We start from the raw sequence: 71,305 nt of genomic DNA, 5'->3' as shown, positions 1-71,305 counted from the left end.
CCCCAAAAACAAGCGCAATCCACTAAATTGAATGTGTAAAATGCGGGGTTTTCACTGAGGGTGATCACATTAGTTTGAATAGAAGACAACAGAGAGTGCTTGAAAAGTGTGTGTTTGTGTGTGTGTGTGTGTGTGCGTGTGTGCTTGCATGTGTGTGTGAGTGTGTGTGTGTGAACATCAAAGCATCTCTTCCACATCACATGCTCTCATGTTGAATGCAATGTCTACACCACTTACGGTCCCCCATGGATTACAGAGCACTACAAAGAAATGCAGTTTACTAGAACTGACAACAATGACATTATTACAGCTATTTGGTGATAAGCACCATTGCGATATCCTCTGTGACCCCCGTGGTTTCTTTCCCCTGGTAATCAGGAGTAGTGACAGAGCCGAGCCAGCGGGCAACTCCAGGCCATTTCCTCATCGTGCCTGGGAACAAAACAAACATCTCTCTCGACCAGCTGATCCTGTCCCCTACATAATAGACTTCACTCACATCTCTCCCACTTAATTTCACCTCCCTTCCCAAAACACAGAAGCCCCTTGGCACTAGGGTGTACGAGGCTAAATCTCTTGTCATTGACATCACTTTGTTGATTATGATTAGCATTTTGCAGCAGACATCCATTGTCAGATTCTCTAGCTATTAGCCTTGAGGTAATGCTCTGTGAATCCTTTCTCAGACTCGTGCACTGCCATACGGAGTACTTTGAAGTCATATTAAGTGACTTTATGAGAAGTCCTCGACTTCCAAGACAGACCAATAAAATCCAGCTAAAATGAGTGATGTATTTGGCCCTTTGCTATTCCAGGACTGTGACTGGCATTTAATTGGATGTCCGTCCTGCAAAGCTCTCTGCTATAGTTTGAACATCTGTATGTCAGCCTATTGTTTATTAAAGTGATCCAACCCCCTTGAAAAGCGTAGAGTAAATCTCTAAGTATAGTGTCTGTACAGGCGCCTTCTCTTGTACTTCCCTGTCTGGCAGGAACAATAAATCAAATCACATTTTATTTGTCACATGCTTCGTCAACAACCGGTGTGGACTAACAGCAAAATGATTACGGGGCATTCCCAACAATGCAGAGTGAAAGAAAATCGAGAATTAATAGAAAAGTAATAATAGATACACAATGAGTAACGATAACTTGTTGTACTGGTTGTGCAGGGGGACGAGGTCATTGAGGTAGATATGTACATATAACTAGTAATAAAGTGACAGATAATAAACAGTAGCAGCAGCGTATGTTTTATTTATTTAACTAGGCAAGTCAGTTAAGAACAAATTCTTATTTTTAATGACGGCCTAGGAACAGTGGGTTTACTTGCCTTGTTCAGGGGCAGAACGACAGATTTTTACCTTGTCAGCTCGGGGATTTGATCTTGCAACCTTTTGGTTGCTAGTCCAACGCTCTAACCACTAGACTACCTGCCGCCCCAAATGTATGCGATGAGTACAAAAAGTTTGTGTGAAAAGGTTCAATGCAAAAAGTGCATCCCCCAAAACACTCCCCTAATCTGTCCCTAATTTGTTGTTTTGCTGTCATGCTACAGTACTTTCCTGTGTCTAACTCTAATTAACACACCGACTCCCTCACACACAGCATGATGACGTCCAGCAGTTAAATGTGAGAGTAGTTTTTAAGTCCATATAAACTTGTCATGAAAATGTCTGCTTTGTGTATAAATAAAAGAAAACACTATGTCCCAGTTTTAACACTGAAGTGAATAGTCAGCGAAGCCATTTCCTTCTCTTAGTGGACGTGTTAAAAAGTCTTGGGAGTGAGGTAAAAACTGAAAAAAACACTCCAGTCAATTCTGAATTGGCCCGCTCAGCAGTTCAAACCACACGGAGACATTACTGGAATTGTACAGAACTGTGAAATAAATGTCCCCACTTTGAACCATATAAAAAAAAAATATGTAATCCCTTTTTCACTTGAGTGCAGATCTGCTGATAGCTTCCTTTTTGGAGACAGACTGTTCCTCAAGAAAAAAAGACCTCATACCACCGTTTAAAAGTAAGGGGACATATTGCACTGAGAATGAGTAGGTATGTGTGAAACCTTCATTTTGCTAGTGAGGGAACATGAATCAAATAAAACGTGTTATCATAGACTGCAGTGCAGGTAAGGGAAGTCTTCTGAGCTTCCTTTTAATTAACCACAAAAAGGTTAAACAAATTCAGGAGAATTTCAGGAGAGATTAAGAAAAGTTTGATTAAATTGGAGCAAATGCTCTTCTTGATACATTATCAGTGTTTTTGCTCTCGGAGGGTATGGTATTTTAGAGCATGTTTCAGATTATAAACCAATACCTAGCAGTATACTGGCCTATGGCCAAGTAAAACTCAACTCCACAAAGTACTTCACATCCACGGAGTTGAGCGACGACTAGTGTGGGCTGACTAGAGCTCCGACATTGTTTCTTTTAATTGCGGGCTATTCTGTGGTTGCTGAAATTCATCGTTTTTGATAAAAACAACATTTTATGTGACGCTGGAGCTCCAGTTCCCCCACGCTAGTCGCCTCTCAGCTATGTTGATGTGAAGTACATCGTGGAGTTGAGTTTTACTTGGCTAACTGGCCTACCGTTATGTTACGAGCATGCTGTTGCTGTCATCTGCAGGTCACACATGGAACTGCATAAACCATCCTCCTCCCTCGCGTAATGATGTTTCCAGTGAACTATCAATTATGTCACTATAAAGCAGGGTTTCCTAAACTCGGCCCTCAAGACTCCAAGGGGTGCATGTTTTGGTTTTTGCTCTGGCACTACAAAGCGGATTCAAATGGTCAACTAACTAATCATCAAGCTTTGATCATTTGAATCAGCTGTGTGGTGTAAGGGCAATAACCAAAATGTGCACCCCTTGATTTGGGAAACCCTGCTATGAAGAATATTCCTACTCTTATAGCAAATAACTTTGTGACAATGCATTTCAGCATCACACATGGGGGGGGGGGCAGATTCATTCAAGTAGATTTTCTATGGTTAAATAGTAAGGTGTATTATAAGGTACAGTATGAGGTAATATATAATAATGTTTTAATTGAACATGCTAGACATTTCTGGGCTACCAGTCTGCTAGACATTGCCACTGAAATATGGTGTTCTATTATAAATAGATTATAAAGATGTTGAGTGAATTATAGATGAAAATGTATCATTTTGAAGAAAGTTGTGCAATAACTGACGGGACTAGAAAGAAAGAAAACTGCACAATCCATATCACTTCAATGGCAACACTCCTTTTAGCCACTTGAAACTTCTAAGGACTCTTAGGGGCGGGTTTGCGGACACAGATTGAGCCTAATCCTAGTCTAAATTGCACTTTTAAACTGGACTAACTGAAATTGCATTTCTCAGACATGGTTTAAAATAGTCTCAGATTTGCCCTAGTCTTGACTTTAAAAGTCTGGTTTTGAGAAGGACGATTAGAGTTAATCTAGATCTACACTGAACAAAAATATAAACGCAATATGTAAAATGTTGGTCACATGTTTCATGAGCTGAAATAAAATATCCCAGAAATGTTACATACACACAAAAAGCTTATTTCTCTCAAATATTGTGCACAAATTAGTTTACATCCCTTTTAGTGAGCATTTCTTCTTTGCCAAGATAATCCATCCACCTGACAGGTGCGGCATATCAAGAAGTTGACAATAAAGGGCCACTCTAAAATGTGCAGTTTTGTCACACAACATAATGCCACAGATGTCTCAAGTTGAGGGAGAGTGCAATTGGCATGCTGACTACAGGAATGTCCACCAGAGCTGTTGCCAGAGTATTGCATGTTCATTTCTCTAACATAAGCCACCTCCAACGTAGTTTTAGAGAATTTGGCAGTACATCCAACCGGCCTCACAACCATAGACAATGTGTATGGCGTCATGTGGGCGAGCAGTTTGCTGATGTCAACATTGTGAACAGAGTGCCCCATGGTGGCGGTGGGGTTACGGTATGGGCAGGCATAAGCTACGGACAACGAACACAATTGCATTTTATCGATGGCAATTTGAATGCCCAGAGATACCGTGCCGAGATCCTGAGGCCCATTGTTGTGCCATTCATCTGCCCAGGTACCCTAGTGGTTAGAGCATTGGGCCAGTAACCAAAAAGGTTGCTAGATCGAATCCCCGAGCTGACAAGGTAAAAATCTGTCGTTCTGTCCCTGAATAAGGCAGTTAACCCACTGTTCCTAGGCCGTCATTGTAAATAATAATTTGTTCTTAACTGACTTGCCTAGTTGAATACATATAAAAAGGTTTCAGCATGATAATGCACATGTGGCAAGGATCTGTACACAATTCCTGGAAGCTGAAAATGTCCCAGTTCTTCCATGGCCTTCATACTCACCAGGCATGTCAGCGACTGAGCATTTTTGGGATGCTCTGAACAAACGTGTACGATAGCGTGTTCCAGTTCCCAGCAACATCACACAGCCATTGAAGACTAGTGGGACAACATTCCACAGGCCACAATCAACAGCCTGATCAACTCTATTTGAAGGAGATGTGTCGTGATGCATGAGGTAAATGGTGGTCACACCAGATACTGACTGGTTTTCTGACCCATGCCCCTACTTTTTTAATAAAAGGTATCTGTGACCAACAGATGATTATCTGCATTCCCAATCATGTGACATCCATAGATTATGGCTTAACGAATTCATTTCAGTTGACTGATTTCCTTATATGAACTGTAACTCAGTCATATCTTAGAAATTGTTGCATGTTGCGTTTATATTTTTGTTCAGTTTAAGTGAAGGCTTAAATGAAACCTTGCCAGAGGCAGATTTAACTTCAGATTAAATGGATTTTGGTCCCCAGCTTGACCTTGGCAATAGAGGAAAATGGATTAGCTGGACTATTTCAACGATGATCAAAGAGCACCAAGGCCAGACAGAATGGTGGTTATAGACAGGAGCAACCCACTGAATGATTTTGATTAAATCCATTTCCGTGACCATTTCTGTATGTACAAAAAAAATGCAGCTGACATTTGTTTGCTTGAGCCAAGGCTTTCATCTGAATCTCTTCGGGGAAGTCCCATCCCTCCTTCCCTACAAGTACTGATCACCTTGAGGTTTTTGGCATCTGGAACCTTCCATCGTGAAACAGAAAATGTGTGGTGTAAGTGAACCGACTCTATGCAGAATAGTCCAAAGTCTGCAACGCTATATGTGAACTAAAAGACAATAACATCAAGTTCCCTGATGCTGCTGCCCAAGCAAACTACAAGGTATAGATGGATGTCACATTCCCATCAAGTGCAAAAAAAAAAAAAAAAAAAAAGTATGAATGTATGTACTTGTAAGTCGCTCTGGATAAGAGCGTCTGCTAAATGACTTAAATGTAAATGTAAATGTAAGTGTCCCTCTACAGCAGATGCTGAGGACTACGGGAATCTTAAAAACTGGTTCTCAATAAATGTACAAAGTGTGTGCACTTCCAATCCAATTTGCAGTTCTCAAACATTGTTGCACGTTGAAAAGGTGCATCTAATGACTCAAGGATCCTCTTTGTATGCTCAGCTTGAAGGAGGACAACAGAGTTGAATCATACTTGGCGACAGTGGGTATGCACAAACCAACTTCTTGTTCACCCCCTATCTTCACACAAAAGGACCTGAGCAACAACAGTACATCCAAGCTCATATGCACGCCAGAGACGTAGCGGAGCGCATGTTTGGTGTATGGAAGAGTCGTTTCCAGTGTCTCAGAAACACATTTGCGCTTTCAACAAAGACACTGCATTGTCATAATTGCAACAGCAGTGCTTCACAATTACCTCAAACATGGCTGCCCAGATCCTCGCATTGAAGATGAGGATGACCCAGATGTTCCAATAGTTGAGGCAGACAATAACAGAAATGGACAAGCCTGCAGAGATGATTTTGCTATGCAGCACTTCTCACAACAAAGATAGCTCGTGACTGAAGCAAACAACACCCATGTATTGGTAACAAAAGGGTTTTTAAGTCACAAATGGAAATGTCTGGACCCCCAACTGGTGCTGATTCAAGGATAATATTGGTACTGCTGCTGCTTCATGTTTCTTTCCTCCTCCTTCACAGCCAACTCAACATGAAGGATTTGAATCTTCATATCATGCTCTTTTAAATACATTAGTTTGAGCTCATGAAATTCCATGGGCAGTTTCTCATGCATGCACAGCCTCTTTGTCTTTGTCCTCCGGCCCGGATTAGTGACACGCTCTTCCCTCCTGGCTGCTGCAGATGTAGCGAGCAGACCATCACGTAAGACAAGTCCCCTCCAAGCTACGGTAATCTGCCTCTAGAAAATGATTAAATGATTACATTGCTGCGTTAGAGAACATTTCAAGAGTTGAGTTCCATACATCATTTTTATTATGGGAGTGTAAGAGATGACTGACAACATTACATATTCCCTGCAGTCCAGGGATGGCACATGCTGAATGAATGTGTCCTACCAAATGAGGATTGGAACGGTCCCCCATCTTAACTGTCCAAATGGTCATCATCGGGGATACCTTCCAGGGGTTGTTGGCTATTAATGATCCCGGTCAGCAAGTAGCTCACCTCATCGGTCGCTGGTCTTACCAGTCTTGAAACGCTCCCTAAGAGCAACAGCATGTCTTCTTTAAGTTGATTTTTATATTCTTCCACCGGACCTTAGAAGGACAAGACAATATAGAAAGGATGTTAGTAATTATGTATGGTATTGTTTGTGTTACATTTCTGTCACAGAAATACATTTAGGCCCCACTATGTTGTGTTACACAAGAAGCGGGCCAACAATAAATACAGTATTTTACCTGAAGTGGTTGTAGCGTCCTTTTGTAAAACTTGTTTCATTTGAGTTGAATTCATTACAAATGGTAGTCCAGGCATTTATTTTTTTGTTTTCTGTTGATGAATCATGCTGTTTGTTCTAGATAACCTCTTGAAGCAAAATTTTCGTCAGTGAAATTCTTTGAATGTTTTCTTTTACCTCCATTCATTATTTTGTTTAGGTGACTTGCTCCAATTCCACACAATGCTTATGTATTAGTGTCCCATCCCTGGTTTTTGAAGCATCCTCAGGTCAGCATCAAGTGCACATCGTTAATCTAATCAGGCTTCACAAAGATTAACTGGTTAGTCCTTAATTATCGTAGTCTGGGACGCCCTCGTCTAGAACAAATTTATCTGAAGTTAAGCAAAGTCTAATGAAGCCATTTTTAAAATCTGGATTTATTTAAGTAGAATTAACCTAGTCCTGATTTAAATTAAACTCTGTCCGCAAAACCGTCTCATAGTGCACAGGGAATGCAAAGAAATCATTACTCTGGACCCACAGAAAGTAGCATTATGCCCATAGACACACACAAGTTGTCAACACTTTCAAAACCATTTCTAAACAGATTTTTCCATCAATGTAAACACTCTGCTGAGACGTCACAAATTGCAGGTGGTAAAGATTTTAAGAAACAACTGAAGACCAGTCTTAAAAAAACTGGGCCTCCACTCTCCACTCTTCAAACTCCTGCCGTTTTAGAGAGCATTCCCCATTGAAATTGTCTGATGTTGTGGTTTCAAGTCAAACAAATTTTCTGCTAATTCTATATTCCATATTATTTTACAATAATCTCTAGCGTTACACCATTTAATTCACTTACTGTTTATTAATGTAACGAGTGACGCTCTCCTCATCCTCGGATGAGGTGAGGAGAGAAGGATCTTCAGACCAAAACGCAGGCTCAGGGAAATAAGCCATCTTTATTATAAATTACGATGGCACACGAAACGAAACAAAACACTTTCCAAACTACAAAATTACAAAACGACGTTGACGAGACCTGAACATAAACTTACATAACTAAACATAAACTTACGTACAGGTAACAGACGACATCGAAACGAAAACGAAACAAACAAACGCTACAGTCCTATGTGGTACGAACATAACATACGGACACAGGAGACAATCACCCACAAACAAACAGTGAGAATGCCCTACCTAAATATGACTCTTAATTAGAGGCAAACGCAAACCACCTGCCTCTAATCAAGAGCCATACCAGGCAAACCGAAACCAACATAGAAACAGATAACATAGAATGCCCACCCAACCTCACGTCCTGACCAACTAACACACAAAAACTAACATAAATAGGTCAGGAACGTGACAGTACCCCCCCCACAAGGTGCGAACTCCGGACGCACCAGCACAAAGTCTAGGGGAGGGTCTGGGTGGGCATCTAACCACGGTGGTGGCTCAGGCTCCGGGCGCGGTTCCCACCCCACCATAATCCATCCTAGCCCCCCCCCAAGAAATTTTTGGGAATTACTTACGGGCTTTTTTGGCTTCCGTGCCAGACGCGTTCCCTCATAGCTCCGGTTCCTCTCCCCGGTAGCCTCTGCTCTCCTCCGTGCCTCCAGCTCAGCTTTGGGACGGCGATATTCTCCCTGCTGTGCCCATGGACCTCTCCCGTCCAATATTTCCTCCCAAGTCCAGAAATCCTTGTTTCTCTCCTGTCCTTTACTCCGTTGAGTTTCCCTTTGCCGCTTGGTCTTAGCTTGGTGGGTGATTCTGTAACGAGTGACGCTCTCCTCATCCTCGGATGAGGTGAGGAGAGAAGGATCTTCAGACCAAAACGCAGGCTCAGGGAAATAAGCCATCTTTATTATAAATTACGATGGCACACGAAACGAAACAAAACACTTTCCAAACTACAAAATAACAAAACGACGTTGACGAGACCTGAACATAAACTTACATAACTAAACATAAACTTACGTACAGGTAACAGACGACATCGAAACGAAAACGAAACAAACAAACGCTACAGTCCTATGTGGTACGAACATAACATACGGACACAGGAGACAATCACCCACAAACAAACAGTGAGAATGCCCTACCTAAATATGACTCTTAATTAGAGGCAAACGCAAACCACCTGCCTCTAATCAAGAGCCATACCAGGCAAACCGAAACCAACATAGAAACAGATAACATAGAATGCCCACCCAACCTCACGTCCTGACCAACTAACACACAAAAACTAACATAAATAGGTCAGGAACGTGACAATTAAAACATTGTAGACACTTCGGTTTCATTTTGATAGGCCTACCACACTGGACACACACTGGTTGAATCAACATTGTTTCCAAGTAATTTGAAATCTATGTGACGACGTGAATCAACGTGGAAAACTGATTTGATTTGAAAAAAGTAATCGACGTAAGGACATTTCGTCTTTTTTTTACACAACTTTTATTAACCAATGTGACATTTTTTGTTGAATTCATGTTAGTTGACAACTCAACTAAATGTTCATCAAAACTAGACATTGAACTGGCCCGCCAGACAGCATGTGACAGCAAAGTTGCAGAAAATTAGCTTTAAAATTGTGTTGAAATGCAGGAAGTTAGAAGTTAGTTTTCCTTAATGCGGTAGTCCGGCCCAGAGCAGGATGGCGCCGACAGAGATGGTCGCCTGGCTTCACGTTCTAAGGAAACTATGCAGTATTTTGTTTTTCATGTATTATTTCTTACACTGTTACCCCTGGAAATCTTAAGTCTTATTACATACAGCCGGGAAGAACTATTGGATATAAGAGCAATGTCAACTTACCAACATTACGACCAGGAATACGACTTTCCCCAAACGGATTATCCGTTTGGACCACCACCCAGGACAATGGATCGGATCCCAGTAGGCGACCCAAACAACGGCGCCACAGAAGGGGCAGATGGAGCGGTCTTCTGGTCAGGCTCCGTTTACGGGCACATCGCTTACCCCTTCCGAGTATACTACTCGCCAATGTCCAGTCTCTTGACAACAAGGTAGACGAAATTCAAGCAAGGGTTGCCTTCCAGAGAGACATCAAAGATTGTAACATTCTCTGTTTCACGGAAAAATGGCTCACTCGGGATACCTTATCAGAGTTGGTATACAGCCACCCGATTTCTTCACGCATTGCGCCGACAGAAACAAACATCTCTCTGGTAAGAAGAAGGGCGGGGGTGTATGCCTTATGATTAACGAGTCGTGGTGTGATCATAACAACATACAGGAACTCAAGTCCTTTTGTTCACCTGAACTAGAATTCCTTACAATCAAATGCCGACCGCATTATCTACCAAAAGAATTGTCTTTGATTATAATCCCAGCTGTGTATACCCCCCCCCCCCCAAGCAGACACCTCGTCGGTAACTTATTTGGACTCTATGTAAACTGGAAACCACATATACTAAGGCTGCATTTATTGTAGCTGGGGATTTTAACAAGGCTAATCTGAAAACAAGGCTCCCTAAATTTTATCAGCATATCGAATGCACGACCCGAGCTGACAAATTTCTGGATCATTGCTATTCGAACTTCCACGACGGATACAAAGCCCTCCCTCGCCCTCCTCTCGGCAAATCTAACCATGACTCCATTTTGTTGCTCCCAGCTTATAGACAGAAACTAAGACAGGAAACGCCCGTGCTCAGGTCTGTTCAACGCTAGTCCAACCAATCTGATTCCACGCTTCAAGATTGCTTCGATCACGTGGATTGGTATATGTTCCAACAACATAACGTATACGCTGATTCGGTGAGCGAGTTTATTGGCAAGTTCATCGGTGATGTTGTACCCACGGTGACTATTAAAACCTTCCCCAACCAGAAACCGTGGATTGATGGCAGCATTCACGCAAAACTGAAAGCGCAAACCATTGCTTTTAATCATGGCAAGGCGACCAGAAACATGACCGAACACAAAGTGTAGCTATTCCCTCCACAAGGCAATCAAACAAGCTAAGCGTCAGTATAAAGACAAAGTTCAAAGTATGGATGCCTTGAATGATGCACATTTTTGTTGTGCTAAACCTCATTAGAGATAAGAAATGTTTTATGGTATTCCCATGGTTGGATTGATGCTTATATAATAGAAAAGCAACCAAAAATATGTATTGGTTCAGATACACAAGTACAATTCAAAAATCACAAACCCCTGAAAATGTTTGTCGATTTGTTTTTCTTCTTCTGAACAGAGGCAATCATTCTTGAGAGCTGAGTGCAAAAGGAACAAACTGGCAGGTGTCCAGCTCCATTTTGTGGCTGAGAAGAGAATCGGTTTCACACAATTTGCCCTGAAATAGGACAAGACAACCACAAAAGAGAACTCTTGCACACTAGGATGATTTCTACACAGTCCAAGGCCTTATGTGATTATTGGAAAAGTTTAATGTCTGTCTCGGAGAGGCTCTTCTTGGTTTCAGTGGGCTTGGGTGTGATAGGTAGGTGTGCTGGGCAAAAAAATTTTTTAAGGAATTCTTTGTAGCTCTCACAACAGAAGCAGCCAACTCTGAAATGAGAAGGCTGTGATGTCTGCAGGCTTACTGATCAGGTATAGGACTAAACCACCAGCTTCAGTCAATCTCCTGAACAAGGATGAGAATCTATCTACACTGACTTGATCAGGATTAGTTCAAACAGGGTTATAGTGGTGCCTGATGTGAACAAAAGTGCTGAATCTGTAAGACCAATGTTGACATTGTAATGCTATAGGAGAATTGATCACTCTACATGTGGATAATAGTCATGTCATTCCCTTCTATAAGAGTTAAAGGAGACTCTCAAAACACTTTACTCTTGGTCTGGGTTGTCACGCCCTGACAGTAGAGATCTTTTTATTCTCTATGTTTGGTTGGTCAGGGTGTGACTCGGGTGGGAAACTCTATGTTCTGTGTTTCTATGTTTTGGCCGGGTATGGTTCTCAATCAGGCACAGCTGTCTATCGTTGTCTCTGATTTGGGAATCATACTTAGGCCGCCTTTTTTTCTTTTGTATTTTGTGGGTACTTGTCTTTGTTAGTGGCCTGTATAGCCCTAGTAAGCTTCACATTCGTTGTTGGTCTTTCTTGTTTTGTTGGCGACATATTTAATAAAGAAAAATGTGCGCTGCACCTTGGTCTGGTTATTTCTACGACAACAGCGATCGTGACATGGGTTCCCATAATAAGTTAATAAGACTATATTTCATTGCCTTTGGATGGGCAAAACAGATGCCGTTGAATAGATTTCCGGTGAAAGAGTCCAAATTCAACCCATGAATATAATCAATAAACAAAACACCAAAACACCTTGGTCTATCTGCTTATAGGTCCTTTGATAATAGAAACCCCTCGAAGCTCCTATTGATAGTCACCATCTGAGAGAAGAAGATGATGTGTGCTTGAGTGACCTTGGCATGTCCCTGGCTTCCTGTCCCAGTGTTGCCCCTGTCCAATCAGTGTCTCTCAGCCTGAATTGCTGCCAGTCCCTGGGATGGAGGAGTAGCAGATAGACAGACAGACAGCCCCCTGGCCTCCTCTCCCCTTGTCCTCACCACATCACCATGACATTAAAATGACAGAAATGTCACGTTTGTCAGTGTGGCATCAGACCACAGAATAACATGGGGATAGACAGGCATGAGGAGAACAGTACAGAAGACAGTGAGAAAGTGCAAGAGAGGAGAGTTGATTAGGCCCCAGTGGCAGGTGTCATAGCCCCGCCGTGTGTTTAACACCAGCAAAGGATTAATACACCCTGAATCTCAGGATGCTGAGCCATTTCAATGCCTTTTATGTCAGACAGGATCTGATCACTGTGTCTGCCATGGGATAGGGCCTTCAAATAGATTCAACATATACATTTTGGATAACAACTGACGTGCTCACCATCAACATAAAGCCTTTTAAATACACCAATATGCATAGTGCTTAATTGAGCAGCTCTCAGGTAAAATCTTGGACATTTGATGACACAATACTTACTTATTCCTCATGCTTGGCTGAGTTAGCTATTGAATATGCTGTAGCTAATGCTATGTTGAATATGTTGTAGCTTTAATAACTCTATAAAGATGTTATGTCATTTTTATGTAATTTAGTGATTGTGTTATCAGTGGACCTGTAGCCTATAACAAACTACAATTCAATATGTCAAATATTGATTCTACTTCCAAATAGGCCTAGCCTACATTTGCTCAACAGTTTTAGTAGTTAAATACTACTTACACCCCATCCAATCCACTGACACATTAGCCCAGATGGACCTAATTGAATGCGTTTCTCTCAAGCAGCACAACATCTGTGTTGAATTTGTTGAATCTAATGTCACTCCACTCAACTGCTCAACGCACACAAAAACACACCAGCCACGGACTCAAGAGCCAGCCAATCTGAAGACAAGCCTAGTAGGCCCTAACAGTGAACTGTCCCAGGAGATTCAGCATTCCTTCTCCATTGGTTTCGGGGAGGAGAGGGGACCTGAGGAACATGGAAGACGAAATTCACAATTGTTCTGGGTTTAAACTTATACACTGCAATTTCCATCACAAAGGCCCTCGGCACAGTGCAGAGCTGACCTTGAGCCATTTCAGGGGGAGACTCAGGAAGTGCTTGTGCTGCAGCCAACTCTATTCACACGCTGGCCCGTAGGTCGCTGTCAGGACCTTCCACGGCACAAAGGCTATTGTTATGTTGATCTAATGGCTGTGAAGGGTAATCCAAAAGGCCTTCATTAGAATGAGGATCGGGAATTCATAAACATTCAATGAGGGAGGAACATGGAGGCATTGCATGGGAGGGCTGCAGTGAATTATTTGATTGAATAAGCTTGGATCACATGGGGAATGAATGCACAGTCCATCCATCAGTGTGTCATCATGAAGTATCTCACAGTCCATACAGGAGAATCTCTGCCCTGCACAGGAGAAGCTCTACCCTGTATGACAGTGTCTGTTGTATTGGGCTATTTTTGCAGGGAAAGACTTTGCTTGGATTCAAAACTTAAACATTTGAATGAACATGGCCTTGTTTCTATTACAGCATATTGGACGACTGTCATTCATACTCCATTCACCCAGCTCAACGTAAAATCGATAGGTTGAGGCTACAACTTCCCTTGTACCCATCACAAGGTTGCTACAACCTAGCCAATGAATGAAAGTTTATAACGTAGGTGCACATGGAGAGATCATTCTTTGTAATCAAGTTGAGTGACACATTCGATACCGCCTTGCACACTCTTGCCTCCATTTAGCTGATCTAGGGTATAATCATTAGTCCAACAGTTGCAAACGAGAGTTGCTACTGGACAAATTCAGGTATGTTTATCCCTGTTTTGTTCAGTTTGCTTCCGTTTAAGATTTTTTTCCCCAACAGAATCGGCGCAATGAAATGTTTGACCCAAGTTAAACAATTTAAAGGCAATGCTACCAAATACTAATTGAGTGTATGTAAACTTCTGACCCACTGGGAATGTGATGAAAGAAATAAAAGCTGAAAGAAATAATTCTCTCTACTATTACTCTGACATTTCACATTCTTAAAATAAAGTGGTGATCCTAACTGACCTAAGACAGGGAATTTTTATTAAGATTAAATGTCAGGAATTGTGAAAAACTGAGTTTAAATGTATTTGGCTAAGGTGTATGTAAACTTCCGACTTCAACTGTACATACACACATCAAATAGGCTACCTCAGATGTATAAGACCCATATTAAGGGTTACCTCAGTAGTTGGAAGAACAAAAATGTCCTCTTCTTCTCCTTGACTGAATTAATTCTAAATGTATAGTCTGTTGTTGCTATCCCAGTGAGGCAATCCAGTCACTCTGTTTTTGTTTCACAACGTACATTGTTGAAAATGCTGCTTCACATGAATACGTGCTGACAAAAAAGGATGTCACCTTCTGCACACACTGCTTAAGAAGTGGATACTCTGTGTCTGACACAAGGCTCCAGAAATAGGTAACACCTGATCTTAGTTCACCTTGCAATGTGTCATTTGCCTGCAGCTTCACTATCTCACTTTCTAATCCAGCACGGTCAGGACAGAGGGCTGTGATGACTGGGGTCAGAGATGACACTGGCACATGAAAGGGGTTCTCAATGAAGTTGAAAATCTCCTTGTACTCCATGATACCCTTGAATCTTGACTCAAAGTCCAACTTAAACTCTTCCAACACACGCACAAATGCATCATAGCTAAAATGTTGCAGTATGTCTGGGTTGGATGTGGTGACTGCTCTGAGTTTTGGGAAATGAACAAACTGTCTATCAGGTATGAACAGTGTGGTGATTTTATTTTGAAATGCTGTGACCACACCCAGCATTTTGCCCAGAGTTTTAGCTTTCCCTTGGAGCTGGAGATTCCCCATGTTTAAGTGGCAGGTGATGTCAGTTAAAAAAGCCAGCTTTAATATCCACTGTGGATCATCCAGCTCTGGCTCCTCTCTCCCATTGCTTGCAACAAATTCATGGATTTGAGGGAGGAGAGAAATCTTTCCAAACTCTGCCACAAGACAGCCATCTCACCTCATTGTGAAATATCAAGTCCCCGTATTCTGTCGGGTATTCAGTGCCTTCTCAATAATAATGTTCACCACGCGCATGACTTGCTGCATCACATTCTGTAAGTCACAGTCTTTGAGTTTAGTCACAAGTGCTTCCTGATGAATGATACAATGAAATGTAACAAATTCGGGAATATCCTCTCTCTTTCTCATCCGGCCTATGAGTCCCTTCTCCTTCCCTCGAATGTTTGGGGGCGTCAGTGCACACAGATGCCAGATTTGACCAGTCAATATAATTATCAGCAAAAAATGTAACAAGGACTTTCAGAAAATCCTCTCCTCATGTTTGTCCTTGCAGGGGCAGTAAACATAAAAGTTCCTCTCTGAACGACTCGTTTTGACGGAAGCGGACCCAAACACAAAATTGGGCAATGTCACTTACATCAGTGCTTTTATCAAGCGCAATACTAAAACACGGCGCCATGTATATGTCAGTAATCAGTTGCTTACCGATGTCCTCGCCAATGTCTTATATGCGTTAATTTGCTTTAAAATAGCTTCCTTGTTTGTGAAATCAGCATACAATATTTCGGCCAAGAAACATTATTTGACAATCTCCGCATCTGTGAAGGCCTTCGTCTTTCTCGCGAGTATCCAAGCATTCTCATATGTTGCCTCTCGTTTTCTCTGCAACAGTGCTAGATCTGTCCATCATTTGTTGTTGTCCTATGAGCTGTCCTTTGAGTTGCGCTATTTTGTTGTTTCTGAAGTTGCTATGTGGCAGATATGTTTAGTTAAAGTGAGCATGGTGTGACTGGAAATGTTGCTCTAAATTTGCTCGTTTAAAACAATTGACTGCCTTCTGGCAAATAAGACAAAGTGAGATAGTCCCATCATGCAGTACAAAGAAATACTTGTCTTTCCATCTCTTGGAACATTAGCTCGCTGTAGCTGAGCAGTTGCATTCTATGTTGGTAAATGTTCTATTTCAGCCTTTCTGTTCAACAGCTGCGCTATACTGCCATCTATCTGCTGTCCAGGGAACAATAGATATATTCAATTAAGTGATTCAGGCCTACACTAGACACATTGAATTTAAATTGTGTTAGTAAACCAGCTACAATCATGCAGTACAGTGTACAGTCAGCAGCAAGCAGTTTAGCAGTTACCCAAGCGGCAATACATTTATAAAAACAAAAGCTTACCTTGACTTGGAAGAGTTCCAATGTTGGATAGCCATAGCTAACATAGGATCACTTTCTGTTTGAGTAGGCTAAACTAACTAGCTGCATTCTACACTAGCTAAGTAAGTGAAAGTGATATACTACAAAATATAGTTAGCTCACTCTCTCTCTTACTTCTCCTTAATATTGTAAGAAATGAATTTGTTCAAAACTGTTCAACTATTGTAATTTCTCTCTTTGAGTCAACTACTCAGCACATTTTTTTGCACTGCAGTGCTAGCTAGCTGTAGCTTATGCTTTCACTACTAGATTCACTCTCTGATCCTTTGATTAAGTGGACAACATGTCAGTTCATGCTGTAAAAGCTCTGACAGGTTTGAGGACGTACTCCGGAAGTTGTCATAATTACTATGTAGATCTATGGAAGGGGGTGAGAACCATGAGCCTCCTAGGTTTTGTATTGAAGTCAATGTACCCAGAGGAGGATGGAAACTTGCTGTCCTCCGCCTACACCATGGTGCTACCCTACAGAGTGCTGCTGAAGCTACTGTTGACCTTCATTGCAAAACAGTGTGTTTTAATAAATTATTTGGTGATGTGAATATATTTAGTATCGTTTTACTATTTATTAATTTTGAAATTCAATGAGGAGGATGGTCCTGCCCTTCCTCCTCTGAGGAGCCTCCACTGATATACACATACACAATTCATCCCCATTACACTAAAGCTATGTTGCCCATGGACAACTATGCGTGGACCAAGTCTGGGTTTCCCAAAAGCATCATAGCACGAAGATCATCTTTCATCCATTTAGTTTCAATATAATTAAGATGATCTTAGTGCTAAGATGCTTTTGGGAAACCCAGCCCAGGGTGTTATGCCATGCCTTGTTGAGTTTCCTGATGTACACTCACGTTGTCATAGCCTACCTTGCTCATTCGACCTACAGGGTCCATCATTTTCAGATATCCGACATCCAACATTGAGTAGTTTGACTAGTTCGATTCTATCTTTGCTGTTTGAATATTACAACTGTTTTGTGATAAAGCATACAGATTTGTTTCATCTCGGGCGACTGGGACCATCATACGTGCACGAGCCGCGCGCGCAATATGAGAGCGCGCGTGGAGGCGGTCCGGCTTCTTCAGTTTTCTGTAATCGCTTTTCAGTTGCTACCTTCAGTTAAATAGCAAGGACACGAGTGCGAGCAGACTACGGTGTGTGTGGACATACTTTTCACCTGGGATTTGAATTCTAAATACAGCATCGACGGTCAGCTGCCAGGTAATATTTTTGCACGCATGTAACTGTCCATGGTATGTGTACAGAAACTAAGTAAATGTCCCGTGAAAGTGGCATTTTTCGATGAGGGTGTGTGGGACGTGCCTCCCTTTGTGCCTGAGCAGCTCAACGCTTATTGTGGACACTTGAGAAACGTTGGATTCACACATTTCCAAGCCGTTCATTTGGCCCTCGCGTCGACTGGCCTTGACGAGCCCTTGATGCCTTTTCGAAGAATCTCTAAAACGTGATGTTCTCTGCATATTTTGCCGAGTTTTAAACGCTCAGGCCTCTTCATTTAAATTCCCCATGGCAGGACATGGCACAGCGGGTGCTACTTTTTCCCTGCAGTGTTATTGATGTTTGTTATGCATTGTTTTTTTGACAGCCCTATTTGTGTCGCGGGCACATGCTATTTGTTTATTTTTTTTCAGTGGACTGGGGGAGGCTTTCAAATTGTGTTGACCAATTGCTCAGCTGGGTCCGAAACAACGAAAGAAGAAAGTGATACATTGTTGTGTCCTATTTATTGAGGCCCATAGAGTCAACATGCGCGTCATCTTTGATAAATGTAACTATCATTTTTCAGAATTGGTATAATTTCCCCAACGTTGCCAGCTCACACCTGTTTTGCAAGTTGATACATGTCTGGCGAGTGGATACACATAGCGTTGATGTCCTTATCATAACACCCCCGGGAAAGATAGTGGTTAAGCACTACTAACCGTTTGCATCTTTCACCGTAACGGTAAATCCTATTCCCCAGGCTTTTATTCGAAACAATATAAACTGATATCACTGACCGTGATAGATAAAAAATTACCTCACATTATTGTCATCAAAGCCTAAGGCGATATCTCAGTCATCTGATGCCCTTTGTAGAGGCACAGGCCTACTGTTCTACTGTCTCTTTAGCCTACTGAACTCAACTCCCTGATTAGTTGATTTTTATCGGCTAGTGTCTCTTTCGATCTATGTTCCATCAATCGATGTGGTCAACTACTGAAAAGATTCATGTGGTGATATTGAATTAATTGTTTTACATCAGACTATATTGTCAGTAGGCCGGTGACACATGACTTTTCAAGTCAAGACATCTTGAAAGCATTGTTCTTTCATACTCCAAAAATGTGTAGGTGGTTTGTTAACACAGTAATATTGGATCTTCATGAATGAGTTTGAGATCTTAGGAGTTTGTCAAAATATTGACGAACCGCAAATAGCCTCACCACCTTGCCCTCTTTAATCAGCAAAGTGAAACAGACTTACATAATTACCCTGTTGTGAAAATAACGTCTGCCTGCTAGGACAATCAAGTATTCTGTTCTACTCAACCACACAATGGAGGCAAGTAGCTGCTGTTGTGTGGTTAGAGAGATGAGCCAGCAACTGGAGGGTTGCCAGTTTGTATCTGGGGTCCGGCGGGAAGTGAGCTGGCAACCGGAGTGTTGCTGGTATCAAATCAAATCCTAGATGCCAGTGCCTGCTGTTGTATCCTTGAGCAAGGCACTTAACCCCCCCCCCCCCCCCCCCCCCCCACAACAACAGTTCCCAGTGTGGCAGCCCCCCGCACCTCTCCCCGCAAAAACCTGTATGTGTGTCTTTCGGAGGGGTTAAAAGCGGAAATCAAATTTTGGTTGGACCTTGTATGCAATTGACCAATACAGTCAATTGACCAAAGTGCCTTGCTCAAGGGCACAATGGCAGGCAATGGCATCTTAATCTTAACCTGCAAACAGCACAATGACTAGTAACATGATAGACTGTGCAACCTTGGAACCCCGGCACCCCCCCCCCCCCCCCCCAAAGTATTTTTTTTGAAAAGGCCTGGGAAGGCTAACATACCATTACACCACTCATTTATTTTGTATAGAAAACATAATGAAAGATAAAGCTGTGCTGTTTGGTGTCTGTTTCCCAAGGCCAGGATGTCCAGTGAGGTGCAGAGACCGGACGACAGCCCCAGCACCAGTGGGGGGAGCTCGGATATCGAACAAAGAGAATCATCAGTACCCCCAGAACAGGAGCGGGAACAAGCACAGCCCAAAAAGAAGGAGACCAAGATCTCCAGTAAAACAGCTGCCAAACTCTCAACCAGTGCCAAGAGGTAAACCTTAAATCTGGCTCAGTTTAGATGTATTTAAGTGGAGCAGGTTTGAGCACCTTTCTATCCTCAGGGTGGTGAGTTACACTGAGTGTACAAAACATTAGGAACACCTTCCTAATATTGAGTTGCACACCCTTTTGCCCCCAGAACAGCCTCAATTCGGCAGGGCATGGACTGTACAAGGTGTCAAAAGCATTCCACAGGGATGCTGGCCCATGTTGACACCAGTGCTTCCCACAGTTGTGTCAAGTTGGGTGGTGGACCATTCTTGATACACCTAGGAAACTGTTGAGTGTGAAACCCAGAAGCATTGCATTTCTTGATACACTCAAACCGGTGTGCCTGGCACCTACTACCATACCCCGTTCGGAGGCACTTAAAATCTTTTGTCTTGCCCATTCACTGTCTGAGTGGTACATGTACACAATCCATGTCTCAATTGTCTCAAGGCTTAAAAATCTTTCTTTAACTGGTCTCCTCCCCTTCATCTATGCTGATTGAAGTGGATTTAACAAGTGACATAAATAAGGGATCATAGCTTTCACCAGGATTTACCTGGTCAGTCTGTCATGGACAGAGCAGGTGTTCCTAATGTTTTTTAGGCTCATTGTATATAACGCTAACCGGTCCAATGGACATTAGTATTCTAGTCACACTCATGCTATTAATATATCCATTAGATTTAATTCATACAACATATGTAATGAAAGGTCACCTTGTTGCATCTATCGCATCATGACACTGTAATGCCCGTCATTTATCTGACAGGCAGATTACTATGATGACTATGCCCCTGAGTCTTTCCTGGCCATGTGATAAGAGTTGACCAGGAAACACTGGACTTGGCCTGGTTATCCTTGGTTATAGCATTTTCATAGCGCTTTCCTTAGCAGGGTCAGGTGGCATGAGTCGTAACGATGATGACCATACTTTCATTCATCACACATATCTGTGTGGTTAGTGTTGTCACAAACAGCATTCCCGCTGCCGCCCACCTAGCCTTGCCAGTGGAAACACAGATTGATGCGAGGTGATGATTGAATTATGCAACCAGTCAAACCAGGGATTGGCTGAGACTACAGCGCTTTTTATAACTACCCCTGATATTTGGAACATCCACTGTGCTCAAACCCAGGGTTTTAGTATTACGACCTTAACACTGGACACCACAGGTCTCTGTTGATTAAAGGGGGTGCAGTTATGTCAGTGATGGTATAATGTGTTTCCATGGCGTTTTTCCCCCGTGCCTGGTTCAACACAGATGGATGTGACACAACGTTATGACTGATGGGTTAAATTGCACTGTTGTGTGTGTGTGAATCATTACATGTCATCGTGACTTGTCATCCTTTTTATACGAAGATGTTTATATGATGTTATTAACCCTTCCCCCCTCAGGTGACTGCTGCAGGGTTGAATTTGAAAGAGTAATTGAAAGATGTTGACATTTGTACAGGCCTATTGTAATAACACACACACGTGCTGATAAATCATTTCAGGTTTGAACCTTTCAGGCTCTGCAATTCTTTTAAACAGAGGTTGCCTCATCACGTTTGTAATGTGCCTTATGCTGCTTCCTCGTGGAAGAGTCAGTTTAACAACAGTATGGCACTGTGACACCATTAGAGTTGGGTGATGTTTGGGGAGCCCTCTTCTATGATATTCTAATCTAAATATTGTGATATCTGATAAAATACTTTTGCGCTGTTAATTACTAAATCATTCCAGACTGTATAATGTTTGTGCTTATTTACAATATAGTGGCATTCTCATTAAATAATCTTAGCATTTCTGGGGGGTTGGGGGCTTAATTTATTTAGACATTTTAAACACATTGATACAGCCAAACTGATACAACTGCACAGTTTTCTAGTCTTGCACGTCACAATATATCGCCAATGTCAAATATCACGATATTCGATTTAATCATATATCGGCCCAACCCTAGACATAATAAGCCTACATTGGATTGCCTTGGCATTTGGTAAATTGAGATTTTTATATGTTAACTCATATGACTGCAATTTGTGGTCTGGTCTACCTGTATCATCATGTTCTATGGATTTATTAACAACATGATATTTGTGCATTTCATTATCACATTGGGGTCAAATGCATTCTGGGAGCTTTTTCAGTTATGTGATTAGAGAGATTCATTGCCACAAAGATTAAAACAGAGTATTATTGTTTTTCAGGATTCAGAAAGAACTTGCAGAAATTACACTCGACCCACCTCCAAACTGCAGGTAAGGAAAGATTGCTCTCTACCAGCATTTATGTTTATACACCTTGCTAATGTTATGGCCTTGGGATTTCAGGATATACTGTATTTCTGTTAAGGATTCTTGGTTCTAAGAATGAAGGATGGACTTCAGTCTTTCTGGTTTTACATAGGCGGTCAGGTATTACAGTGTTAAAGATGTTTATCATACACGTAAGAGTGATTTATGCTAGCACTTTTCAAAACATTTTTATAGTTTGTTCTATTTTACCTAACACAAGATGTAGGCCTACTTATCTAACCGTATAGGAAACGTACCATTTTAGATCATATGATTTCAGTTTAAAGCCCATCTAAAAAGGGAAAAGAGAACATGTGATTTTAAAACGTTTTGATTGTCACAAACAGACAATGGTTATTGTGTTCTGCTGCCTGTCCTTAAAGGGAGAGATATGGTGGCCAGCTAGCGAGTGGCAGATCGACCACGTGCATCAGCCGCTGAATGACAAAAGGCATCCCTGGGGGATGTTGTGCAGAGGCCTTATTAACTTAAAGAACACAAAGTGACGTTGTCATTGATTATCCTCCCCTGTTTATAACAGCACGGTAATTACCTCAGTCTCAGCATTCAAATGCAAATTACCGGAGAAAATGGTGGCCAGGCACAAGGCAACTGCTGCTTTTTGGCCATTTTAGATTGGTTGTGTTCATTTTATATGCACCTGATAAAGCAACAAAGAGAGATGGCCCTGACTGACTCATCCAGCGCTAAACAGACAGTTGTGTGTGTGTGTGTGGTGCTGTGAACTAATCACTTTAACTGAGTTTCATGTAACACCCTTGCTGAAATGGTGAATATATATATAGGTAACCTTTTCATTCTAATTCAAAATGTAGTTACTGAAGGGTAAATGCGATATTGAGTATTGGCTCTTTACACAAGGACTTCAAATAATCTGTTAAAATGGACTCTGAAAAATGAGGTTTTCACGTTGGAAATTATTTTGCTTGAGGCTACACAGGCAGAGTGATTAAAGGCGGCATAATTTTAAAGTAAAATAATCACGATCACAAAACAATTAGGCGTTTTAAAGATCATCCTCTCTGTGTATCCCGGGGCTGCATATTCATGCTAATCCCATAACAACTATGGCCGGGACGATACCAGTATAGCAATATGTTTTTCTGTTCACAAAAATGAAAAAACTAAGCAGACCAGACAGACTCTTTTGTCCTTTTTTAAAAACCTGCTGTATGTAAAATATTATGTGCTATAGCTTGAAAGTAAATACATGTGACTAAATGACAACATCATGTTTGTTTTCAACATCAGGGCTGTTTTCCTAAAGAAGTTAAATCCCAGTTGTGTTTTGTTTCCTTGCCTCGATACTAATGAGTATCGCGATACTGGTATCGTCCCGGCCCCAATAACAACTAAGATAAAATGGCTTTTATAACACATCCCAATTAAAATGTTCTTCCACTGTTATAATGGTCTGATTAGGGTTATAGAATATGTATAACAGACCATTTCAATAATCCTTAAGAGTCTATTGATGCACCCGTGCGTCAATATAAGTAACAAAATACAAAAATCGGTCACTTTAAGGTAGATATGTTTTTTTTTTTACATGGGCTGCGTCTCAATCCGCATCTGCCTATATCGGTCTTCCGCATCTGCGGTAGAAGGTGGCCGAGCTATAGCGTTTTGTCAGACCATGAGGCATCCCGAAAATCAGTCTTCTCATGGAAGCGGTTTTGTTCTACGAAGGTTTGGTTCTATCATGAGACTTGTCTGAAGGTAACCCATACAAATGAATGGAGGTAGTTTTGTGCCAACAAAAATAAGGGTTTAAATATGTGTCCAAAACTAAAATATTTCCTGAGCTTTCTTATCTCCTAGATATAGGACAGACACTTGAACCTTATTCCGTATGATTTTTTATTTACTGTATTTTTTTTGCCATTTATGAATGTGTTATACAGTGCATTTATGGTTTATGGTAGTTAAGGCCAAATTCAATATATTATCAAATAATTTAGAGTTATTTTTGGTGCCTAAAGGGTTCCTAAAATTCTAAATCAAATAGCTAAATGATCCATGGTATGACCATCTTAAAATGATTCCATATTTAAGCTTAGTAGATCACTCCCACACACCCTTTTTTTAAGTGAACGTCGATAAGGGCTAAAAAGAACAATTTGCTTTGCATGAAAAAGAGGCTTGACAAAGTAAATGTCATCATTTATGCCTTGCGCATCGCTCACTACCGACCAAGTTAGTCTCAAAGGTTATTCATTTTATTTCACACTGCAAGTGGTGTCACTGTCTATTGGCCCCTTCAGAAGACAGTGTGTGTTGTGTTGAAAAGATCACCTCGCTCGGCACATTACACACAGAGCCGGGGCCGGCAGATTTATTTCCTCTCGTCGCTCACCCCACTGAGAGGCCTGTAGTCAGACATCCCTTTTGTTTAAGATGGGGAGAGTCTCCCAGCCTTATCATCCTGTAATAAAACATCTCTGGAGATGGCCTGCAAATTGCATCATGAGGTGATCGTGGAAGGTTGAAAGTAATGGTTGATGTGTCGTTGGCTACTGTCTAATCACTTTCTAGTACTCTGCTTTATAACAGTCATAAGCATCCATGATATGACATTGTCTTTCATCAGCACTGTAACAAAATATTTGTTCGAAATTGCATTTGTTACAAGCGGTTTGGAGCCTGTTTTTGGTGTTTTTACACCATGTGAACACAAGGACAGTAAGATGACATTCCCAGCTCCAGTTGACTATCATTATTGTGACAGCTCTCTCACCTTGTCATTGTCACTCATCAAACAAGTTAAAAACATTTTTTTATGTGTTTTATTTAACCAGGTAGGCTAGTTGAGAACAAGTTCTCATTTACAACTGCGACCTGGCCAAGATAAAGCAAAGCAGTGTGACACAGACAACAACACAGAGTTACACATTGAATAAACAATAAACAAACCAATAACACAATAATCAAGTCAATGACACAGTAGAAAAAAAGAAAGTCTATATACAGTGTGTGCAAAAGGCATGAGGAGGTAGGCAATAAATAGGCCATAGTAGCGAATAATTACAATTTAGCAGATTAACACTGGATTGATAAATGAACAGATAATGATGTGCAAGTAGAGATACTGGTGTGCAAAAGAGCAGAAAAGTAAATAAAAACAGTATGGGGATGAGATGGGTAGATTGGGGTGGGCTATTTACAGATGGACTATGTACAGCTGCAGCGATCGCTTAGCTGCTCAGATAGCTGATGTTTAAAGTTGGTGAGGGAAATTTAAGTCTCCAGCTTCAGCTGCAATTCGTTCCAGTCACTGGCAACAGAGAACTGGAAGGAAAGACGGCCAAATGAGGTGTTGGCTTTGGGGATGATCAGTGAGATATACCTGCTGGAACGTGTGCTACGGGTGGGTGTTGTCATCGTGACCAGTGAGCTGAGATAAGGCGGAGCTTTACCTAGCATAGACTTATAGATGACCTGGAGCCAGTGGGTCTGGCGACGAATATGTAGCGAGGGCCAGCCGACTAGAGCATACAGGTCGCAGTGGTGGGTGGTATAAGGTGATTTGGTAACAAAACGGATGGCACTGTGATAGACTGCATCCGGTTTGCTGAGTAGAGTATTGGAAGCTATTTTGTAGATGACATCACCGAAGTCGAGGATCGGTAGGATAGTCAGTTTTACTAGGGTAAGTTTGGCGGCGTGAGTGAAGGAGGCTTTGTTGGGGAATAGAAAGCCGATTATAGATTTGATTTTGGATTGGAGATGTTGAATATGAGTCTGGAAGGAGGGTTTACAGTCTAGCCAGGCACCTAGGTATTTATAGTTGTCCACATGTTCTAGGTCAGAACCGTCCAGGGTGGTGATGTGAAACCAGTTGAAACCAAATAGGCTTTGGGCATTGTGATTTTGCTAACTATCAGATATTTCAAGTATTGCTGTACAAGCAATGTCATGAAACAATGAAAAGGGTCTGGAACAGAATAGCATTTATTCTGACTGAATGTTGCCATTGACGTATAGCCTACTGTAGCACTGGACACGTCTCTCTTGAGGCCAGATGCACTCTAATTTGGTTGATTTACACTGTCAGTCTTCAGCACACATAGCTTCTGCTGGCATCTGAATCCAAATGGCATGATGTAATGCCCTTAAAGATGCCTAAACCAAACCGTGTCACTTTTTGATGATGTCAGGCAGACAGGCCCAATAGGAAGTGTCCGCAATCAGCAGGATTTATAACATGACATTGTGTGTTGTTGCTTGTTGCTATACTTGTTGTCGACATGCATTCTCTGAGCCATGAGGCAAATAAACAATAATACCCACACTGATCTCCATCCCCCTTTAAACAATGGGATCATCTCCACTACTGTGACTGAGTGACTGCTGCTTATTAGTGTTGCGTTGTGGCCCTCTGGGGTTCTGTGGGAGTGACAAACTCAGAGCCATTTTTCACAGGCTTTACCGGGGGACTTAACGTCGACTAGGCCACAGCGGGGAAGTTATCAATATTCATGAGGTGGAGGGGATGTGCGCCACAGTCGCCTCTGTGAAATATACTTGATCATTGTCATTTGCGGCTGAACGTTCAAAAATTTCAGCGCATATATCCAAGATTCGTATGAGAGACTCTGGAACAGAACATTTATTTGAAAACTAATTTGTGTAGATTGTTGATGGTTTATGACATTTGTTCTCATGCATTCCAAGTTGCACAATCACAGAGATAATGAACCTAATAAATCTTCTATTGTCTAAATAATATATCAACCTGTCCATGACCTTCTGATAATGGTTGTTTCCGAGTGGCGCAAAATACTGTATGTTTACAGATTAGGGTTTAATAACGGGAACCAGGATATCAGGATTTCCCGTCCAAACCCACTCCCAATTTCCGGGATAAATAACTGCGAGAAACTGGTAAATTATAATGAATGAACAGCATGACGTGAAATGAAACTGGTAAATTATACAGAGGGGCTATGGATACAGAGTTTCTGTATCCCATTTTGCTCAGGCTAAAAATACAGATATTTCTGCCCATGTGCAAGATTTTCTTTTTTTACATAGCCACTCCGCTTCCTACGTAGTTGCTGTGCTGGGTGCTCCGCTGCCGCTCCACCTTCTTGATGCCATTGTCTGGTCACTGGTGTAGCCTACACACTTCACGTTGTACACAACTGTTTGAACTATTGCCTTCCATGCCTCAGTAAGCAAAAGCCCGATTTCATGTTATTCTTTCAGGAGTAGAGTAGTCTACATGCAGCTATTTACGTGTTTTACACAAAATACATTATTGACATGTTTGTAAAAACTTTGTCAGTATTGCAAACATAAGCGCGACACCAACAGGCAGGCTAGCCAGTTGTTATCTACTTAGTTGCATGTAGCTAGTTAGTCTCGCCACGATATCGGCATAAACAAACTCGCCCACTGTCAGACTATTTTCACCGGTCCGGATACATGCTCGGCTGCCCAGAGGTGGAACGCAGCAAGACAACGACACGCAGTCTAGTTAGCAATTTCATGTTATTTTTTTCACCATCGTTGTGAATATTGGCTAAGCTGCAGTGTTTCCTCTTCAAAAATGTGAAGTGGGGGGGAAATGTTGCGAGGGGATGTCCATATTATCAGGTATCCTATTAGCAAAAAGCATTATCACCATTATCACACTAAGTCACTCCCCAAACATTATTTTTAGGTAGGGTGTTGTTTTACCCCAAGTTACCCTACAATTGACCCGAGTTACATTTAGCGTTCATGTGCTGAACTTTTTAAATGGTGCAGTTCGCGCATATTTAGAATAAAAGTAGGAAATAAATAAATAAAAGTAGGAATGGAAAGCTGGGATCCCCCTCTTTTTAACAAATGCCATTAAAGCTGCTGTTTTCCCAGCTATTGCAAGAATTGTTATGCATTGACTGCTTGTCAAAATGCATGTTTCCCCATAATTTGAATGTGCCTCGAGAGGAATATTTATCTTGCATAGAACACACAACAAGCCGACTAGGTGAATAGAAACCATTCTACTATGGGGTTGTCTGAATTTTTTTATTCATTACTTTTTTTGTTTGCAGAGGACTGTTCTATCATCTTCAAAGTGCACCTTTTTTCATGTTCCATATGTTTTTGCCGTGGGCTCAGCGCCACAGCTTAATGACTGCAGTGGAAACAATGCTAGGCTCACCAGGAGGCAGACAGAAACTACAATATGGCAGCAGTTAAAGATTAGCCATCATCACACACAACGTTGATTGTTTTTTCCCAAAGTGTAGGGACTGCTTCCTGCTTGTGCAACTGCAATATCCGTTCCGACAGACAGAGAAGTTTATAGCCTTCATCATATATGTTTTCGAATGTTTGTTCAAGGGTTTTTATTTCAACTGTTCAGAAATATGAGGTAGAGATGGGCTACATCATCATGGCTAAGAAGAGGGTGAGTAAAGAGCAAAACATGAAGGGAGAGGTAGTGTGAGCAGCTATGTTAGAAAAACAAATGTTTGTGTAAAATAACACATGCGCAAAACATGATCAGGCTCCTTAGCTTTGAGAAAGAGGGTTTGCTGGAGCGGGGCATGGGGGAAAACTCAGTATCCGTAGCCACGGCCTAAAAGCAAATTTATGCTTGATTCTAAAATGTCGTCGGAGACGCCATATGGATGGTGTGACGCAATTGCGGAGCCTCCGGAGGCATGCCAGAGGCCATTGAGCTCCTTACTGCATCGCTGTGCGCCAGCCAAATGTTGTAACAATGCGGAGGGCTCCGTATAGCTCTGCATTGACATGGTTGGTTGGCGGGAGGTCCTGTAATAACACAAATTCACTTCCTTGACAACTTCCTTCACAACAACTCTGCGCAGCTCCGCGAAGCGCAAAAAGTATGAATGCCCTGACTTCTGCATAGGACTTATCACCCTAAATGCTGCACGGCCAATGCAGACATCATATGCAGCTCCTTTAAATGATATGCAATGTCTAAATCTGTATTCTCTACAGCTTTCTCTGTTCTGCTATCTGCATGATCAATCGTCAATGCTCAGGGTAGGGACAGACCATGCGTCTCATACAGAGTGCAGTTCTTTGGCACTTGAAACTTTTTTTTTTTGCTGCAGCATAGCCTGTTCTACAGTGAATATTAGAACTAATATCTGATTGTCTAATTTACACATCTCCATCTGGCTTTTGGGGGTCACCTTATTTTTTTTATTGTAAAGATAAACAGCCTATCGTTGCTTTAAATCAGTGTGCATGTTAGCAGTATCTCTCTCTACCAATTCCATTCAAATTGCATCCAACATAAATAATCCTGTTCTAGATTGATATCTACAGTGAGCTCCAAAAGTATTGGGACAATCGCTGGGTTTTCATGCAAATATTCAAAAGAAAATCATAAAAGCAATATGTTCATTTTCCCACTAGAGATTAGTTTCCATCAAATTGACTTGTTGCAGATAAAAGTCTGTGCATAATGACGTAGTGCACATAAAAAAATAACATTTTACAGGGAAATTCCCATGTACCAAAAAATAATGATAATTGCATTTAACTTTGATGGTTTTCTCTAGAGGTGCGCTCTAGCCAACATCGCTATCTGTGGGCTATTGACTAAACCATTTTTCCCTCATCAATTTACACACAATATCCTATAATGACAAAGCAAAAGTTTTTTTTGTTTTGCAAATGTATGTGTGTATAATATAAATAATCGCTGCCAAAGGTGCTTCAACAACATACTGAGTAAATGTGCAGGTTTTCATCAAGGATCGCTCTGTACTTAGCTCCGTTCATCTTTCCCTCGCTTGACTAGTCTCCCAGTCCCTGCCGCTGAAAAACATCCCCACGGCATGATGATGCTGCTGCCACCAGCAAGCTTCACTGTAGGGATGGTGCCAGGTTTCCTCCAGACGTGACGCTTGGCATTCAGGCCAAGAGTTCAATCTTGGTTTCTTCAAACCAGAGAATCTTGTTTCTCATGGTCTGAGAGGGTATTTTAGGTGCATTTTGGCAAACTCCAAATCGGGCTGTTATCTGCCTTTTACTGAGAAGTGGCATCCGTCTAGCCACTCTACCATATGGGCTTGATTGGTGGAGTGCTGCAGAGATTGTTGTCCTTCTGGAAGGTTCTATCTCCACAGAGGAATTCTGGAGCTCTGTCAGAGGGACAATTGTTGCTGAGAATTGATTTACATAAACAAACACATGGTTATATTAACAGTATTGCACTTTTCATGTAGCTACTTTTGGCCAGCTAATAGCCTAACCACTCATCAAGCAACATTATGGACTAAACGTTAAAATCCTTTTGCGGCAGGATTATTTTGCTGTGACAATATAGGTCAAGCTGAGATCCTACACCTGTACATGATTTCAAATTTTCACCTCATCTGCTATTGACAATAGTGTAGCATCTGTTGAACTAGGCATGTTCTAATGAAGTGGGGTCGTTTTGTTTTGTGACTGAAGGTAACATGCTCTGTTCCAGACCTCAGACATCATCTCACGTTAATGTATCCTTATTGCCCTCCACCAAGGCACTTGTTTGAAAGCTAACACAGCCTGTTTTGATTCATGCGTATCATTTGTATTCTCAATGTCCTCATTTGTGCAGCACTTCCCACAAACATTTATCCCAAATGTTATTAATGTGTTCTAGGGGAAACCAACTGTGACACATCACTCTATAGTGAAGTCTAGCCATTACACAATTGGTTCACCGAAGCCATTTAGGACATTGAGACTGACAGGATGGTAATCCACAGTAAGCAAACAGTAAAATCTTGACAAAGGAACAAATAACTCCAAAGTAAACAGTTGCTCTTCGATACATTACCATTTTGGCAGGGATGCCATCTCAAAGCTTAATGGGTTTCAACGAATTACAAACAATAGACCGTTCAAGAGGAATTAGGCTCCATCTTACCATCTCAGTTATTTCTATTTACAGACAAAAATGTACAATGTGTTCATCATAATCAACTGAGATTGCTGGTGGTGACAACTTGTAAATTAAGTTCCATTGTTAGATGAGTAATAAGCTGAGAGCTTATATAAATACCTTTTTTTCTGCCATGTCGGCAGAGAAATGTGGCCTAGGCCTAAAATATTTAATCAGCTGGACAAACTTCTTAATGAGGCAATACAGGATACCGAAAGGGCTGTGACAGGCATGGAATTTTTGGATGCCGGTAATTGGCCAGCCAAATGACCGCGGTCTTCGTAATAAAACAAAATAAATGTATATATTTGTTTTGGGAGGGGGCACATTTTATTTTTTCCTCAGCTCCGAACTGCATGTGCTGCCATGGAAATAGAATGAATAGAACAGGCGTCCCCATTCAAATCAATGATCGCATGGGTGGACTGGCGGCCATTGCAAGTGTACCCATAGAATAAAAGCAGGAATCGTACACTTTAGGGATGTTAACTGTTAGTCGGTTAGCTGCCGGAAAATACATTTGACCCGTCATGCTTATTGGTCTATAGGTGAATTTGCATAATTTTGTGGAATTTAAATTGGCGCGTGTGTATTTTCGTTAGTCGTCATGCAGTTTATCACACGCGCACAGCATACAGAGCCTAGTTTGAACAGCGGAATAGCCAACCACCTATCAGACAGCGCAAACCAAGGAGGGTTTGGCCGGTAGGGATATCCTTGTCTCATCGCGCACCAGCAACTCTTGTGGCGGGCCGGGCGCAGTGCGCGCTAACCAAGGTAGCTTGGTTGGGTTGTGTTTCGGAGGACGCATGGCTTTCGACCTTCGTCTCTCCCGAGCCCGTACGGGAATTGTAGCAATGAGACAAGATAGTAATTACTAACAATTTGATACCACGAAATTGGGGAGAAAAGGGGGTAAAATTTTATTTTTTATTTTTTTAAATAAAGTAGCTGTTTTTATTTGTCTGTCTCAACATGTAAAGCGAGCCCTCCCATTCGCTATTCGGATGCATAGGCTGTAGCCTGCATACCATTGACTATCAAAGCGTCGCCCACTACTTTGGCATGTGAGCTTGAGGTGGTATAATTGTTTGAAACCTGAACGTTTTACTTTACTTCAAATGAGGCATGTCTTACCTTGCTTCAAAGTAGCCATGCGAAAATCAAGCCATAGAAACGTGGGGGCAATTATTTTATTTTATAGACTTCCTCATGCCATTAACCAGCATTTATCTCTTGTTCTATTGGTTTTCATATCAACTTTCTATCGTTGTCCAGAAGCCAAAGGCACAATCCTAGTCATTTTAGCAACCCATCATAGTAGTTGCTATTAGATTCCCCCTCTTTCTAAGTTTCTAACTGATATTTTCATCTCTGTCACATATGGAACTGCTCGCATTAAGTGCGCAGTTTAGAACTGTTTCTGCAAATTGCAGTTGGGCAAATGTTTGAAAATTATGTTTTGTTAGCTGCTTCATTACATGAGTTGCATGTTCAATAATAGGCTATATATAGCCTTAGGCTTGCTATTGCTGCATGTTTCCATGCGCTTAATGAAAAATGTCAGGTCCTTGTATGTTTACATAGTATCAGAGAGGAAGAGGCGAAGTGAGAGGTTTTACTCTCGCCAAGATCTGTCCAAAATAAGCCTAATGCGTTGCTACGGGCTTATTTTGGGCCTAAGCTAGTCGCCTGCCTTCCCGCCTTGGGTCGACTACCATTGTTAGGGCGGAAACATAAGCATCTCGTCATTGTATACAGATCTCTGATAATATTTTCTGTTGGTCACCTCATTCTATTGTTTGTGAAAAAATTTTACCGTTTAATGAGGGTCAGTTAGTCGGCAGCAAAATTGACTGACATTTGAATCCCTAGTACCCATCAATATGTGCTGTGATTTATTGATTTAACTGAGAGAACCAAAAATACAATCCATTGCATGAGCATCATCAGTTAATCATTTGAATGAACATTCTACATTACTATGGAAATTGCATCACAACAACAGACAGCCATTGCGAGTGTACCCATGAATTTACCAGCCCATTCTATTCATGTTTAAGCAAAGGGCAACAACGTTTCATCACATCACCTAAATTCACTATAATAGGCAAGGCCTAATGTGTAGACTAGCATACAAATGGTGGATTAATGCCCAGTGGTGTAAAGTAATTAAGTAAAAAATACTTTGAAGTACTACTTAAGTATCTGTACTTTAGTTTACTATTTACATTTCTGACAGCTTTTACTTTTATTTCAAGAAAATAATGTATTTTTACTCCATATATTTTCCCTGGCACCCAAAAGTACTCGTTACATTTTTGAATGCTTGGCAGGACAGGAAAGTTTGTCAAATTCGAACACTCAAGAGAACATCCCTAGTCATCACTACTGCCTCTGATCTGACGGACTCACTGCACACACGTGCTTTGTTTGTAAATTATGTCTGAGTGTTGTAGTGTGTCGTCGCCCCCCCCCCCCCATAAGGAATAAAAAATTATGAATACTTTTATTTTTGATACTTAAGTATATTTGAAACCAAATACTTTTAGATTTGTACTCAAGTAGTGTTTTACTTGGTGACTTTTACTTGAGTAATTTTCTATTAAGGTATCTTTACTTTTACTCAAGTATGACAATTGGGTACTTTTTTTCCACCACTGTTAATGCCCCAGCCTGTGAATTAACTTCTAACTTCTAACTTCTCTGTCTTCACTGTTCAATTTTTACGCAATGCATGCATCTCTGTTGGCATCTCCACTGGCCTCTCTCTTCCATCCTATCTGTATGTCTCTTATAACTCTTGAACCAGTAGCCTAGCCCAATGCATTTTCCAGAAGTAGAAATGTATTTTGGTAACTTATTTTGAGTAGTTAAAAAATATACTTCAAAAAAATATAAACGCAACATGTAAAATGTTGGTTACATGTTTCATGAGCTGAAATAAAAGATCCAAGGAATGTTTCATGCGCAGTAAAAACATGTTTATCCCAAATTTTGTGCACAAAATGTGTTAATATCCCTGTTAGTGAGCATTTCTCCATGCCAAGATAATCCATTGACCTGACAGGTGTGGCATATCAAGAAGTTGATTAAACAAAATTATCATTACACAGGTGCACCTTGTGCTGGAGACAATAAAAGGCCACTCTAAAATGTGCAGTTTTGTCACACAACACAACACCACAGATGCGTGCAATTGGCATGCTGACTGCAGGAATGTCAACCAGAGCTGTTGCTAGAGAATTTAATGTTAATTTCTCTACCATAAGTTGCCTCTGTCATTTTTGAGAATTTGGCAGTTTGTCCAACTGCCTCACAACAACCGCAGACCACGTGTAATCACGCTAGCCCAGGACCTCCACATTCAGCTTCTTTACCTGCTGGATGGTCTGAGGCGAATCACCTGGACATTGATGAAACTGTGGGGTTGCACAACCAAACAATTTCTACACTAACTGTCAGAAACCTCCCTCGGGAAGCACATCTGTGTGCTCGTCGTCCTCAACAGGGTCTTGACCTGACTGCAGTTCGGCGTCGTAACCGACTTCAGTGGGCAAATGCTCACCTTCGATGGCCACTGGCATGTTGGAAAAGTGTGCTTTTCATGGATGAATCCCGGTTTCAACTGTATCGGTCAGATGGCAGACATCGTATGGGTGAGTGATTTGCTGATGTCAGCATTGTGAACAGAATGCCCCATGGTGGCTGTGGGGTTATGGTATGGACAGGCATAAGCTACAGACAATGAACATAATTGCATTTTATTGATTGCAATTTCAATGCATAGAGATACTGTGATGAGATCCTGATGCCCATTGTCGTGCCATTCATCCGCTGCCGTCACCTCATGTTTGAACATGATAATGTATGACCCCATGTTGCAAAGATCTGTACACAATTCCTGGAAGCTGAAAATGACCCAGTTCTTCCATGGCCTGCATACCCACCAGAAATGGCACCCATTGAGCATGTTTGGGATGTTCTGGATCAACGTGTATGACAGCGTGTTCCAGTTACTGCCAATATCCAGCAACTTCACACAGCCATTGATGGGGAGTGGGACAACATTCCACAGGCCACAATCAACAGCCTGATCAAGTCTATGTGAAGGAGAAATTGGAAATAATGGTCAGACCAGATACTGACTGGTTTCCTGATCCACGCCCCTACCTTATTTTTTTTTGTATCTGTGACCAACAGATGCATATCTGTATTCTCAGTCATGTGAAATCCATACATTAGGGCCTAATTAATTAATATTTACTGATTTCCTTACTGTAACTCAGTAAAATCTTTGAAATTGTTGCATGTTGCGTTTGTGTTGTTGTTCAGCTTCTCTGATGTGATCACATTGGCTGGTGGTAAAAATTTCATTTGCATAAACGCTGTGATTGGATGATAGCTGTGAGGGTTAACGAATCCAGATCAAATCATTTGATCTCCTCGAGCTCGTTAATGATAGAATTGCCGAAGGAGTGGAATGTAATAGCTGAATAGAGATGGGAACCAGGCTACATATCGTGCTTCACCAACGAATAACACCGCACCACTCATCTCTGCCAGTAACCTTCTGGTAACGAGTCCATTTCCTCGGCCACAAGGCCAAGCAACTGCCCCGGGCACTGAAGCTTTGTGGGGGGGTTATGTGTACTGAAAAAACCTCTGGGCGTGGCTGAATGGTTTGGAGTGAGGGTTTGGAGTGAGAGCAGCAGTGCTTTTCTGATGTAGCTACTTCAAGTATGGCCTCCTTTGTTTGTTGTGACATAGTTCAGTACACACAAACTCTGTGGGTTAAGTGTTTTTTTTAAATAAATAATGACTCATCATTTTGAGTCATTCATGTATGCGAAGCCTGTGTATTATGATAATGATATATGCTCTACATTATTTATTGACTCCTGAGACAAACATTTGCAATGCATAAGAAGCTTGCTTCAGGGACCCACCAGCAATGCTGAGAGGAGATAATGTTTACCTACCAAAGTCCCTGTTTTTCAGAAACATCTTCAGAAATTAGAATGGAGGAATGGGAATAGAAAATATTTGATTACCTATTGATGTCATGAAAGTATCTGAAGTACACATTCCCATCAATACCAAATGGAAGGTCGTTTTTAAATTGATTGAACCAGCATGCGAAATGGTCTGTTAGGGGTAAATATTGGTATGTGGTTCACTTGGACTCGAGGAAACCGTGCACATATTCAACCATTTCTGCCATAAATGCTTGTTTCAAGATAAATCACAGGCAAATAATTACAGTATTCATAGTAAGGATGAACAATAAAAAGGCTTGATTTAAAAACAAACCATGTCATTTGTGCAAATAATGACGAAAGGCCGGGGAGGGAGGTGTCACCTCTGCTGCTGAGCTACATGGTAATTGGTTGTCGGGGCTTTGCTTTCACGGTCAGGGGAAATGAAGATTGCTTCATTAAGTTCCCTTTCTGATAACCGCCACAGCCGCCGCGCCAATGGAACAGAAGATCTTAACTGAATGGCTATGCCATTAGTAAAGAAAAGTGCCTAAGGGAAATTAACTGGAATGGTGAATAATTAAGATAATAGCTCTATTTGCACATGGCAGCATTAAAAAGACTGAATCACATTCAATTACGGGTTCCGTTACTCTTTTATATAACACCTTTTGCTGTGGCGGTCAATTTTGAGACCCTTTTTATACAGCAACATACTGAACAGCTTCAGGTGTAAACGGTTTTTGCTCAATTATTTTATGGAATTGTAGTTCTGGAGGATTGGGCCGCTTGCACAAAGCACATGTTCAATTGGTACTGTAAAAGAAGGTACGTTCTCAACATCCATAAGGTTCCCTGGCCTTGTATGTTAACAACTCAAAACATGAACACGTACCCAAATGCCTTTTCATTTTTGATTTTAATATGGTTGTTGCTACTTTGCCTTCTGGCAACATATTTGAATTATTATTTTGTACCCATTGACCGTTTGTTTGACCTTGAACTGAGCTACAAATGCTGGCATAGTTTCTGTCTCTGTGCTTGGTTCTGTCTGTCTTCTGCAGTTATTAGCTTGTTGTGTCAACAAGCTAATAAGATGAGGAATAAATTACACTCCCATAACCTTTTGTGCTCTCTTGTCTCTGACTGCACAGCGGATGTCAAAGGTGAAATAGAGAGAACATTTTAGACATTCTGCTGAACAGACACACTCCTACACACACTTGAGTGCTTGCCAGAAAACACCCCACTAAATTCCATAAATATTGAAAGTGAATGGCACGGGCCCTCCCAGAATGGTCTGAGTTGAGGGATTTTGTCGCACACACACACGCAATCAAGCAATGTTCCCTGTAACTGATGTACGCAGAGGTAGAACACTGTCATGGGCTTGTCTCTGTCATCATGAGTAGGATAAATGAGACAGGCTGATCACCTGTCTGCATCAGCTCGTCAACGCAACCTCTTCCCTAATGTCAGGGAGAATTACCAGAGCTGTAGATAGCCCGGGGAGGGAAGGTCACCGATTTGCCAGAGATTACTGTAATCGCCATACCATATGATAAAGGTTATGGCATGTTGGCACAATCTCTAGATTGTCTGGAATCATGTAATATAGACCATGATGAATGGGGCACAGGGTGCACTAGTCTCTCACAGCCACTGCAAGGAAAGGTTATTCAATATACTGTATATGGAAATTATGTCTGGTCTCCTTTACTTATGGATCACAGTTTGTAACATTGATAGTTTCCAGTAACTACAACTTTGGTGTGTGTGTAACGGTGTATACTTTGAGAAGGCCTGCAGTACACGGCCGCCATAAAAATGACATTTTCTAAGGGTTCCTTTGTGTCAGCCAGCCTAGCATATTTTATATTGTAATGGTGTCATTTGTATTTATTACGGATCCCCATTAGCTGCTGCCTTGGCAGCAGCTACTCTTTCTGGGGTCCAGCAAAATTAAGGCAGTAATGAGACATATTTCAGAATAGATTCTTTGTCCTCTGTGCATGTAAGAGTATACATGAAATGAACATGGTTCATTATGTATGTGGTTTGTCCATGTCGTCGTTCAACATCATGTAGACGATCTTGTCAGTGGTTTGGTGTCTGCGGTCATATGAATAGCCATCTTCCATTAATTGACAGTTTCCATATGAATGCAAGATTTACCAGTGTATTATTCCATTTAGAATATTGCATGATCAGAGGATAGAACATGAGATACATGTTGTATCATGTTAAAAAGGAATTGACCACGCCGCTGTGGAACTCACTTATCTTGTTCGAATCCAAATAAAAAAACAATGCCAAGCTAAAACATGTCATGCTCATCAGTTAGCTTGGTATTGTTTTTTCATGAGAATCCACAGCGGTTTGAAAGCAGTGTAAATCGGGCCTGAAGGGTTTTATTTGGGGATTCTGTTTGGTTGCATTCTGTTGCGGAGGCAGCACTCCAGCTGTCGGAGCCATTCCCACATGAGTGTAATCGCAGAGGATGGCTAGTGGTAGATTCTCACGGACACCCACACACTAATGTATCCCAGATTCTTGGAAGAAATGACCCAAATACTCAGTGACTCAAAGAAATCTACCGATGTACAACAGATTTATTATAACTCTCGAGTCACACAGGATATTATTGCAAACCGTAGCGATTTCATGTTTAATGTCCTGTGTATTGAACTTAACTAGATATGTCTGCATTAATGGATAAGAGTTTTCCCATAGAGCGAGGAAAGCTCTCTCACTTTTGCGAAATCCCAGTATTCAGCTATATTGTGCATTTTAAAGTTGCTCAGTAATGATCATACCCCTTGCTTGGTGAATAGGATCTGCTATAAAACATCTCTATTCATCCCATGACCAAAGCAGGATGTAAGGATGAGCAGTATCTCCCTTTCCCTCTCAGCCATTCAGGATGCTGATTCAGTCGATATCCTAAACCTAGACAGCCTCTCTCCGTCTCAGTCCGATGCTGTGGCCTCGACCGTGCTCCCCTGCTCTCCCACTCCACTGGTCTAATGAGAGACTGTCAGTCAGGTCCTGAATGCCCAGCCAGCGCTCAGGCAGCCGTCACAAAGCACCACAACCCCTGCTGCTGGTGGGGGGTGGGGGGGGGGGGGGGGTGGGGGGGGGGGGGGGTGTTGCCGGGCAACCTCCAGTCGTGGCATGTAGTTAAACTATTGACTTAGCCTTTACCCAGAGGTCCGTGTGTTGTCAGATCTACACAGAGGTGGTGTAGAGTGGATCCTCTGCCATGCCGTCTCATCTATCTCATCTGAGCTCGAAAGTGATTGGCCTCAAAGGACATGAAAGAGTCCCTGTATCTGTGCTGCTTTGAAAAGGATCACACATCTGGCACAGTGGGAGGTATACTATTTTTTTTATATTGCATCAAGCTACAATGAGTTTTTCACCTTGAATCCTGTTGAATGTAGACTCTTGATTGAATTAGCATTTTTCCGTAAGTATTGAAAAGGAAATTGCCTACAGCCAAAGTGTGGTGTTCAAAATGGCACACTGTAGCAAAACCATTTTCAACGGAAAATGAAAACAAGTTCTCATTGGATAATTTCACATAAAACCTTCCCATTTTACTAAGCTTTCTTCCGTTTCGGGCCTTATGAACATGACCCATTAATTCTGCAGATTACCTCTGGTGCAGGGATGTGTAGATGAGTAAATAACTTATTCCCCCACCCACATAAAAACAGTTCTCCCTGTCTGGTTGCAACTGATTGTCTCCATGAACAGTGCAAGGGTTACCTCACCCACCTAAGCAACATCAGAACATTTCTTAGATTCATTACAGCTAGCTATTAATAGGCCACATCTGGCCTGTTGCAATGCACTGATATTGAATATTGCTCAACATGGTCTCCAGATGCTATGCTTAGGTAATTTACAAATCATACCAGTATAAAACAGATTTCCTTTGTGCCTCATCAAGATAAGTCCAGATTCGCATTGCTCTTATGGGCAAAAAAGAGCTATTGAAAAATATTCAAGTCCCTGGGGAAGAATGGATCATAATGAACTAATTAAAGAAGGCTTCGAACAAGAAGATGAGTGAAATCTGCATGTGTTGACACTACAGGAAAGAGGAAGTGTCTAGTCCTTTCATTCTATTTGTGGAGACTGATCCATTCTCATGGGCATGCACTGAGCCAGACACTTGTTTGATACTCAAGTCGTGCTATTTGAGGTTATTATGTTGCGGAGAAAGCATAACTTGCTAGTCATTTCATTCTGACATGGCCATTTGGAAATGTCAGTCACAGATTATTGGAGCTTGTCAACATGAACAAAGCTACTGGTGACTTTGATAGTCATGCATTTTTTGTGCTGCTGCAATCCTGCTCCCAATCTCTATGTGTGTGTGTGTGTGTGTAGTTTGTGTGCTCTGGTGCGCCTGTGGGTTTGGTCGATGTTAAAGTTCATGTACAGAAATGCCATGAAATCTGAGGAATTCCTCATTGTCCTGGGCTTTCAGATCTGGTCGGTGTTCCAGACAGTCTTCTGTTGGGGGAGGGTGGAGACAATAATATGGAAATTACATGAATTACCACACTATCCAACAGATGTGACCCTCACCCCATTCAACATAACTACTCATCTAATAAAGAAAATTCAAGAGACAATTACGTGTTTGTGTATATATTGTATGAATTGACAGTTTTTTAAAATTCTCTATTTGTGAAATGAGATTCCTCAATCCAACTGACAAACTGTTTATTTCAATGGATGGATGATGATATTAGCCGTTGAATGTTGCACTTTTTTTTGTGGGGGGGGGGGGTTAGGAATGTTTCAGATTTGCTTTGGCAGCACAGCCTAGATAGCTTGAGTGATAATCATTGAACAGAACTAAACCTCAGGCTAAAAAGAGCAGACTGAGAATCTCCAATCTCTGCTTCTTTAACTTGTCAGAAACAAGCATTTCCTCCTCACTCTCTTGCTCACTTGGACTCAGACTTTGTATACTTTAGGCTACCCTGTCAGTAGCCGGTTGTCAATTCCAATGCCCTGAGTTGCTAAACATATTGACATGTTTCTGTTTCAGCGCCGGCCCCAAAGGAGACAACATCTATGAGTGGAGGTCAACCATCCTGGGACCACCGGGCTCTGTTTATGAGGGAGGGGTCTTTTTCCTCGACATCGCCTTCACACCCGACTACCCCTTCAAACCACCCAAGGTCAGCACCCCTTGCCACACTGACCACAAATGTTTTATAGCTTTAGTGCCATTGTGCTGTTCTCTTCTTCTGTGGAAAACTCTTGCTTTAATGTAATTTCAACAGCTAACATAATTTTCTGGAAATCTGGTGTGCTCCTTCAAGCCTTTACCAGTTCACTGTCCATATTTTCAATTCATTCTTTATTAGCCTTTTCATGAAATGTACCCTGTGGAGTATTTTCGGTTGTTGAGTGGATGTCATTATCAAGTGTATGAAATGTGCTTTTGGATATCTCTTTGTGCTTCTTAGAACCCAATTTCCCTCTCACTTGCTTTCATTTTGAGTTCTGACTCTCTCTCGCTCTCTCTCGCTCTCTCTCGCTCTCTCTCTCATTTATATATATATATATATATTTGGTCTGTTTTCTCCCCCCTTCTTTCATTCTCTCTGAGCTGTGTAAGAACCAGCTCTACTGTTTGACAGCAGACTCAAACAAATCCACAGGCTCAAGCTCTGCTCAGTGTAGCCAGAGGGCTCAAGTGCTTTGTCCCACTGTGATCTGTAGCCAGTCCTTCCGTCACTGTAGCGCACAATACATGCTCCATTGGAGTTTTGCTGTATACTATAGACTCTTACCAGAGCTTTTTTCAAGCCCTTAACTGAAACTCTAGTTTGACAAGCTTGTTGGACAGATTGGAAGTATAAGATTTGGTTGTTAGGGTTAGTGGGGCAGAGAGTGCACCATTGTGGGGTTATTTATCATGTCCTGTTCTCGGTGTGTTCAAAATACCAAGGTTCATTAGAAGTTTCCTCTGCAAGGTCAGGGTCAGTCTGTCCAGATGTTGGTGATTGGAGGACTGGTCAGGTGTCAGGCCTAAACAGATGTCAGACTCACGGTCAATCAGAAACACGGTAGTAAACTTAACAGGGACGTTTGTGTGGATGTTTGTTGTACAAAGGTTTGACCTAAGCAAATAAAGTAATGTTGACCCCTTATTTGAATCGGTGTGAAGTCTTATAGGAATGATTGTTTTCTTCTCAAACTAATATGTAATGGTTATAGTGAGATTAGAGATAGGCATGTTTTTTTTCTAGGGCATTTTATGACAATTATAAAGGTTTTCTGCATATTGGTAAATGCGCCATGGAAAAGGTTTAGTGTTGGCTATATCAAAGCCTATTCGGTTATTTTTTAACCTTTCAAGGACACACGTTCCGCTAGCGGCACCCCCCCCCCCCCACCCCCACTGAAAAGGCAGAGCCGCGAAATTCAAAAACAATTTTTTTTTTAAATATTTAACTTTCACACATTAAAGTCCAATACAGCTAATGAAAGACACAGATCTTGTGAATCCAGCCAACATGTCCGATTTTTAAAATGTTTTACAGGGAAGACACAATATGTAAAGATGTAAATCTATTAGCTAAAAACACATTAGCATAATCCACCATCTTTTCTTTGTCCACCAACACCAGTAGCTATCACCAATTCGGCTAAACTAAGATATTGATAGCCACCAACCAAGAAAAAACCTCCTCAGATGACAGTCTGATAACATATTTATGGTATAGGATAGGTTTTGTTAGAAAAATGTGCATATTTCAGGTAGATGGCATAGTTTACAATTGCACCCACCATCACAAATGGACTAGAATAATTACTATGAGCAACGTGTTTACCTAACTACTAATCATCAAACATTTCGTAAAAATACACAGCATACACTAATCGAAAGACACAGATCCTGTGAATATAGACAATATTTCAGATTTTCTAAGTGTCTTACAGCGAAAACACAATAAATCGTTATATTAGCATAGCACATGTGCAAACATTACCCCAGCATTGATTCTAGCCAAAGAGAGCGATAACGTAAACATCGCCAAAATGTATGAATTTTTTCACTAACCTTCTCAGAATTCTTCAGATGACACTCCTGTAACATCACATTACAACATACATATACAGTTTGTTCGAAAATGTGCATATTTAGCCACCAAAATCATGGTTAGACAATGAGAAAAGTTGCCCAGCTGGTCAGAAAATGTCCTGCGCCACATTAGACAGTGATCTAGTCGTATACATAAATACTCATAAACGTGACTAAAAAATATAGGGTGGACAGCGATTGATAGACAATTTAATTCTTAATACAATCGCGGAATTACATTTTTTAAATTATCCTTACTTTTAAATACAGTTTGCGCCAAGCGAAGCTACGTCAAAAAAGATGGCGTCCTAAGCCACTAACATTTTTCGACAGAAACACGATTTATCATAATAAATTGTTCCTACTTTGAGCTGTTCTTCCATCAGTATCTTGGGCAAAGGATCCTTTCTTGGGTCTAATCGTCTTTTGGTGGAAAGCTGTCCTCTTGCCATGTGGAAATGCCAACTGCGTTCGGCATGAACTGGAAGCGTGCCCAGAGATTCACAGTGTCTCAGAAATAAATGTCCCAAAATCGCACTAAACGGATATAAATTGCTATAAAACGCTTTAAATTAACTACCTTATGATGTTTTTAACTCCTATAACTAGTAGAAACATGACCGGAGTAATATTACTCCCTACACTAATGCTTGGAACAAGTGCGGGTCGGTGGCCGCCGCGCGCATGACGCAGCAAGAAAAGAGTTCCTATCTACAGGGTTTTTTTATTTATAGTGCCTGTGATTGCGCAATCGACCCCATTCAAATCGTCATCACGTAAAGGCATCCAGGGGAAGACGTAAGCAGTGTCCGTATACTCATAGGAATAACATTGGCCTTAAAACTGACTCCAGAACAGTGGCCAAAATTTCTGAAATCTGACTCCATGTCAGGGAAATTGCTGTAGAATGAGTTCTGTTCCACTTAGAGACAAAATTTCAACTCCTATAGAAACTATAGACTGTTTTCTATCCAATAATAATAATAATATGCATATTGTACGATCAAGAATTTTGTAGGAAGCCGTTTCAAAAATTACACGATTACCATAAATAGTGACAACAGCACCCCCTAGCCTTAAGAAGTTTTTAAGGTATATCAAAACTCTCAGCCGTGTTATAAGGGTTGTCACCATCTTCTCAACAAAGAAATGACATATTGCTGTTTGTTACATTATATTTTGTCCAATTTAGACTATTCCACTGCCAGTATTGCTGCTGAAGCAGGGTTCTAAACTATAAATGCTGTCTTTTCCTGTACTCGCCAGGTAACATTTCGGACGAGGATCTACCACTGTAACATCAACAGTCAGGGGGTGATCTGTCTGGACATTCTGAAGGACAACTGGAGTCCCGCCCTCACCATCTCCAAGGTGCTGCTGTCCATCTGCTCTCTGCTCACAGACTGTAACCCAGGTAAGAAAGAGACCTGTCAATGTCCACATCATGAGCTGCAGTGTTCTCATTTCAGTTGGTAATTCATGACTGATTTTAAATGACATTTTTGAGTTGACACTATCTACACACACGGAGGTAGTGTAAACTCACCGCATGACGAATTATCACCATCTCTGTGTCGATAGTGTAGACTCACAGCATGAAGCATTATCACCATCTCTGTGTGTAGATAATGTAAACTCTCAGCATGAATCATCTACACACAGAGATGGTGATAATGTTTAATACATTGATAACTGTGTGCAGCTCTTCTAGTGGTGTTCCAGCGTTCCCTTCACCAGGGACAGTAGCTCTGTTGCTGTTGAACCTGTTGATGGAATTTAAATGATCTTAAAAATAAAAAGAAGCCCTTATTCATCTTTTAATAAAATGTAATAATATGCTCTAAACTCACAAAAAACATACACCTGTGAAATGCTATTCATTAATGCATGCTTTGATCTGCATCCTTTTTTTGTTGTCATTGCAGCGGACCCTCTGGTGGGGAGCATTGCCACACAATACCTGACAAACAGAACGGAACATGACAGAATAGCCAAGCAGTGGACGAAGAGATACGCCACATAGATCCTCCTGTCTGACTTTCCCCCTGTTACCCTTTCCCCCTACTGTACTTCTCTACCTCTCTCCCCAGCCTTTCAAAGCACACTCACTAAGTGCAATGGTATACCTGTAATCCCCCCCCCCCAAAAAAAACTTTGTATCTACCTTTTCTTTGTAAAGAACTGTCCTTTGTTCCTTGTTGACTTGAAAGCTTCTTTTTTTTTATACAAAGAGTAGATTGGGATTGTATTTTCCAATATCTGAATGTTGGAATTATTGTATTGAAAAAAAGACTATTATTCTGATAAGCATTGTCCCTCAACTATACAGTATGTATCCTTGTTTTCATAGTGGCTCCAGGAACAAAATGCAGATTATATACTCTTTTTACTTTACTCTAGGTTCTTGTGTGTTTTTTAATTTCCTATTCCAGTTATCAATGGTATCTGCATGGAACAGGAAGAAGATTTGCATCAAATGACATGTCATGCTCTTCTACGCTCTCTGGTTTTGTTTGTACTGTATGTATTTTTTCAAACGCTTTTGAGGCAGACCACAGAAATATAGGTCTGCTTGTGAAAGAGGCAGGACTTGTACATTTACTGGCTACTCTGGCATGGCAGGGTGGTTTTGTTGTGCACTTGTATTAATGAAGCACCCAATAAAACACTGGTTGGCTTGTGACTATACTCTTCTGTTCTGTACCTGTGAACCCTCTGTGGTCTGTGACATGCGTTTAAGATGTTAATCTCTGGACCTATCAGCCTTCTGCCTCATGACCGACACACACACACACCTGTGCCTGAGCATAAAATGAACTGGGAAATCCAGGGAATCAGTGTAAAATAGACTACAGAAGAAGAAACTGCATCACAGGTCTAGGTTAGAGGTGGGCATGAACCATAGACCATATATGAACCTCTCTCACTCTGACTTGGTGACACCATATTCAGTGATACTCCAAAATTTATCATGGCCCTCATCCGACATGTGCTTTTTCGTGCATCTTTTTTTAATGTATGATATCAAAATGTCATATCAGTCTACGATGGCCTAATGTTGAATGATTCCTGTGCGCTGATTTGCCTTCATTATTGTGAGTGCGCGATATGATTCCACTGCACCCGCGGCACTTCCGTTCCACAGAAGGCGATACGCACTAGCTCGGGCAGTGGGGAGATTCAGACACAAAGGAGGTAATTTGCTACTTGGCTGACGTTACTTTTAATATTGAATATGTCTCATGAGTTATAAAATATATTGAAGTTCTCTGAGTGTATTCAACTTGTTTTGTATTGGAAAAGACGGCTAGTTAACGACTCAACAGACACATTTGTGGTGGCACTGCCTGGCTCAGGAAATAAATCTAACGTTAGCTAGCTCAAGCTAGTAGGAACTAAGCTAGTTTCACTATGGTGTAACGTTGTTTGCCAAATAGCTAGCCAACTAACGTTAGCTAAGTTAAATATTTCAATGTTGAAAGGTTGAGGTAGGCGGAAACGTTGATGTAACTACAGTATTTTTGCGAACTTTCTAGTTTAACGTTGGCTAAGGTCTGGGCAGTCAAACGGTCGGTTAATAACGGGGGGCGAGAAAATCAGCAGGTCGGACGTTTTTGACTAGCGTTAACTAGCTAAAATAGTTATGCTAGCCAGCTGTTAATGTCCACTTAGTTAGCCAAACCTAGTCCAACCATCTTGACTTGGCACAAGCAATTGCAAACGTAAACTACTGTAGGCGAACTCACTAGCAAACTGCCATAGCCTATTTGCTCCGGGAGACCTGTAACGTTAATTTACACACAAATCAATGTGTGAGATTATTGTTTTAACGTTTCAGCACTCCAGGAGCGAAGAGGCCATAGCAAGTAACCCCAGACCAGAGATATTAGCTAACATTAATTACTGTGAAGAAGGCCCGAGAATGTTTCCATCAAATGGTGGTTGGCCACACAGACTAACTAACTAGCTGTTGTTCACGACCATGGATCCATTTGTTCCTTCTGGGCGCTTTTAGTATTAGCTGACGTTAAGTTAGCTACATTTTCACATCATTCATGATCTATTACATTTGGGGAATAATGGAGCTTAATGGAGGCTTGCCATATCAGGGCTGTCCAACATTGTTTGCTCAACCTTCCATAATCACAACATTATTGCCAGAGGAGGGATGAGGGTGGCAGCTAGCCAATTACCTTTATTTCAACTGAGCACTAGCCAAGCAGCAAGCTGTATGGGACTCCCTAACCCAGTGGTTCCCAACCAGGGGTACTTGGCCTATCCACAGAGGGTACTTGAAGACTCATGAGACCATAGGCCTACTGGTAAAATGCACATGAGGGGGTACTCTGGGAAGAGCATAATTCTGTTGGTGGTACAGTGACCGAAAAAGGTTGGAAACCACTGCCGTAACCTAACGTAGCAGGTGTAAAAGAACACGCCTGGGTGCACTTCCCACATCCGGTTTTCAGCAGAAAAGAAAGCTAGGTTGAGTAAGCTGTATCCCCGAAAACCAGATGCCTCAGGTTGTTGGCATCTCCGCTAAGCCTAGGGACTCCCTAAAAACATGCCACTTCGATACAGCTACGACCGGAAGTGACTTTTCCTAGCATGTTAGGAGAGCATTTTCACTAAACCTTTTCCTAACCTTAACCTAATTCTCCTAACCGGCTATGTTAATTCTCCTAACCTACTGCGTACGTTCTCCTAACCTGCTACGAAAAAGTCACTTCTGGTCGTAGCTGTGTTGAAGTGGCTTGTTTTTAGGTAATCTCAGCAAGCTATGTTGAGGTAGCTATTTTTCCTAGAACGTCAAAGGTGCTCTGTCATAACTGTAACGTTACTTAATTTTGCAATAGCTTGAAAGCAATTTCATTTGTCTAAGCTACTGTTTTTTGTTCTTTAGCTGCTGCATCACAATCGCATTATAGGTTCCTTCTAATTTCTTGTCCAAACCGGTATGTCGGATAAGGATTCGTGTGTCAGCACCAGCTCTTCGTCTTCTTCCTCTAATCAAAACAAACCGAAGGACACACCTTGCAAGAAACGGGAGAGCAAAGCCAGTATGAGCAAGACCTCCAAGCTGCTATCCACCAGCGCAAAGAGGTAACACACCCAAACCTCATGAAATGTTGTCACACACAACACCAACAATGTGACATTTAGTCAGAGGGGTGGGTTAATCTCCTAGATGATTGTAGCTAGCACTAAGATATTCTCTGTACTTTATTTGTTTCAAAATATTCTAGCCTCACTGTATTGGACCAAAATATCTGTGCCATTTTTTTTACCTTTGCAAGTCCATGGCTGAGAAAACAAAGACGTGTAAGGTATGGCTGGGCAATCAATGATTGATCTGAAGGCATGTTTGTTTCTGCAGGATTCAGAAAGAGCTGGCAGATATCACGCTGGACCCTCCGCCAAACTGCAGGTTGGTTTTATTTGAGCTCATCTTCTCTTTTCCAATCCGCCCCCAGTGTCTTGCGTATTGCCATGGTCAATACCTACAGGCGACTCTCCAAACAATAATGATTTTACCACTTATTCATAAAGGCTTGCTTTACTTTCTGATTTCTCATGTCCCATATGCTGATAAAATAAAGCTGCACCTATTTTGATCAAAATGTTTTGACTTGAAATGCTGGTGGTGTTTATAAATCTACATGAAGCAGAATTTTACATCTCCCACATTGTTGGATCAGCCTTGTAGTCATCACTCTAGATCATTTCCACTACGTGTTCAGCATGTACCAAGGATGAAGGCTGATCTGCTCTGAGGAAATCAATTTGGGTCGCTATACAGAGGCACGTCATCAGGGATTGGTTGTGAATGGAGGCTTCTTTGAAGCTTGAGAGAGAATGTACTGTTCTCTCAAGCAATATAAAGCTGTGTGGTCACCAAGTGAGTACAAACCCAAGGGATAATAGGCTCTAAACAGTTTCAGACAAGTTTTTTGCAGGTGCAGTAGTTTTAAAGGGACAATCGATTCATCCATTTTGGGACTTCTAAATTAAATAAATGTACCCATAACTTATTCTATAACCTTATGAGCTTAGTTCAACTGTTGTACCCCATCATAACCCCCCCCCCCCCAAAAAAAATAATATATATATATATATATAAGCTTCTTTCTCTGATGTTTGTAAACAAAGTAAATGTTAACAAGCACTATATAGCCTCAAAACATGGTTAAAACTAATTTTTTGAAATCATGGATGGTCTATGAATTTAAGTGGTTACATTTCTCTAGCCCTATCCCTCAGCCCTTTAACTAAACGGATGAGGAGAATGCTTTAAGGTATTTGTCCCTTGTGGCAATGAGACGAAGTACACACACACACACACGACCCGAGCCATAACAAAGAACGTGGTCCAGTTTACACCAATTAGGGAGACTGTTCTCCTTTGGTTTTCCGGGTGGGTAACGACAAAGGAGTTGGCTAGAGCAGTTACAGATCTGTGGCCAGGCTAATAGTATAACATAATCTGTAACTTTATCTCATTTAATTCCAGCGCTGGTCCCAAAGGAGACAACATCTATGAGTGGAGGTCAACCATCCTGGGACCACCGGGCTCTGTTTACGAGGGAGGGGTCTTTTTCCTGGACATCGCCTTCACACCCGACTACCCCTTCAAACCACCCAAGGTACTGGGCAATCGTCAGCTACCAGTCACTACTTACCCTCTACACTACAAAACGGTCATCTTGGTTTAGTCCCACGCAATAAATGGGACAGATTTAATTAGCATTAATTTTCGTGTTCTTAAGGGTATACACAGCAAAAAAATGCGACCGGCGATGATCACAGTGTTTGTCATATTGTGCTGCTGTTAAATTGTTGCCACCACAGCAAAAAAGAAAACAAAAAACGAGACTCACTTTCCAGATGCTAGAGAGCTGTGTGCGTGTGCGTGCATTGCCAGAGAAGGCGGGACCGTAAGGTAGCCTATGCAATTTGACACATAACAAACAACACTAACTAAATATCCAATTTGAAACATAGCTTGTAGCTTGGCTAGTTAGCTCACTAGTTAGTTCGCTAGTTTAATTCCATGTGCTAAAAAAATCCAAACATTTCATAAAAATGTGCTCAAATGAAATTCTATTATATTTGGATTGTTTTGTCACATTTGACAATTTCATTACAATATGGAATTTCTCTTTGAGAATGGTGAAATGAGAATGACTGAATTTCCTCCAGTTTCTAGAACACAGCAGGCAGCATATGTACAGTACTTACCATCCCTGCGTTTTGCCAGGATTTCCCTGTTGACATGTTGAAGTACTCTCATTAACCAACAGAGGGCATTTGACACCTCCACTTGGGTGCCAGAACAGTCTATGGATGTGATTTTTCTTTAGATATTTTCTGCCTTGTGTGTTTAAATGATTCTGTGAATATAGGTAAGTCCCATATTGAGCCTCAGTAGTTGACGCTTGAATTAAGTCAGGGACGATACCAGTATCGCAATTTATCCATGCCAAAAATGAAAACCAGAAGCAGACCAAACTCTTTGGTCCTCATCGCACTCTAGCGACTCCTTGTGGCAGGCAGTGCACCTGCCGACTGACACTCGGTTGTCAGTTGAATGGTGTTTCCTTCCGACACATTGGTGCGTCTGGCTTCCCAGTTAAGTAGTCGGGTGTTAAGAAGCGAGGTTTGGTGGGTCATCTTTTTGAGGGCACATGACTCGACCTTCACCTCTCCCGAGCCCGTTGGAGAGTTGCAGCGATGAGGCAAGATCGGAATATCATGATAACAACAAAAAATGTAGCCAATAAACCTGCTGTATGTAAAGTATTGTGTGATATAGCTTTGAAAATAAATAAATAAATAAATGGGACTGGATGACAACGTGATGTTTGTTTCCAACATAAGAGCTGTTTTCCTAAAGAAGTAAAATCTGCTTCGTGTTTTGTGTCCTTGCCACGATACTAACAAGTATTGCAATACTGGTATCATCCCGGCCTTACGTGCTTTGTCTTCTGCCCCAATAAATGTTGACCCACTTTAATAAATAGTTACACTGAACAAAAATATAAACTCAACATGCAACAACTTCAATGATTTTACTGAGTTACAGTTCATATAAGGAAATCAGTCAATTTAAATAATAGTGACATTTTAATGTCCCCAGCACAAGGTGCACCTGTGTAATAATGATCATGCTGTTTAGTCAGATTCTTGATATGCCACACCTGTCAGGTGGATTGATTATCTTGGCAAATGAGCAATGCTCACCAACAGGGATGTAAACCAACAAAATAAGCTTTTGTGCCTGTGGAGAATGTCTGGGATCTTTTATTTCACCCCATGAAACATGGGACCAACACTTTACATGTTGTGTTTATATTTATGTTCAGTATAGATTTTGATTTAGAGTCTCTAGCCTTGTTATGTTAAATATGCCTATAGCATGTACGTTTTCTACTTATGTTTTTCCTTAAGGTAACGTTTCGGACAAGGATTTACCACTGTAACATCAACAGTCAGGGGGTGATCTGTCTGGACATCCTGAAGGACAACTGGAGCCCTGCCCTCACCATCTCCAAGGTGCTACTGTCCATCTGCTCTCTGCTCACAGACTGTAACCCAGGTAAGATATCCATCGGGGAGCCTAACTGGCTTCCTTGTCCCCTTGTTTGTCTTCAGATCTGCACCTGTCCCAGGCTGGAAATATGATACCAGAACAAATGTTAGTGTTCCTGACTCCTGAGAAGGGTCAAATTTAAATCTGCAGGTAACATGGTAATAAAAAATATTGGTCCATTTATTTGGTTTAATTTTGTGCTCAGATGTGGATTACTTTTTATTATGGGTTTCACTATGAGGCCCACACAATGCCTTATATTGCATTTATAATTCCTTATGATACCACTATAAATAAGCTGGCATAACTCATAAGTAGTTATAAAAGGCTTAGAATTCATCACTTGAAGCAGAGGAATTGTTTCAAGATTCACCACCCTCTAACTGTTATTTCCCTCATGTTGTTTTTCACTTTCAGCTGATCCCCTGGTTGGAAGCATCGCCACCCAGTACACGACAAACAGAGCCGAGCATGATAGAACAGCCAAACAGTGGACGAAGCGGTACGCCACATAGGCCCATAGAGCACAGCCGTGTGGGGGGGATTTCTATTTCAGATTTTTAGTACTTTATTGTCTGGTATATTTTTTGGTTCCTGATTTAAGTTATCTGTGCAAATATGAAAATAAAGAAAAACAATGAAACAATATGTAATGTCATATATTTTATTACTCTCCGTAGGATACTCCACTGCTTAGCTAATCTCCTGAAATTTAGTAGGCTATCCCTCGAATATAATGCATAAACAGTGCCATTAAAAACATGGATTTTACCTTTCGCCAATTCACCTTTTAATATAGAACTACAGTACAGTTGTACCACAATAGCTACAAATCTAAGTACTTTTTTACACAGTTATGTTGTCCATGCTTATACTTTGAATAGTGTTTACCATGTTATTTTGCAATAACTAATCTCATTTGAAAAGCCAATGGAATTTGGTGCTAAAGGAACAGTGTAAGCTCATATACATACCGAGCGTGCTTGGTTATGGTCAGATGAAGGATTAGTGATAAATTGCCTCGACTACAGTGCATTCAGAAAGTATTCAGACCCCATGCCCGTTTCCCCATTTTGTTACGTTACAGCCTTATTCTAAAATGGATTACATTGTTTTTCCCACCCTCATCAATCTACACATAATGCCCCATATTGTCAAAGTAAAAACAGGTTTTTAGACATTTTTTAAACTTGATAAAAATCAATAAATATCACATTAATATCAGTATTCAGACCCTTTACTCAGTACTTTGTTGAAGTACCTTTTGGCAGTGATTAATCAAATCAAAGTTTATTTGTCAAGTGCGCCGAATACAACAGGTGTAGACCTTACAGTGAAATGCTTACTTACAGGCTCTAACCAATAGTGAGGAGAAAAAAAAGTGTGTGTAGGTAAGTAAAGGAATAAAACAGTAAAAAGACATTTGAAAATAAGAGTAGCAAGGCTATATACAGACACCGGTTAGTCAGGATTACAGCCTCGGTTCTTCTTGGGTGTGACGCTACAAGCTTGGCACATGTTTTTGGGGAGTTTCTCCCATTCTTCTCTGCAGATCTTCTCAAGCTCAGTCAGATTGGATGGGGAGCATCACTGCACAGCTATTTTCAGGTCTCTCCAGAGATGTTCGATCGGGTCCGGGCTCTGGCTGGGCCACTGAAGGACATTCAGAGACTTGTCCCGAAGCCACTCCAGCATTGTCTTGGCTGTGTGCTTAGGGTTGTCCTGTTAGGGGAACCTTCAACCCAGTCTGAGGTCCTGAGGAGGTTTTCATCAAGGATCTCTGTACTAGAGGTCGACCGATTTTATGATTTTTCAACGGACACCGATTATTGGAGGACCAAAAAAAGCCGATACCGATTAATCGGCCGATTTTTATTTATTTATTTGTAATAATGACAATTACAACAATACTGAATGAACACTTATTTTAACATAATTTAATACATCAATAAAAATCTATTTAGCTTCAAATAAATAATGAAACATTTTCAATTTGGTTTAAATAATGCAAAAACAAAGTGTTGGAGAAGAAAGTAAAAGTGCAATATGTGCCATGTAAAAAAGCTAACGTTTAAGTTCCTTGCTCAGAACATGAGAACATATGAAAGCTGGTGGTTCCTTTTAACATGAGACTTCAATATTCCAAGGTAAGAGGTTTTAGGTTGTAGTTAATATAGTATTTATAGGACTATTTCTCTCTCTACCATTTGTATTCCATATACCTTTGACTATTGGATGTTCTTATAGGCACTTTAGTATTGCCAGTGTAACAGTATAGCTTCCGTCCCACTCCTCGCTCCTACCTGGGCTCAAACGAGGAACACATCGACAACAGCCATCCTCGAAGCAGCGTTACCCATGCAGAGCAAGGGGAACAACTACTCGAGCGAGTGACGTTTGAAACGCTATTAGCGCGCACCCCGCTAACTAGCTAGCCATTTCACATCGGTTACACCAGCCTAATCTCCAGAGTTGATAGGCTTGAAGTCATAAACAGCGCAATGCTTGAAGCACAGTGAAGAGCTGTTGGCAAAACGCACGAAAGTGCTGTTTGAATGAATGCTTACGAGCCTGCTGCTGCCTACCATTGCTCAGTCAGACTGCTCTATCAAATATCAAATCATAGACTTAATTATAACATAATAACACACAGAAATACGAGCCGTTGGTCATTAATATGGTCGAATCCGGAAACTATCATTTCGAAAACAAAACGTTTATTATTATCGCATGTACCCTGACTCTGCGTGCAATGAACGCAAGAGAAGTGACACAATTTCACCTGGTTAATATTGCCTGCTAACCTGGATTTATTTTAGCTAAATATGCAGGTTTATAAATATATACTTCTGTGTATTGATTTTAAGAAAGGCATTGATGTTTATGGTTAGGTACACGTTGGAGCAACGACAGTCCTTTTTCCGCGAATGCACACCGCATCGATTATATGCAACGCAGGACACGCTAGATAAACTAGAGATAGTGTAGTTAACTAGTGATTATGATTGATTGATTGATTGTTTTTTATAAGATAAGTTTCATGCTAGCTACTGCATTCGCGTAACAGGCAGGCTCCTCGTGGAGTGCAATGAGAGGCAGGTGGTTAGAGCATTGGACTAGTTAACTATAAGGTTGCAAGATTGAACCCCCGAGCTGACAAGGTAAAAATCTGTCGTTCTGCCCCTGAACAAGGCAGTTAACCCACCGTTTCTAGGCCGTCATTGAAAATAAGAATGTGTTCTTAACTGACTTGCCTAGTTAAATAAAGGTGTAAAAAAAAATATATATATATACCGATTTCCGATTGTTATGAAAACTTGAAATTGGCCCTAATTAATCGGTCATTCCGATTAATCGGTCGACCTCTACTCTGTACTTCGCACCTGACTAGTCCTGACTAGTCTCCCCGTCCTTGCCCCTGAAAAACATCCACACAGCATGATGCTCCCACCACCATGCTTCACCGTAGGGAGCCAGGTTTCCTCCAGATGTGATGCTTGGCATTCAAGCCAAAGAGTTCAATCTTAGTTTCATCAGACCAGAGAATCTTGTTTCTCATGGTCTGAGAGTCCTTCGGGGTCCTTTTGGCATACTCCAAGCGGGCTGTCATGTGCCTTTTACTCAGGAGTGGTTTCTGTCTGGCCACTCTACCATAAAGGCCTTATTGGTGGAGTGCTGCAGAGATGGGAGAACCTTCCAGAAGAACAACCAGCTCCACAGAGGATCTCTGGATCTCTGCCAGAGTGACCATCGGGTTCTTGGTCACCTCCCTGACCAAGGCCCTTCTCCCCAGATTGCTCAGTTTGGCCGGGCGGGCCAGCTCTAGGAAGAGTCTTGGTGGTTCCAAACTTCTTCCATTTAAGAATGATGGAGGTCAATGTGTTCTTGGGGACCTTCAATGCTGCATACATTTTTTGGTACCCTTCTCCAGATCTGTGCCTTGACACAATCCTGTCTCTGAGTTCTATGGACAATTCCTTTGACCTCATGGCTTGGTTTTTGCTCTGACATGCACTGTCAACTGTGGGATCCTTTGTATAGACAGGTGTGTGCCTTTCCAAATCATTTTTAAAAAATCCATTATAGAATAAGGCTGTAACGTAACATAATGTTGAAAAAGTGAGGGGGTCTGGATACTTTCCGAATGCACTGTATTTACAACATGCCAATGTGGCTTTGCAGCAGTCCAATAAGTGTCTGTTTTACCCATTACAAAGAACAGCTGTTTTAAATGGACGTGAAATGATTTGAAGGAAACTACAGTAACTTGGGCCCTGAGGTTTTAACCATGAAATTAATAACCGGTATGGCAATATCTGATTAGGAATAACTCTAGGTTTGTGTTTATTATTTTTGTTGAAAATGGACATAAGCATTTTAGAAGCAATCTCTGTTGGACAGTGTTTTAGATGCTCCATTGGACAATGATTTTAAGCTGCATGAATATACATAAAAACAATACTTTTACCAAAATATTTACTACTTATGCAAGTCATTCCAATAATAACAAATATCTATTTCCATCTCACATGGACCCTAGACAGTCATTTAAAGTCCAAGTACACTCACTCATCAGTAGTATTAGCCACATGACTTTTAATCAAATTAACTCTTGCCTGTCAAAATAGATCTGGCATTTGAGGTCGACAGACTTTTACCTGCAGTGTGTTACTTAACTACTAGAGCAGTAGGTCTATGATAGGAATGATACATGCTTTTTAATGTTGATGACGTCAGTGCTCAAATTTGTAGACACACAGATTGTAACTTTCCAGTAGGGACAAAGCTTTCTAGCATATTCTTAATTATTGACATAAGACCTTAATAGTAGACCCTCTATGTACCGTTATGAGTTTGTGTAGCGTTTCAGTTATATTTCTGAACTGCATGTTGCATTCCTTCTGTACAACCTCGATGTAATCCAATGGAGGATGGATATATCACAATGCACTGCCTATGGATTCATGTTATGCGAGGCAGTCAACGTGAGAGCAGTCCAGAGATTGGCTTGGAGCAGTCACGATTATGTTTATCATTGTGTTAAAGGTCCAATGCAGCCATTATTTGTTTATCTCTACCAAATAATTTCTGGGTAACAATTAAGTACCTTACTGTGATTGTTTTTCATTTGTAATGGACAAAAACAAACAACTTCTCAGAAAATCGCAATTTCTCAAGCAGTAATATTGCTAGGACTGTTTGGGTGTGGTCTGAGTGGGGAGATGAAAATGGAAAACTAGTTGTTATTGGCAAAGAGGATTGAAACTCTTATTTGTATATTGACTAATTTACCGACTGGTGATGTCACCAGGCAGGCCAAAAGTCTATCCCACCAAAACAGGCTGAAATGTCAGGTGGTCTTTTCAAACAGCTCTTACACTAAAAGGGCATTATCATTTTCACAGTATTATTCCATGCTCATAGTGTGGATATACAGTGTTCACGTTTTTGAATGCACTGAGCCTTTAAGTCTGCCTCTGGTCTGTAAAAGTGTGTCACTGGGTTAAAGTGACTTTCAAGCGCCCACGCAAGTGGGAGTGGCTGACAACGGGGTCACATGGTTAACACACTATTTAGAACATTGAGTACAGAAGAGTCATCGTACAGAAGAGTCATCCAACAAGGGAGTTCGTCCGGCGTTTCTCATCTTGTTACAGATCTTTAAATATATAAAAACTATTCGGGTTGTATTAGATGCCATTGAAAAGTCGCGGGAACATTTTGGCTGAAAGAAGAGCAGAATTTGTTTTGTTCAGGATACTGACAGTGGAGTGCAGATAATTATATTAATGCCACAAATATGTACTACAGTAATGTAGTTGAGACTAAAATAAGAAACAGTGTTGAGCTTTAGATGATCGACGCTTTGAATTTGAGTTTAACGGCTGTGCTACTAAGGATAATAGCACTTTGCGATCCTTACAGAAAACATCCAGTTGACATTGTGAAACAGGCGAGTTATTGACAAGACATTTAGTCAGCATAGGTTGCTTTCTCTAAAGATTCTCAGAATCGAGGTGCCTGCAGACATGGGCTCAATCAAGCCTGGTAAGACCGGCTTTATTATCCGTGCTATTACAATGTTACAATGTATCTTGTCATGTAATTGAAAGTGTCCACCTCTCGCTACATTGACCAGTTACTTTGTTGCAAATGTGTTACTTTGTTACAAATCTAGTGTTACTGTTGCTGTTAAGAATGAATGTGTCGTTCTAAGCATCTGTTCTAGAAAAAGCTTGTAAAATCTGGCTAATATCTGTCCACATTTTATTTAGTTGTGTGATTTTTACAAGTTATATATGGACCACAATTAGAAACCTAATAGATTATTTAGCTTTTCTGGTCTGCTTATTGTCAAGCCATGTATATTGGTTAGGAATGCCACTGTGCTACGGCGTTTTTTGTTTTGACACTACAATGTTCTGCTTTGCTTCACCTCACATGGACCAAGCTGCCTAGCCATGTGCCAATGCTTCTCGACTCTCACTGCTCATTGGCCGAGAAGAGGCGGTGACGCAATCATTGCATAATTCTGCACTGAGTCCAAGCTCGAAGGCTGTATGCAGGTCCACGTGAAACTGAAGGAAACAATTTTGGTGACCTAGATTTGCTCTCTTAGACATGACAGCTCCACATGTGGGTGGGTTTTGGAAGCGAATAGTCATAGCTGGTTAGGTAATCATGGCCAGGTCTTCGAGACCATTAACTACATTTAGGGCTACATAGTATAGTATAATATATTAATTTATGTTGATTTTGTGTCTGAGCCTCCTGTACACCAAGCAACAGGTGAATTATTTTCCTAGCTGGGCTTATTTAGCCCATATTTAAGCATTTGGCTTAATAATGTCAACATTTTTATGTAATGACGTGATTTAACACCAAATGACTACAAGAATAACTTTACTTTTGACAGAAATTAAAATACGATATATTATTCTGCCCTTTCAAGCAAAAGAACAGTAAATGCTCATAAATGGAAACTTTGAAAAATGACTTCAGCGTTTTTGAATTGTCGAGCCAAATTAATTGTAGTCAGATCATTGGAGATGTTAACTGTTGTCTTTTTTCCGTTTATTTTGTATTCATATCAATCACATTTATTTATAAAGCCCTTCTTACATCAGCTGATGTCACAAAGTGAAACTCAGCCTAAAACCCCAAACAGCAAGCAATGCAGGTGTAGAAGCACGGTGGCTAGGAAAAACTCCCTAGAAAGGCTTCCGGCCTAGGAAAAAACCTAGAGAGGATCCAGGCTATGAGGGGGGGCTAGTCCTCTTCTGGCTGTGCCGGGTGGAGATTATAACAGAACATGGCCAAGATGTTCAAATGTTCATAGATGACCAGCAGGGTAAAATAATAATAATCCCAGTGGTTGTAGAGGGTGCAACAAGTCAGCACCTCAGGAGTAAATGTCAGTTGGCTTTTCATAGGGGGGCATTCAGAGTTCGAGACAGCAGGTCCGGTAGAGAGAGAGAGAGAGTCAAACACAGCAGGTCTGGGACAAGGTAGCACGTCCGGTGAACAGGTCAATGTTCCATAGCCGCAGGCAGAACAGTTGAAACTGGAGCAGCAGCACAACCAGGTAGACTGGGGACAGCAAGGAGTCATCTGGCCAGGTAGCCCTGAGGCATGGTCCTAGGGCTCAGGTCCTCCAAGAGAAAGAAAGAAAGAGAGAGAGAATTAGACAGAGCATACTTAAATTCTCACAGGACACCAGATAAGACAGGAGAAATACTCCAGATATACAGACTGACCCTAGCCCCCCGACACAAACTATTGCAGCATAAATACTGGAGGCTGAGACAGGAGGCGTCGGGAGACACTGTGGCCCCGTCCGACGATACCCCCAGACAAAGCCAAACAGGCAGGAAATAACCCCACCCACTTTGCCAAAGCACAGCCCCCACACCACTAGAGGGATATCTTCAACCACCAACTTACCATCCCGAGACAAGGCCGAGTATAGCCCACGAAGATCTCCCTCACGGTACGAACCCAAGGGGGGGGCACCAACCTGGACAGGAAGATCATGTCAGTGACTCAACCCACTCAAGTGACGCACCGCTCCTAGTGACAGCATGGAAGAGGACCAGTAAGCCAGTGACTCAGCCCCTGTAATAGGGTTAGAGGCAGAGAATCCCAGTGCAGAGTGGGAACCGGCCAGGCAGAGACAGCAAGGGTGGTTCGTTGCTCCAGTGCCTTTCCGTTCACCTTCACACTCCTGGGCCAAACTACACTCAATCATATGACCTACTGAAGAGATGAGTCTTCAATAAAGACTTAAAGGTCGAGACCGAGTCTGCGTCTCTGACATGGATAGGCAGACGATTCCATAAAAATGGAGCTCTATAGGAGAAAGCTCTGCCTCTGTTTGCTTAGACATTCTAGGGACAGTAAGGAGGCCTGCGTCTTGTGACCGTAGCATACGTGTAGGTATGTACGGCAGGACCAAATCGGAAAGATAGGTACGAGCAAGCCCATGTAATGTGTTGTAGGTTAGCAGTAAAACCTTGAAATCAGCCCTGTCTTGACTGGAATTACGATTTCTTTTTTCGTTTTCAATTTAAAGTTTTATTAAGTTTTCTTGTTTTTCAATCAATCAACCAACAAAACACATTCCACATTCACAGATGTGACAGACTTTAAAAAATAATATATAAAAATAAATAATAATAATAAAAAAATAATAAAAATAGTAATATATATATATATACACATATACACATACACACAAATAATAATTACTACTTATAATAAAACATAAAAAAAATAGTAATATATATATATATATATATATATATATATATATACACATATACACATTCACACAAATAATAATTATTACAAAATGTAAAAGTTCTCATTAGCTATTTTCAGCCTTAGCTGAGACAACGAGCAAATAATTCATTTTTTTATTTTACAGCACCTTACACAACATGCATCTGTTCATCTCCCTAATCACCCCATTCACTCTGTCCAACTTGAAATATAGTTGAGTAGTGGAGACCAGAGTCTATCAAACTTGGGCTGTCTCTTGTGGAGGTCATAAGTGAGCTTTTCAAGAGGGAGAAAGTCAACAATCTGGTCAATCCACATTTTAAATGTAGGAGAGGTATTAGAAGCCCACAATAGAAGAATACATTTCTTAGCAAAGTATGTAATGGTCATAAGCAAATTTTCTCTGTCAGGATCAAGAACAAAGTCCTGCTGGGCATTAAGAAGATAGATACACGGGGTCATATCAAACTGTACATCTAGTATTTTCTGTGCAGCAGTATGTATAGATTGCCAAAATCTGGCAATCTCTCTACAGCTCCAAAATACATGCATATAGTTTCCACTTTCAGAGGTACATATTTTACAGTTAGGAGAAATGTCTGTTTTCATTCTATGGAGTCTCAAGGGAATGTAATACAATTTGTACAAAAATTTGTAATTAGATTCTTTCATTTTTACATTACCAAAGGAGCAGTATACCCTGTCGCAAACCTCCGCCCATAACTCATCACTGATAGTCAGACCAAGGTCTTTTTCACAGATTATTTTCAAAGGAGTAAAGGAGGAGCCTACTTTCTCAGAAAGGAGTCTATAGATATAAGATATTTTGCCTTTAATGGATTGTGCTGTGACAAGAAGGGTTTCAACTTCATTCAACTGAGTTCTAAACCTCCTCTTGGAAGTAAATGAGGAAATGACATGTCTAATTTGAAGATATTTAAAAAAAATGGGATCTTGGCACATTGAATTCACTGCAGAGCTCTTGAAAGGATTTCAGTGTAGTGGTTTTCTGATGAAATAGGTCTGAAAAGGTCCTGATTCCTAGAGTATGCCAAAGATTAAAGTTGGCATCCCTCAGGGTTTTTGGCAAGTCTGGGTTGCCTACTATAGGCGAGTGAGAACATATTTGGGAGGAAATGCCCAGGTATTTCTTAACGATTTTTTTTTAACACAAACTTGTGTTCATACATTTATTTGTATGTGCCTGTCAGTGTCATATAGTTTGATACAAACAACAATAAATCATGCCATGTTAAACCACAGTAGCTGCAGACCAAAGCTTAGTGATTCAGGGTAAAAAGCAATAACTGAGGTGAGCGATTGCATTTACTGCTTTTTTCCTTGGTTTCACTAACTTCTTCCAGCTACTGCAAACATGACATCCCATTGTATCTGAAACACATTTTGTCCACATGATAAATCGTGTATTTAATGTATAAAAATGTCAACACATTTTTGACCAAGAGTGCAGTTATTGTTCTTTTGTTTTGTAGATGGCAGTATTATTCAATATAATATAGTATAGAAGAACTGAGACACCCAACCCCAACCTAGATGGAAAATAAATGTTAAAGTGAACAAATGATTACAGAAACACATTCGTTTTCACATTACACTGTAAAATGTCATGTTTTGAAGGTACACCATTAAGTCATTTAGGTCAAATGGGAGATATTTGTGATTTTGATTAGGTTTCGGGGTATGATGTAACACACCTTATCACCCTGTGCCCAAAAGTCTTTAAATCAAGTATTTTTGTGATTATTAGTGTTTTTGTTCTAACATTTCCTTCAATAGTGGTGACATGTATGACCCTGACTTGGACTGCAGGCTTTGCTGTACTATTTGGTATAACTGTACACACCCATAGAGCCAACTTGTTATGTAACAGTGGTGTTATTCAATTGCCAGGAATGAGGTAGTAAAAACAAGTCCTGCTCTATAGTGGGTGTGGCAAGGGCAAACAGGCAGATGCTTTGTCAGATTTTATGGCTTATATTATGTTTATATATGGTTTATCATTTACCTTTGACCTAGTCGGTCCATTTCCATCACTATTATAACCTTACTCTGACTTACAATGGGGTAAAAACTTAGAATAATATTTTGTGTCCCTCTTAGTTGTAACAAAATATTACGACATCAAGATTATGCCGTCAATATTATGTTTTTGATATGACGTGTATTTGACTTATATTCCACTAACCTTTTGTCTTTTTTTCCCTTCTCCCCTCAGGTGGTGTAATAGCCTACATCTCTTCTGGCTCCGCCTCCAGTCCGGAGTCCTGTTTGAGTGACAGCTGCAGCAGCGGCTACCTGTGCTCCTCTTCGCCTCATCCCTCACTGCCAAGCCGGGCAGTAGGAATCATGGTGGACATCGCCCGCCCTACCACAGCCAAGCACCCACGTAGCCACGGCACAGACAAGACTGGGCGATCCACCTCCACCAAGAGCAGCATCACCAGTGAGTGCATTTCAGCCCTGGAAATACATTCAGTATGGCAAGGATACTAGATTTATTCAGAATGACAAAGGATAGGAAATGCACTGTATGAGTTGCCACACTAATCCAGGTAATAGGTGCATTTCGTATTCTCAAGTCTACATGAGTCATCATCAATGACAGGTGGAATAGTACATTTGTTAGAGAGGTGTGAATTAGTAGTAACATTGCTGTGTGTTTCTCCTTACAGAGATCAACGGCATGGTGTTGTTGTGTAAGGTGTGCGGCGACGTGGCCTCGGGGTTCCACTATGGCGTCCACGCCTGCGAGGGCTGTAAGGTAAGACTAGTCCTGACTGCTTCTCACGGAATGCCACACTGCCAGTCCAAGGTTTCATTCATGTTATTCAACGGCTCTGTGTCGTAAGTGTTTTGACAGTCTCATTCGTGTTTTAACTAGGTAATAACCGCGCACAAACAATGTTTTCTGTGATTGTTCTCAGGGTTTCTTCAGGAGGAGCATCCAGCATAGCATCCGGTATAAGAAGTGCCTGAAGATGGAGAACTGCACCGTCATAAGGATCAACAGGAACCGCTGTCAGCAGTGCCGCTTCAAGAAGTGTCTGGCTGTGGGCATGTCTAGAGACTGTGAGTCTCCACTTTTAAATGTACATAGAAAATAATAACGGAATTTTTCCCACAGGGAAATACAATGGTTAATGGTGTGAGGGGGTTCCTTTTACAAGTTGGATGTATTGACTGACTGTAGGGATATCTGAGCCCTTATTAGTGATATATGTACTAATGTGTGTTATATTTGATTTCCCTCTCCAGCTGTGAGGTTTGGCCGCATCCCAAAGAGAGAGAAGCAGCGCATGCTGCTGGAGATGCAGAACGCCATGAACAACATGGTGATGAACAACAACAGCCAACTCCACAGTATGCTCCACAGCACCCAGAGTCCACCCTGTCCCACGGAAGGGCTCCCCAATGACGGCAGCTCCGCTTCATCCGCCTCTTCTTCCTCATCTATCTCGTCTTCATCAGGCTCCAACCCTTCCTCACCCTGTTCCGCTCAAGACTCCATGGAGACCAGCTCTAGCTCCGCCTCTTCCTGTTCATCGGATAGCGGCGATGACGAGGTTCCTCATTCCAGGGTGTGTCACCAGGGCACATTCACGTACCGCCGTGAGCAGCAACAGTCCATCAAAGAGGAACCGGAGGAGTCACCTTCGCCGGTCGCCAGGGAAACTCTAAAAGACAGGAGAGACAGCCGCCTTGAGGAACTGCAGGAGAGCTGGAAACGCTGCAACAAAGACGCCAGGGGTTACCAACCTAGTTGCAACAGCCATCAACACGTCACCAACGGTCCCTACCGGGAAGAGAGAGTTGTTTACCAGCAGCAGCCTGCGCAGCTAAACGGCGCCCCCAGTGGTAGAATGCCAGAGGACTCCTACAGCCTCCATCACAGGAGCCACAACACAATGCACAACGTACAAACCGTCTCCAGTGGTTACAGTGGACCATCATACAGCCTACAGGACCACAAGACAAACATGGTGAGTGTCCTTTTATCAGTTAATTAGTCTTCGTTGAAACATTGAGGACATTGTAGGTTTCTTTATAAAATGTTACAGTAGAAATGCATTGTATACTGCACACCTGAAATTACCCCATAACCATGTCTAAAGCACCCATGGAAAAGACCTAAAAAGGCCTATCCCCTAAATCCCCTCCATTTTGTTTCTTCTGCATTATTACTCCAGTATTCTGTTTTCCATAACTGAGAGCCCTGTTCTCGACTCTTGTCACCCCAGGTCACTCCTAGTCTCTATGTGGACCCCAGCCAACGCAGCCAGGAGATCTGGGAGGAGTTCTCCCTGAGTTTCATCCCGGCCGTGCACGAGGTGGTGGGGTTTGCCAAGAGGATCCCGGGCTTCCGAGACCTCTCCGAGTACGACCAAGTCAGCCTGCTCAAAAACGGAACGTTTGAGGTAAGAATCCCTGGACTCTCTGATACCAAAAATAGATCTTTCCCAACTCTGGCTGTCGTGTTCCAACTGAACATTGCACTCTCTTTAACTCTGAGTGTTGAATTGGCTAAATATATTACAGTCTGTAGATATGTTATGATAGAGTATCAGTGTATTTTAACTCAACATTGAATTCTCTCTAACCCAGTTAGGTGTGCATTATCACTGTTGAATTCTGTCAGTATGTTGCCCAGTGCTAGTCACCATAAACCCCTGTTCTAACACACCCTCTCTCCCACCTCTCTCTCTCCAGGTGCTTATGGTGCGCTTCGCTTCTCTGTTCGACGTGGCCGAGCGCACCGTGACCTTCCTGACGGGGAAGTGTTACAGCTTGGAGCTGCTGCGCTCGCTGCGGGCCGGGCAGCTGCTCACCTCCATGTGTGACTTCAGTGAGAAGCTGGCCGCTCTGCAGCTGGACAAGGATGAGATGAGCCTCTTCATTGCCGTCGTCCTCGTCTCCGCAGGTAAATAACACTTTCCCTGTAAACAGTGTCCTTGTAAAACACAGTGTCCTTGTAAAACACATTGTCCTTTTTAACACATTGTAATTGTAAACACACTGTCCTCACATCACTGGCTGACTGGTTGGCTGGCTGACTGGTTGGCTGGCTATCCTCTAGCTGACTGGTTGGCTGGCTGTCCGCTGGCTGGCTGTCCTCTGTCTGACTGGTTGGCTGGCTGACTGTATTATGGTCCAGTGTCTAAAATGGCACCCTATTCCCTATATAGTGCACAACTTTGGTCAAAAGTGCCATTTAAAACGCAGTCCTGTACATACCATTCAGCCACTGGTGTTAACACACAATACTCATGTGTACGATTAAACCTAAAGCCTTCTTTGATACTGACTGTTCTTATGCTCTGTTCTGTGATCAGATCGTTCAGGGATCCAGGACTTGAAGTCAGTGGAGGCGCTGCAGGACACACTGATCCGAGCGCTGCGGAGTCTGATTATGAAGAACCACGCCAACGAGACCACCACCTTCACCAAGCTGCTGCTGAAGCTGCCCGAGCTGCGCTCCCTCAACAACGTACACTCTGAAGAACTGCTGGCCTTCAAAGTGCACTCGTAATGGGGCACTCACAATAGGGCTCATCTGACTCCTAATACCCTCCTTCCACACTTTAAAACCAGGACTGACTTCCTCTGCCACTCCTATACCAGGACCAAGGGGAGACCTTGGTTTGCAGTCAACCAACTCAGTGTATTTCTCCAGAATGTATTGAGAAGTTCTTCTTTTGGACTATGTTGATAGGGACAAAGGTCAAAGAAGAGAAGATACTGTACTCTAGTCATAGGAGAAGGCTTGGGAACTGAGCTATTGCACAGACACTGTGTGAGAGGCTTGTTGTTTTACCAAGTTAGAGGCACCTTTCCTTTCTATTTTTAAATTTAACAGATGAAGAAATACTATACCGGCTTTTTGAAATGATGAAGTGCAGAACTACTTGGTTTTGTTTGTTAAAGCCATTTAATTCCAATGTGTATTGCTCACGAGCAATGTGAATGTGAGGATTATGCTATCTATTGGATGTGTCAAACGACGCGCAATATCAATTGGTCACTGTTTTCAACCCAATATGTTTGATAAAAGCCCTCAAGACTCAATGTAAACATCTATATCAAAAAAGAATGCTTGATTAATCAGATAATTGCTGCAATTGCATGGCTATCCTTACGTGAACAACTTGACGTTGTCGCTCCCAACCCTCCGAGGAAGGCATAATTTCTTTATTTTTGAATTGTTCAACTGCATTGTCATCTTTACTGTCCTTTGTGTACATAGGGTATTTCATTTGTCTGAATATTTTGAATATTTTATTTTTGCCTTTGTCTCAGCTGCTTCTACCACGCCTCCTTCTGGGGAGTTGTTGATAGTACACTATTTCAGCAACACAACTTTGCACATTGTGTTGTGGACTGTCAACCTCCAAAATCTCACATGCCACAACAGACCCACATCATGTGCGCATGATGTGAACACGATGATACTGAAGTGTTCCTGAACTGATTCCCCACCTTCCTCACAGTGAGGAGTTACTGGGTGGTTTTGACTTTACCTCCTGGCATTTCAGCACAGCACTGACTTTAAAACTGATATTGTTTCCCATCTGTTGTTTTTTTGGGAATGTCTGTATTTGTCTCCTTTAACTGACAAGATTGCAGGTTGTAAATAAATAGTTATGCTATATCTATCATATATATATAAGTAGTATAAATAAATACAAGTGAAACTATTTACGGTCTTGAGTTTTTTGTGTGCAATATGTTTGAACTCATTTGGTGATCTAATATGAGCGTCTATGAGGGGTAAGCATTAAGAACTGTAGGTTTGTGGTTAGTTACATTGCGATATCATTTGTAGGGGGTACTGTATTGTACAGTGATTTTCCATATTACAAACCAGGTCCAATTAATTGGCTTAAAGCACAGGCGTCAAACTCATTCCAAGGAGGGCCAAGTGTCTGCTATTGATTGATGAATTAAGGTCACTAATTAGTAAGGAACTCCACACATCTGTTCGTCTAGGGCTGAATTGAAAGGAAGAACCAAAAACCTGCAGACACTAGGCCCTCCATAGAATGAGTTTAACAACCCTTGCTTAGTGACCACCCAACTCTGTAACCAAAATGTGGACCTGAAATGCAGTGACTAAGGTTCCTCCACAAGGGTGCGCTGTCGACATTGTTCTGTCGTACCACTATTTCCATGGTGTAAACTGATTTCAGTACAGCTGGAAATGTGCAGATGTGTATTTCAGCAGAGGAGCTGCCCAGAGACCGACAGAAGTGGACTCTTTGTAGCTGGTTTATACGCTAGCCAGGTTAACGGATGCGTGAGTGTAAGTAAAAAAGTACACTCAATTCAATACAGTTCTGACTTATGAATAAGTTATGGCTTGTATCTTAATGGATGTAAGACCTTGCATTAAAAACATAACCCACAAGACGTGCCACCAGGGGTCTCTTCACAGCCCCCCAAGTCCAAAAAAGACTCTGGGAAACACACAGTACTACATAGAGCCATGACTACATGGAACTCTCTTCCACATAAAGTAACTCAAGTGAGCAGTAAAAACAGATCAAACAACACCTTACGGCACAACGTGGACTGTGTAGAGAGACACACACACACACACACACACACAGACACACACAGACACACACACACACACACACACACACACACACACACACAAACGCACTCACACTCTAACATGCATTCTATTGTGGTATTGTGGATTTTATATTGTAAATTGTAATAATAGTGTAATAATGTATTGTATGATGTATTGTTTTATATATGGCGGTTGTTGTGTTTTGTTGAGCTGTAACTGTTTTAACCCTGTTGGGATCCCAGGAAGAGTAGCTGCTGCCTTGGCGGCAGCTAATGGAGATCCTACTAAATACTAAATGAAAAAAGTTCTTCATAGAACCTTTAAAAAAAAGGTTATACGTAGCACAAAAAAAGGATCTGCTATGGTTACAAGCCAAATAACCCTTATTTGGCACTATATAGAATGCTGGTTTTCAAAGAACTCTTCTAAGAATGCTTTCCCATAATGCACCCCACCCATCCTCATTCCTCACCTCACCTGACCGGTACCCAACCAAAAACATACTTAATGCGTCGCTCAGTTATGTATAGAGCCATGTCATCATGGAATGCTCTGCAACCAGAAGATACTGCAAAAGCAATACATCTGATAAAAAAAAATATTGTATCACAGAACCTCTCCTCTTATTAAAGATCTAATTTAAATGAATTGTATATAAGAATATTAATATGTATATATGAATAGTGTGTAAATAGTATTTTTGTTGGTGTCTTAAAAAAAGTAATATCTTATGTTGTTCTTGTTTATGACAGTTCTGTGCTTTTTCATGTAGTTGTAAGTTTTATGTGGACCCCAGGAAGAGTAGCTACTGAGTGTCCTAATAAACTAAACTAAACCTTGTCCCCAGGCTAATTGCTAGAGCCGGCTGGTGGAAGAGACTACCCCTAACCTGACGTGACCTGCAATAACCTCACCTCACCTTCTACACACTAAAAACAAATGGTTCTATAAAGTGCCTAACAAGGGTTCTTTAGCTTGTAACCACAACGGAACCCATTTTGGTGCTATATGGAACCTTTTTTGAAGGTTCTATAAAGTATCATATTCATCAGATTCTCAATGGAACCTGTATGGTGCTATAAAGAACCCTTTCCTATGGTTCTATAAAGAAACATAAAAAAGGTTCTATATAGCACCAAAAAATGGTTCCGCTATGGGTCTAACCCTTTTTGGGGCTACAGTTGAAGTCGGAAGTTTACATACACTTAGGTTGGAGTCATTAAAACTCATTTTTCAACCACTCCACAAATTTCTTGTTAACAAACTATAGTTTTAGCAAGTCATTTAGGACATCTACTTTGTGCATGACACAAGTAATTTTTCCAACAATTGTTTACAGACAGATTATTTCATTTATAATCCACTGTATCACAATTCCATCACAATTTAGGTCAGAAGTTTACATACACTAAGTTGACTGTGCCTTTAAACAGCTTGGAAAATTCCAGAAAATGATGTCATGGCTTTAGAAGATTCTGATAGTCTAATTAACATATTTTGAGTCAATTGGAGGTGTACCTGTGGATGTATTTCAAGGCCTACCTTCACACTCAGTGCCTCTTTGCTTGACATCATGGGAAAATCAAAATAAATCAGCCAAGACCTCAGGAAAAAAATTGTGGACCTCCACAAGTCTGGTTCATCCTTGGGAGCAATTTCCAAATGCCTGAAGGTACCACGTTCAGCTGCACAAACAATAGTACGCAAGTATAAACACCATGGGACCACGCAGCCATCATACCGCTCAGGAAGGAGACGCATTCTGTCTCCTAGAGATGAACGTACTTTGGTGCGAAAAGTGCAAATCAATCCCAGAACAACAGCAAATGACCATGTGAAGATGCTGGAGGAAACAGGTACAAATGTATCTATATACACAGTAAAACGAGTCCTATATCGACATAACCTGAAAGGCCGCTCAGCAAGGAAGAAGCCACTGCTCAAAAACCGCCATAAAAAGCCAGGCTACGGTTTTCAACTGCACATGTGGACAAAGATTGTACTTTTGGGGAAATGTCCTCTGGTCTGATGAAACAAAAATGGAACTGTTTGGCCATAATGACCATCGTTATGTTTGGAGGAAAAAGGGGGAGGCTTGCAAGCCGAGGAACACCATCCCAACCGTGAAGCACGGGGGTGGCAGCATCATGTTGTGGGGGTGCTTTGCTGCAGGAGGGACTGGTGCACTTCACAAAATAGTTGGCATCATGAGGGAGGAAAATTATGTGGATATATTGAAGCAACATCTTAAGACATCAGTCAGGAAGTTAAAGATTGGTCGCAAATGGGTCTTCCAAATGGACAATGACCCCAAGCATACTTCCAAAGTTGTGGCAAAATGGCTTAAGGACAACAAAGTCAAGGTATTGGAGTGGCCATCACAAAGCCCTGACCTAAATCCTATAGAAATGTTGTGGGCAGAACTGAAAAAGTGTGTGCGAGCAAGGAGGCCTACAAACCTGACTCAGTTACACCAGCTCTGTCAGAAGGAATGGGCCATAATTCACCCAACTTATTGTGGGAAGCTTGTGGAAGGCTACCCGAAACGTTTGACCCAAGTTAAACAATTTAAAGGCAATGCTACCAAATACTAATTGAGTGTATGTAAACTTCTGACCCACTGGGAATGTGATGAAAGAAATAAAAGCTGAAATAAATAATTCTCACTCCTATTATTCTGACATTTCACATTCTTAAAATAAAGTGGTGATCCTAACTGACCTAAAACAGTGAATTTTTACTAGGATGAAATGTCAGGAATTGTGAAAAACGGAGTTTAAATGTATTTGGCTAAGGTGTATGTAAACTTCCAACTTCAACTGTATATAGAACCCTTTTTATGGTTATTTATAGAACCTTTATGGAGAATGGTTCTTTATAGAACCAATCTCAAATTCAAAGGTTCTTTGTAGAACCATATAGGGTTTTTTATTCTGGTTTAATAGCCATATTATATTCTAAAACTTCTGTAGGTTTTAATATTGTGTTAATTAACAAGGCTGCGGAAAGGCTGAGGAGGATCTCCCTGAGGAGAGAATTGAGAACTACTGACTTAGTCAACTGTTCTCAAATGACACAAGGCCATACATTAATCTTTCAGGAGACACCGTCACTGGACGTAATCATAAATAACATGTACTAGCATAAAACAACAGATTAGATC

At 41.3% G+C, this 71,305-nt stretch overlaps 3 protein-coding genes across 3 annotated transcripts; all 3 read left to right on the top strand.

Moving 5' to 3' along the window:
* The first annotated feature begins 17,618 nt into the window (after positions 1-17,618).
* Positions 17,619-45,860, top strand: LOC129857474 (ubiquitin-conjugating enzyme E2 E2). Its single transcript, XM_055925753.1, has 6 exons — positions 17,619-17,778; positions 19,698-19,882; positions 22,078-22,128; positions 41,132-41,264; positions 44,444-44,591; positions 45,103-45,860. The coding sequence occupies exons 2-6, from the start codon at positions 19,704-19,706 to the stop codon at positions 45,198-45,200; spliced, it is 609 nt and encodes a 202-aa protein (XP_055781728.1). The 5' UTR covers positions 17,619-17,778; positions 19,698-19,703; the 3' UTR covers positions 45,201-45,860.
* Positions 45,861-46,176: 316 nt separating this feature from the next.
* LOC129857473 (ubiquitin-conjugating enzyme E2 E1-like) lies at positions 46,177-52,415 on the top strand. Its single transcript, XM_055925751.1, has 6 exons — positions 46,177-46,372; positions 48,081-48,280; positions 48,555-48,605; positions 49,689-49,821; positions 51,626-51,773; positions 52,185-52,415. The coding sequence occupies exons 2-6, from the start codon at positions 48,135-48,137 to the stop codon at positions 52,280-52,282; spliced, it is 576 nt and encodes a 191-aa protein (XP_055781726.1). The 5' UTR covers positions 46,177-46,372; positions 48,081-48,134; the 3' UTR covers positions 52,283-52,415.
* A 4,918-nt stretch (positions 52,416-57,333) lies between these two features.
* Positions 57,334-67,261, top strand: nr1d2a (nuclear receptor subfamily 1, group D, member 2a). The gene is made up of 8 exons (XM_055925750.1): positions 57,334-57,815; positions 62,785-63,012; positions 63,242-63,330; positions 63,494-63,638; positions 63,825-64,549; positions 64,808-64,984; positions 65,277-65,487; positions 65,900-67,261. Exons 1-8 carry the CDS (start codon positions 57,797-57,799, stop codon positions 66,094-66,096), a joined length of 1,791 nt encoding a protein of 596 aa, XP_055781725.1. The 5' UTR covers positions 57,334-57,796; the 3' UTR covers positions 66,097-67,261.
* The last annotated feature ends 4,044 nt before the right edge of the window (positions 67,262-71,305 follow it).

The sequence above is a fragment of the Salvelinus fontinalis genome, chromosome 6 (assembly GCF_029448725.1).
Source record: "Salvelinus fontinalis isolate EN_2023a chromosome 6, ASM2944872v1, whole genome shotgun sequence".
In the NCBI taxonomy this organism is placed as follows: Eukaryota; Metazoa; Chordata; class Actinopteri; order Salmoniformes; family Salmonidae; genus Salvelinus; species Salvelinus fontinalis.
This window is presented reverse-complemented; position numbering and strand designations above follow the sequence as displayed.

What these genes read in the sequence shown, in the direction of transcription:
- LOC129857474 (XM_055925753.1), top strand. Translation starts at nt 19,704, where the DNA reads ATGTCCAGTGAGGTGCAGAGACCGGACGACAGCCCCAGCACCAGTGGG. An exon ending in ACCCCTTCAAACCACCCAAG is followed by an intron (nt 41,265 to 44,443) that starts GTCAGCACCCCT and finishes TGTACTCGCCAG; the next exon opens with GTAACATTTCGGACGAGGAT. An exon ending in GCTCACAGACTGTAACCCAG is followed by an intron (nt 44,592 to 45,102) that starts GTAAGAAAGAGA and finishes TTGTCATTGCAG; the next exon opens with CGGACCCTCTGGTGGGGAGC.
- nr1d2a (XM_055925750.1), top strand. An exon ending in CACCAAGAGCAGCATCACCA is followed by an intron (nt 63,013 to 63,241) that starts GTGAGTGCATTT and finishes TTCTCCTTACAG; the next exon opens with AGATCAACGGCATGGTGTTG. An exon ending in CGTCGTCCTCGTCTCCGCAG is followed by an intron (nt 65,488 to 65,899) that starts GTAAATAACACT and finishes TTCTGTGATCAG; the next exon opens with ATCGTTCAGGGATCCAGGAC.
- LOC129857473 (XM_055925751.1), top strand. Translation starts at nt 48,135, where the DNA reads ATGTCGGATAAGGATTCGTGTGTCAGCACCAGCTCTTCGTCTTCTTCC. An exon ending in ACCCCTTCAAACCACCCAAG is followed by an intron (nt 49,822 to 51,625) that starts GTACTGGGCAAT and finishes TTTTTCCTTAAG; the next exon opens with GTAACGTTTCGGACAAGGAT. An exon ending in GCTCACAGACTGTAACCCAG is followed by an intron (nt 51,774 to 52,184) that starts GTAAGATATCCA and finishes TTTCACTTTCAG; the next exon opens with CTGATCCCCTGGTTGGAAGC.